Genomic DNA, 72,089 nt, shown 5'->3' with positions numbered 1-72,089 from the left:
CTTTTGATTTAGCAAATTCCTATCTAATCTTCCTGAAACCTAAATTTTAGAGAGATTTGGCAACATCTGGACAAAACAATTTTTACCATTTTATTGGATTACCATTTGGAATTTACAAATAAAAAGATTTAACAAATTATCATTTGGCCTAATGGAAAGGTAACCAATTGTAATGTGGAATTTTTCCATTTTTTAAGGAAACTTTGGAAAACCAAAAATTTTGAAAAAATCGGTAACATCTGCACAATTTAAATTTTGGAATGTTATTGGATTGCCATTGGAAATTTTTTCAAAAAAGATTTTTAAAATTACTATTTGGCCATGCGGAAAGGTAAACAATTCTATTGTGGACTTATTTAATTATTAATAAATCTTTCGGTAACCAAAATGTTACAGAGAATCGGTGAGATCTGTACAATTTAAACTTTAGATTTTTATTGGATTACCATTGGAAATTTAACCAAAAAAGAATTTTAAAATTACTATTTGGCCTAAAGGAAATGGAACCAGATGTATTGTGGAGTTATTTGAGATATATTATTGTGATTATACTTCTGAAACAAAAATATCAGACGGTATTTTAAAGAAATAAGTATTGATATTAGATGATATTTTTTAAGAATATTATGCATTTCTATAAAGTTATGTTTATGCAAAAAGAGATTGTGGGCTTTTTTAAAACAATCTTTGAGATTGTTAATTTTTTTTTTGCCCGCTGTTAAATAATGAATGCAATTGCTTTCACAATTTATAGTGAAATGCAATATATTCTGAAAACAGCAAAAAAAAGGCAAAAATATTTTTTGAAAAATATGTAAATATGTGTACTGTATTATAAAATGTTTTATTAAATATTAATACTTTTTTCTTTTTTTTCAGATTGAGATAGAACATTTTCGAAAACTAGAACCATTTTTAAAGCAATTAAAAAATTTTTTAAATGAATAAATATTTTTTTGAGTGGGTATGGTAAGTCAATAATATCATGGTCCCTTTTTTCCACTTCTCTACAATCACATTTTCAGTTTTTAATTGTAGTCTCTCAAGGACCTTGTAATGTGATAATTGATTTTTAGTGTTTTAAAAAAAAAAAAAAAAAAAAATACGCGTACCGTACGCGTACGGTAAAAAAATAAATAAAATAAGTTTTTAAAAACATATATAAAAAAAAGATGAAAGGTAAGGTTGGCTCTTAAAAGAGCCGTTGTGTTCATGCAGGGACAGAGGAAAGAAAGATTGGGAATATTAGATGGTACGACAAGTGTGCTGATCTATTTTATTGTTCACTAGGGAAATACTGGTCTCCCTATAACTAATTAGATCATGACAATTGGCGCACCGTACTTCAACCCTCGCAAACCGAGGGTTAATTTCCAGAGGACCAGAAAAAGGAGATGCTCCCCCCACAGATGAAGGGCTCACCTGACCTGCAGAAGAAGGACTCAGCACTGCAGATGATGGTCCAGGCTGAGCTGCTGTGGATGTGCTTGGTTGATTTACTGAAGGGTTACCTTCAGTAAGTCGAGCATGTGTCCTTCTGTGTACATCCTTAAGGTGTCTCATCATGGTGTGATTCCCAAAGGAATACTTCCTGTCGGGATTCCCTCTTGAAAGTACACGGCCACACAGCTTACAAGTCACTAAGGGTGCATTTACCTTTTGCTGGCCTTCTGGAAAAGAAAAATACTCCCATATGTAAGAGGTCTTTTGTTTCCTCGCTCTCTGCCTCAAGGTAGTGCTGCTAGCCTCACTCTCAGAAGGGCTCTGCTGTTCTGCCATCGTATCACAAAGACAACCCAGCTCCTTCTCCTAAGGGATCACAAGCAGAAATGAGGGGAATGGGTGTGGTGTAGGAGAGTTCTAGAACTGAAAGTAGTTTCAACCAATCAAAAGTTGTGTTTCATGATCACATGACCTACCGTACGCTTACGGTACGCTTACGGTGCGCTTACGGCAAAAGTACGCATGCGCGTAAAAAAGACACGCGCACGCGCGCATGCGCAAAACAGGCACGCCCCTTCACTTCCGCGTAACGTGCGCGTGCAGCGTACGCGTTACGCGCTGAGCGCGCGTGACGTGCGTCTACGCAAATTGCGTAAATGAACGCAAACAGCGTAGAAATCTAACGTAATTACAGCAAGACGTGCGCTTACCGTACGCGCACGGTAAAAAAAAAAAAAAAAAAAAATATGTATTGCTAATAAATTTTACCTGTTTATTTTAAAAAAAATTGTAAATAAAAACATATTGTAGAATTTTTAAAATTTAACCATAGTCTTTAAAAAAGGATAGACAATTAAAATAAAAATATGTAAAAAAAAAAAGAAGAAAAAAAAAAAAAATTAGCATTTAAAAAACCTTGCAAATTCACTGAAAAAAAACATGGGTTTCACTCACGTTATAGTTAGGAATTAGCATTTAAAAAACCTTGCAAATTCACTGAAAAAACCATGGGTTTCACACACGTTATAGTTAGGAATTAGCATTTAAAAAACCTTAGAAATTCAATGAAAAAACCAAAGGTTTCACACATGTTATAGTTAGCTGGACATTTCACTCGTAAAAAACCATTGAAATTCCCCCGTTATAGTTAGTTCAGCTAACTATAACTCGCGCGCCCGCAATGCACTACTGATGACGTCACATATTACATCACTCATGACATGGTCAGTGACATCACTCATGACATCACTGATGACATCTCAAATGACATCACTGATGACATTATCCTTGTGACAGAGTGGTAGACCTCCTCTCACCCTAATATAACCTTTGATACACACATTTAAAAATAGAGACTGAAATTTTCAAAAAAATGGACATACCAATAACAGTTACAACAACCTAATCAGTAATTCTAAGATCCACATACACATCCACTCATCCACCAACAATCCTATACAGTCACTCATACATGTACTCACACATCATATGTACTCATACACCTAAACATCCTGTAACACAATGCCACTCTTTCATAGAGTTACTCACACATAGTCACTCATGCTAATAAAGAATCAAACATCCATTTACTTGCATATACAGTTATACACACACCACCACACTTACTTTTACAGAAACTTACACATACTTAGTCTTTTAAACAATCACTTATAGAAACACATACTTATTCATACAGGAAGTCTACCAATCTCTCACTCTCACATATACTCACTTATAAACACCAATACTCACATATACTAGTTTAAAACATATGTAGTTACTCATAAAGATACTATTGAGACAGTCATTCACTCACTAACACACCCATACACACACTCATCCACCCATACGGTCCTGCACACATGCTGTCTTCAACACATACAAACAGTGAGTCACTCATTCATGCACCTATGCACTACGTAATAACCCCCACCGAACCATGAAGACACTCAGACACTCATACTGATACTCAAAAAACCAACTAATAACCTATATAGACACTCATGTAGCTACTCACCAACCCATGCAGCAACTTATTTACAAAGTGAGAGACTGATACAGGTATTTACACATTTAAACATTACTCACTTAGCCATGTATTCATAAAGATACACTTAATCAGTCAGTAATACAATCAATTTTTCAAAAACAAATCATCAATTTAGACACTTATATACTCATTTATTCTTCCATCGACCTTGAGATATACATATATTAAACATATTTAATTTTCAGAAAAACACACATTCACTGGATGATGTCATCAGTGATGTCATTTGAGATGTCATCAGTGATGTCATGAGTGATGTCACTGACCATGTCATGAGTGATGTAATATATGACGTCATCAGTAGTGCATTGCGGGCGCGCGAGTTATAGTTAGCTGAACTAACTATAACGGGGGAATTTCAATGGTTTTTTACGAGTGAAATGTCCAGCTAACTATAACATGTGTGAAACCTTTGTTTTTTTCATTGAATATATATATATATATATATTCACTGAAAAAACCATAGGTTTCACACATGTTATAGTTAGCTGGACATTTTACTGATAAAAAACCAATGAAATTCCCCCGTTATAGTTACTGTAGGCAACTATAACTCACGCGACCGCAATCCTCTGCTGATGCTAATACTGTATTTAGACACTTATTTGCCCATGTCTTCTTCCATTAAATTTTAGCTATACATATATTACAAATATTTTTTTTTCATAAAGACACATATGTCATCAGCAGAGGATTACGGTCGCGTGAGTTATAGTTGCCTACAGTAACTATAACGGGGGAATTTCATTGTTTTTTTATCAGTAAAATGTCCAGCTAACTATAACATGTGTGAAACCTATGGTTTTTTCAGTGAATTTGCAAGGTTTTTTAAATGCTAATTCCTAACTATAACGTGTGTGAAACCTATGGTTTTTTCAGTGAATTTGTACGGTTTTTTAAATGCTAAGTTACTTTACGCCATTTGTGGCGTGCGCGCCCACTTAACGCAGTTCGTTCCGTGCGCGCACCGTGCGCGCACAGTGAGCGGTGCGCCGATTACGCTTACCGTACGCGTACGGTAATAAATAATAAAAAAAAAAAACAATATCCACATTTTCCCCACCCCATGTGCAAAATGTGCCCGATGGGCACCTTTTGTACATGGCTTATTAGAGCTAAACCAAACATATATTTTACCTGTCACAATGATGCTCATCATATGTCCTCCATGTGCGCACGGTGCGCGAAGCGCATCGTGCGTTCATGGCCCATCTAGCGTAACGTGGGCACGCGGTGCGCGAAGCGCACCGCTTGCTCACTGTGCGCGCCTGTCACAGAATGAAGGGGACCTTTGCTGTTGGTAAATATTGGCATCAGACAGTGATTCCCGCACTAACTTGCACCCACTTGGGATAGTTATTTTTCAACATTGCACTTTGGCAGTCATTGTGAACACGGAGCCGGCGACACCCACTGGGGTTTACAGGGGACTACAAGTTCTGTGGTAGCAGATTATGGGACTACTAGAACCATCAGGCCCTGCGTGTCAACGCCCACTGGGGCGGGACTTGTGTATCTAATAAACCAGCTGTTCCCAATTGCTGTTTGTTTCCGTGCTTGAAGCCAGAGTGAAGCCCGTGATCAAGAGCATCAAATCGCTCGAAAAGCGTTTGGCATTTACATTTTTAACAAGGGTAGCGAGGATGCTGTTTCTGCTGCCGCCGACGGTGTTAGAGTCTGCACCCTTCATGTGAGGCATCTTCAGTGGGACAACCTTGTGTTTTGAATTTTAGCGGCCAGTCCAGCCACGGAGATGCCCCACCGCCGGAAAGGCGGGTCTTCAGTGCTCGGAACCGCGAGCCTGTCACCGAATGAAGGGGACCTTTGCTGTTGGTAAATATTGGCATCAGACAGTGATTCCCGCACTAACTTGCACCCACTTGGGATAGTTATTTTTCAACATTGCACTTTGGCAGTCATTGTGAACACGGAGCCGGCGACACCCACTGGGGTTTACAGGGGACTACAAGTTCTGTGGTAGCAGATTATGGGACTACTAGAACCATCAGGCCCTGCGTGTCAACGCCCACTGGGGCGGGACTTGTGTATCTAATAAACCAGCTGTTCCCAATTGCTGTTTGTTTCCGTGCTTGAAGCCAGAGTGAAGCCAGTGATCAAGAGCGTCAAATCGCTCGAAACGCGTTTGGCATTTACATTTTTAACAAGGGTAGCGAGGATGCTGTTTCTGCTGCCGCCGACGGTGTTAGAGTCTGCACCCTTCATGTGAGGCATCTTCAGTGGGACAACCTTGTGTTTTGAATTTTAGCGGCCAGTCCAGCCGCGGAGATGCCTCACCGCCGGAAAGGCGGGTCTTCAGTGCTCGGAACCGCGAGCCTGTCACAGAATGAAGGGGACCTTTGCTGTTGGTAAATATTGGCATCAGACAGTGATTCCTGCACTAACTTGCACCCACTTGGGATAGTTATTTTTCAACATTGCACTTTGGCAGTCATTGTGAACACGGAGCCGGCGACACCCACTGGGGTTTACAGGGGACTACAAGTTCTGTGGTAGCAGATTATGGGACTACTAGAACCATCAGGCCCTGCGTGTCAACGCCCACTGGGGCGGGACTTGTGTATCTAATAAACCAGCTGTTCCCAATTGCTGTTTGTTTCCGTGCTTGAAGCCAGAGTGAAGCCAGTGATCAAGAGCGTCAAATCGCTCGAAACGCGTTTGGCATTTACATTTTTAACAAGGGTAGCGAGGATGCTGTTTCTGCTGCCGCCGACGGTGTTAGAGTCTGCACCCTTCATGTGAGGCATCTTCAGTGGGACAACCTTGTGTTTTGGATATATATATATATAATATATATATATATATATATATATATATATATATATATATATATATATATATATGTCACCAGGAATCGCCTCATCAGTTATGCAGCTTCAATGCGCAGAGACGAACACGGACCCAAAGTAAGTGCTGGAGATTTTTAGTCGGACAAAAACTTTACACAGCCGCCATGACGCGTTTCGGCCTACGGGAGGCCTTGATCACATATATATATATATATATATATGTGTGTATATATTATCTACTGGCGGTCGCCAGTAGATAGTTATAGTTAGGACCGTGTTTCCATAGGAAATCCGCAACATTCTATTTGGAATAACTTTGGCGCCGGTTGACGAATCCTCGCGAATTTTTCAAAACTAATGGGGCGCTACGCTCCGCTCCTACCCTGAAAGTCTCGGGGGGATTCGTCAAGCGGGGGCTGAGAAAAAAGGGGGGTCCCAAAACGCGTTTTCCCCATGCATTTTCCCATAGGACCTTTAGTCCGAGCTACAGCCCGAACGGCTGAACAGAATTACTTGAAATTGGGCAGAGAGGCAGTCCTCAGGTCAGGGATGTGCCTTTTGCAGGTCTGGTGTAAATCTGTTCAGTAGGTCCTGAGAAAATAGCATTTAAATCAATATATATATCTGTAAGCGCGCACCGTGCGCTTACGGTAAGCTTACCGTACGCGTACGGTGCCGTGCGCGAGCTCAATTCTGATTGGTGGTTACATGACTGTAAACATTCGAATCGGTCGAAATCAGAAAGTATCGGCCGCCATTTTCTGTCTCTCGCACTGAAAAACAAAGGTTGATAACATGAAAAGGGGGCAACGAAGAGAGTTGCAGACCCCCTAGCGTTCGTCAGAGGGTTCACGAAGGACCAAAAAGTATGAAAAATAAATTTTATAATTTTTAAAAAAAATCGCGGAGTGCGCGTACGGTAAGCTTACCGTACGCGTACGGTAAAAAAAAATAAAAATAAAAAAAAGAATTAACAATCACATTTAATATATAAATCTAAGGACCCCCAAGGGAGAAAAAAACTATTGATATTTTGTAAAAAATGGTGAGGCGTGCACGTTACGAAATGCGCAAAAATTAAAAATAAATACATAACTTAGCATTTAAAAAAACGTACAAATTCACTGAAAAAACCATAGGTTTCACACACGTTATAGTTAGGAATTAGCATTTAAAAACCTTGCAAATTCACTTAAAAAACCATAGGTTTCACACAAGTTATAGTTAGCTGTACATTTCACTCGTAAAAAAACAATGAAATTCCACGTTATAGTTAGATCAGGTAACTATAACTTGCGCGACCGCAATGCACAATGTGTCATTTCAGATGTCATCATTGATGTCATGAGTGATGTCACTGACCATGTCATAAGTGATGTAATATGTGACGTCATCAGCAGTTTATTGTGGGCGCGCAAGTTATAGTTACCTGATCTAACTATAACGTGGAATTTCATTGGTTTTTTACGAGTGAAATGTACAGCTAACTATAACTTGTGTGAAACCTATGGTTTTTTAAGTGAATATATATATATATATATATATATATATATATATATATATTTACTGGCGATCGCCAGTAGATAGTTATAGTTAGGACGTGCTTCCATAGGAAATCAGAAAATTCTATTTTGAATAACTTTGGCGCCGGTTGACGGATCCTTGCGAAATTTTCAAAACTAATGGGGCGCTCCGCTCAGCTCCTACCCTGGAAGTCTCAGGGTGATTCGTCAAGCGGGGGCTGAGGAAAAAGGGGGGTCCCAAAACGGGTTTTCCCCATGCATTTTCCCATAGGACCTTTAGTCGAAGGTACAGCCCGAACGGCTGAACAGAATTACTTGAAATTTGGCAAAGAGGCAGTCCTCAGGTCAGGGATGTGCCTTTTGCATATATGGAGTCAATCTGTTCAGTAGTTCCTGAGAAAATTGCAGTTAAAAGCACATAAATATCTATAAGCGCGCACCGTGCGCGCACCGTGCGCGCACCCTAACGTGCGTGAGCGTAATTGTGATTGGTGGTTACAGGTCAGTCAACATTCGAATCGGTCGAAATCAGGAAGTATTGTCTGCCATTTTGTGTGTGACAGTAAAAAAGAAAGGTGGAGAACGTGAAAAGGGGGCAGGGTACAGAGCTCCTGACCCCCTAGCTTTTGTCAGGGGGTCCCTGAAGGACCCTAAAGGGTGAAAAAAACATTTCATTTTTTGTTAAAAAATCACGGGGTGTGCGCACCGTGCGCGCACCGTCGCGAGGTGCGCGCACGGTGGAAAAAAAATCATAAAAAAAATAGAATTAAAAATCAAATTTAAGTGTTTAGATGTTAGGTTGCTCTAAAAAGAGCTGTTGTGTTAACTGAGGAACAAAAAAATGAAAAAAATTATAGGGTGCCGCATGTGTGCTGCTGCATCTTGCTCTCTATTAGGGGAATGCTGGTGTCCCCATAAGAGAGAAGAGCATTGCACGCATTGCACCGTATATGCACCCTCTTGAAAAGAGGGTGTATATCCAGAGGAACAGAAGCAGGTGAAGCTGCTGCCGCAGATGAAGTGCTCGGCTGAGCTGCCGATGATGTGCTCGGCTAAGCTGCTGCGGATGTGCTTGGCTAAGCTGCTGGAGGGTTGTCTCTAGCAGCTCGAGCAAAAGCCACAGGATGTACTCCTTTAACGTGCCTGATCATAGTGAAGATACTAAAAGAGTATTTCTTTTTAGGATCTCCTCTTGATAACACAACACCACAAATAGTGCAGGTGACTTTTGGAGCATTCACCTTCTTCTGCCCCTCTGGAAATCTAAAAAGTTGCCAGATAAAAGAGTCTTTCTGTTTCCTCTGTCTTACAAGGGTCTCCTGCTCACTTTCAGAAGATGACTGCTGCTCTGCCATTCTCAAGTACTGGAGTACTGGAAAAGCTGCTCAGCTCCTTCTCCCAGGGAATCAGAAGAAAAAATGAGGGGAGTGGGTGTGGTGTTGGAAGTTTCTGGAACTGAAACTACTATAAACCAATGAAAAGTGTTGTTTCTTAATCACATGACTTGCGGAGCACGTGCGCATGTGCGTATGGAGCACGCGCGTACGGAGCACGCGCGCATGCGCGTACGGAGCATGCGTGCATGCGCGTCCGGAGCACGCGCGCATGCGCGTACGGAGCACGCACGACATACGCATGCGCACGTGGAGCACGTACGCATGCGCACACGGAGCACGTACGCATGCGCGCACAGTGCACGCATGGTCAAAAACCCTTCAAAAAAAAAAAGAAAAATGTAAAGTGTTTATAAGTTTATAGAAGATATTAACTATGCTGTTCAACTTTATCCAAATAAAAAATACAAAAAAAGAGCTGAGCCATTTCATATTACAGGATAAAGTCAATCTATAACTATATACATAGGTAGCTTATTGTAAAATAAATATTTAAAAAATATAATAATATATTCATAAATTAGCATTTAAAAAACCTTGCAAATTCACTTAAAAAACCATAGGTTTCACACACGTTATAATTAGGAATTAGCATTTAAAAAACCTTGCAAATTCACTGAAAAAACCATAGGTTTCACACACGTTATAGTTAGGAATTAGCATTTAAAAAACCTTGCAAATTCACTGAAAAAACCATAGGTTTCACACATGTTATAGTTAGCTGGACATTTCACTCGTACAAAACCCTAGAAATTCCCCCGTTATAGTTAGTTCAGCTAACTATAACTCGCGCGCCCGCAATCCACTGCTGATGACGTCACATATTACATCACTCATGACATGGTCAGTGACATCACTCATGACATCAATGATGACATCTCAAATGACATCACTGATGACATCACTGATGACATCATCGATTGAGTATGTGTTTCCGAACAATTTTAATATGTTTAATATATATAGGGAAAGGCCTGTTGAAGAATAAGTGGGTGTACAAGTGTATAAATGGATGATTTTCTGTGGTGCGTAACTGACTCTATAAGTGAGTCATTAAATGTATCTTACTGCAGACTAGTGACTAAACTGTGTAAATGTTTGTATGTGTCTGTATGTTGGTGTATAAGTGGCTGAATGGTTTTGTAAATAGCTATATGAGTGTCTATATGAGTTATTGATTGCTTGTCTCAGTATCTGTATGGGTTCCTGAGTGTTTGTGTGGGTAGGGTGTGAGTTTCTCTGTGACTAGATGTGTGAGTGGGTGATTCTATGGGTGCATGGTTTTAAGAGTGCATCTGTGATGGACTGTATGGTTGAGTGAGTGTATGTATGGGTGTGTTTGTGATTGAATGTATATCTCAGTGGTACATTTGTGACTAACTACATATTTGAAAAGCAGTATATATGCGTGTAAGAGTATATAAGTGGGTAGATGTGAGAGTGTGTGATTGTGAGAGTGACTGTATGGATGAGTGTGTGCTTGTATCAATGATTCTATAAGAGCGTAAGAATGTGGTACTATTTTTATGAGTAAGTGAACTTGAGTGTGCATAACCGCATAGGTGAGTAAATGGGAGTGTGATTATTTGCATGACTGACTAGGTGTGAGAGTACCTCTATGGATGATTGGTGGTGTGTGAGTGTCTATATAGGTGTATAAATGCATATGATAGTCTTGTATGGAGTGACTGTGAGTATGAGTGACTGTACAGGTGAATGAGTGGAGGTGTATGTAGACCTAAGAGTTAATAAGTGGGTATGTAGTTATTGGTATTGCAGTATGTATGGTTTTGAGAATGGAACTCTGAAATTTTGAGTCGGTGTATCAAAGGTTATATTACGGTGTGAGAAGATGTGGTAATTTATCACATGGATGACATCATCAGTGATGTCATCAGTGATGTCATTTGAGATGTCATCAGTGATGTCATGAGTGATGTCACTGACCATGTCATGAGTGATGTAATATGTGACGTCATCAGCAGTGGATTGTGGGCGCCCGAGTTATAGTTAGCTGAACTAACTATAACGGGGGAATTTCTAGGGTTTTGTACGAGTGAAATGTCCAGCTAACTATAACATGTGTGAAACCTATGGTTTTTTCAGTGAATATATATATATATATATATATATTATCTACTGGCGGTCGCCAGTAGATAGTTATAGTTAGGACCGTGTTTCCATAGGAAATCCGCAACATTCTATTTGGAATAACTTTGGCTCCGGTTGACAAATCCTCGCGAAATTTTCAAAATCAGTGGGGAGCTCCGCTCCGCTCCTACCCTGAAAGTCTCGGGGGGATTCGTCAAGCGAAAAAAGGGGTTCCCAAAACGCGTTTTTCCCATGCAATTTTCCATAGGGACCTTTAGTCCAAGGTACAGCCCGAACGGCTGAACAGAATTACTTGAAATTTGGCAGAGAGGTAGTCCTCAGCTCTGGGATGTGCCTTTTGCATATATGGTGTAAATCTGTTCAGTAGGTCCTGAGAAAATCAAAAGTAAAATCACATATATATCTGGGCGGAGCCTAACGACACATCTCATCGTGAGATCTGATTGGCTGTCAGTACTTCATCCAAGAAGTGTTGGCAGCCATCTTGGGACCAATATACATGATAGCACCTCATTAAAAAGCATTGCAGTTAATAGAAGGTTTTAAGACTTTAGTTACATTATAAATCATTTGTTGATGGTACCATACTCATTTTAGGAATTGTGGTGTGTTCTAAGGTGATTTTACCATGTGAAAAAGCCTTCTGCTGTGATATCATGAACCATGTTTGAGAGAAAACTAATTTCTCATGCTTTTCCCACAGAGGTTTGGAAGGTGATCTATAAGCTAAACTGAGAGCATATTTTCTGTAAATTCACATTATCTTTCTCAGTCATGTAAGAATGAAGTCTGACGTTCTCAGTAAAACATGTACATCCAACAAGGGCAGAGACTGTCAGTTGATTCCTTTGTGTTCTACTGCAGCTTCCCAGAGTGCTCTAAAGAACAACTAGAGCGCTAACAGTCTTACTTATGACAAAAGTATGGCACACCTGAAGCCATCTTGATTGGAATAAAGTGGTAACACTTAAAACATTTAATTTACAAAGGAACACAATGAGGGGGTTCATTTTGCCATATAAATTATGATTAGTGCTGCAGAAAGAAAAACTAGGGCATATTTTGACTTCTGAAATCCTCTTTTATTTCATAAAAAAATTCTGACATACAGACTGAAACATGCACTTTGAATACCAGCAGCAGACTTGCCTGGTGAGCAGTAGCTTTACTACAGTGATCTAATGAGCAACTAGAGTGCTAACATTCAGAATTTATGGAAAATGTGTGACACATCTGAATGTCTTCTTGATGGAATCAAAGTAAAAAACTGAAAGTATTTCCTACTGAGGAGACTGTAGTAAATGAGGAAATTAGGAAACTTCATAACAAATAAATCTCCCAAGATGGCCACCAAAGACAAAAGAGCCCAAATGTAGCCCAAATATCACCCAGATGTAGCCCAAGCATAGCCCAATGACAGAATGTCCCAGAGTGTTCTTAAGAACAACTAGAGCGCTTACTGTCTTACTTATGACAAAAGTATGGCACACCTGAAGCCATCTTGATTGGAATAAACTGGTAACACTTAAAACATTTAATTTAAAAAGGAACACAATGAGGGTGTTCATTTTGCCATAGAAATTATGATTAGTGCTGAAGAAAGAAAAATTAGGGCACATTTTGAGTGACTTCTCAAATCCTCTTCTATTTCATTAAAAAATTCTGATATGCAGACTGAAACATGCACTTCTAATACTAGCAGCAGACTTCCGTGGTGAGCAGTAGCTTTACTACAGTGATCTAATGAGCAACTAGAGTGCTAACATTCAGAATTCATGGCAAATGTGTGACATATCTGAATACCTTCTTGATGGAATCAAAGTAAAAAACTAAAAGCATTTCCTACTGAGGAGACTGCAGTAAATGAGGAAATTAGGAAACTTCATAACAAATAAATCTCCTAAAATGGCCACCAGAGACAAAAGAGCCCAAATGATGCTGAAATATCACCCAGATGTAGCCCAAATGTAGCCCAATGACAGAAGTGTGCAAAACACTTATTTTTTGTGTATTTGCAGTTTTATATAGTGCAGACTTGTCAGGTATTGGAGTGCTTTACATGAGCATCGGTTACATCACACAAGATCAAATTCATTTTGGTTGTAGACATGGGGAGATTAAGTGATTTGACCAGAATCACAGAATGTTGAGCTGAAGCAGAAACTCCAACCTGGTTCCCCAGTTGCAAAGTCTGCAGCTCTGGAAGTAACACCACACCCTCTCCCCTTGGATGCAACATTTAATCAAGTGGTCAACTGGATAAAAAAACTAAGATTACAAATAATTTAAAAGTTCTTTGTCGCTATTTGAAAACTCAGAAAATATGTCCTCCTTTTAGTTTTTTAGAGCACTAACCATAATTTTGATGCAAATAAGACCCTCTCATATATGTAATTTCTAAAGGAAATGCTCTAGGCATTACAGTTTTGATTACATCAAGATGACGTCAGGCGTTCCACACTTTTGTAATAAATATAGAATGTTAGCAATCTAGTTGTTCATTGGGATACTGTTGAGAGGCAGAGGCCAGGGGCACGGACTCTGAAAATTGAAGGCAGGTAGGAGAGTGCAGAGGCAACAATTTGACCACACTAGGCAGGCAGGAAGGGCAGTGGCAGCACAACAGACTATGGAGGGCAGTGGAAAGGGGGGCAGGGGCAACAAACCAACAATACAGGACTGGCAAGAGAGGCTGTGGCAATATAATAGAGCATTGTGGGCAGAAGGAAGAGGCAGTGGTCATACAACCATACATGCCAACAGACCCGTTTCAGCCAGGAAACGTCCAATGTTTTTAAGCTCAAATGGGCTTTACTTGATCTGTTTCCTGTCTACAATCTTCTCTTTTTCAATGTAACTCAAAGGGGAAAATCAATACCCCAGTTTTATTTCAAAATCTCCCTCTTACCAAGTTCAAAATGTTCACAAGTATGGTACATTGGATCATGGTAGGCAGGAGGAATTGGGGTAGGGACATGGACTCGGATAACAGAGGACAGGAGGGACATTGAGAGGTGCACCAAACTGACCCTACAGGGCAGGCATCAGGGTTTGCAGCAGCACAATACACCACACAGGGCATGCGGGACGGGAGTGCAGCACAACAATCCATAGAAAGCAATAAGGAGGGGACAGGACCATGCACATGGACAACAGACAACAGAGGGGAAAGAGGCAATGGTAGCTAGCTGACCATAATAGACAGACAGGAGAGAAAGCTGCAGCATAACAGACCATAAAGGGCAGGAGGGGCGGATCAGGGGCATTACAATGGAACCGACAAGCCAGGAGGGAGGGAATAGGGGTCTGCACATGGAAACAGAGGGCTGGGGGCAAGGGGGCAGGGCAGGAGCAGCAAGATGACCATGGAGGTCAGGCAGGATGGGCACTAGAAACAAGACACACCATGGAGAGCAACAGTGAGACTATGATGGCATACACACAGACCATGGAGGGAAGGTGGGAGGGGGTCAGGAGCAGCTAGCTGACCACACAGGGAAGGTGGGAGGGGCCATGGCAGCACAGAAGACCATACATGGCAAGCGGGAGGGTAAGTGGCAGCACAATGGCTATGATGGGCAAGAAGGAGGGTGCAGGGGCATGCACAAAGGACCATGGAGGATAGAAAGGTGGGTCAGGACCTGGGCACAGACAAGAGAGTTCATTGGAAGGGGCCTCACAACAGACCACGCGGGGCAGGCAGGAGGAGCAGTTGCAGCAGAACAGACCAGGGAGGGCAGAAGGGTGTGGCAGTAAAATGGACAATGGAGGACAGGAGGAAGGGGATAGGGGCATGGCATGTGGACAGGCAGGGTGGAGGTGGCAGGGACAGGTTACAGTCATCTGACAATGCTAGGCAGGTGGGAGGGGAGCTCAACAGAACACTCAGAGTAGATAGGAGTGGCAGGTCCATGGAACATGGTGGTCAAAAAGGATGGAGCAGGGGCATGCACAAAGACATCGGAGGGCAGGGGGAAGGAGAATAGGGGCAGCAAGCTAAGCACAGAGGCTAAGCAGGAGGTCAATTATGGGCCATAGAATTGGGCAATGGAGGGCAGGTGGAGTGGACTGGTACATCATGCTAAATGGAGGGCAGAGGCAGCACATCAGACCATGCATGGCAGGAGGGAGGAGGCTAGTCCATGGATTCAGACAACAGAGGATAGGGAGGAGGTGGATGGGGCAGCAAGATAACTGTTCATAGAAGGTGGCTATTAGGAACTTTATTGTTTTTAAAATGTGTGTCTGTGCGAACTACTTAAAATATGAACAAGTATGCAGCATAATCTCACTTTTCTTCAGGAAGAACAGGACGTTTGGGACTGTGACTCCGGGCTCATTTGGCAGAAACATCCCCTGACCCTCCACCCCCCATCGCAAAATGTAATGCCCGTGAAAAGGGTAGGTGGACGCAGTGTTATATAGAACATAGTCCTGAGAGCACGATTGAAAATGAAAACTAGATATAGTATATGGTATAAACTATGCACCAAAAAGTGTGATATAAGATGAACCGGGCCTTGAAATATAATATGCAATACATTGTGCGCAATGACAGATTCATTGGAGAGCGCGAGATAGCACAGGCACTAGCGCTTGCTATGTGATATGCGCCTTGGAGTGTAATATGCACAGGGCAGTGTTGTGTAACCTAAGTAGTCTCTAAAGATGTAATATAAAATATGTGCTGGGTAGTGTAACATTGCATATGCACTGTGACAAAGATATGGATCCCAGATTATAATATGTATGGCATAGCGCTGTGCTTTTAACATAGGCATCGAGGAAGGCATGTTAGATGGAGCAATATAACCCGTGCGAAGGCGAGTGTGGCATGACATATTCACGGGGTGGTGTTACAGTGCACATGGGCTAGAGAGTGTCATAGCATACGCACTAGCTGGTGGAATACAACACAGAGGTGTGTGGCACTCGGCGGGCACTGGTGGGTGTAACACAGTATTGGGCTCAGCCAGGAGCACGCTGTGACTCTCAAGTGAGGTTTGTCTCCTTTCCAGAGAGTAAAATAAAAAGTATAACACATCCGGCGATGGATGTGTGTTTTATTAACCGTGAGGGGGTTTCTTGCATAGTTTGGTCGAATTTTTGTTGAATCCCCTTTGAATGGCTTGGTGTGCATGTGTATTAAATGTGCCCGTCAATAGCTACCCATGTTTGTATAAATAAACGACAAGGGTGTCTACTTGGAGAGTACCCACCAGCGGGGGCGCCGGGATTAGGCACGGTAGGGTGTCAGACATGTCAGAGCTTCACTAGCGGTGTGAATACATTCTACGTGGATTCATTGTATGCATAGTCGCCTTTTAATGAAATTCACGCAAATCGTCATGGTGATAGGTACATACGGTTTGTCCAGCATGTCCTAGGTGTTTCTATAAATATATATATTTTTAAAATAATAAAAATCAAAGGCCGGCCCCGGGGGATGGGGTCCCAGGGGCCATAAGTGGCCTGAGGAGGGGGGCAACACAGCCCCCCCCTCCTAAAGAATAAAAAAAAAAAAAAATAGGCCATGACCCGGGGGTTGGGGTCCCCGGGGCCGATTAAGGCCTTGGGAGGGCCAAATTAATTTTTTTCAACAAAAAAAATTAGGGTGCAGGCCCTGGGGGATGGGGTCCCCAGGGCTAATAAATTAGAAAAGGAAAGGGGGCCACCCAGCCCTCCTTGCAGCACTCTGCAAACGCGCCCCCTGGCCAGTTGTAAGTTGAGGAATTGATTCCCCTTCAATACTGAGGGTCCCTGAGGGCCAACTAGCCCAACAGGTATCTCCAGTATGCGCCAGGGAGCTGCGTTGCAGACAGGTGTTCTGAGGCCACGCCACTTTTTACACCTCCCTGCAACGCAGCTCTGTGGTGCTTACTGGAGGTACCTAGTGGTCTAGTTGGACCCTAGGGACCCTCAGGATTCAAGGGGACTTAATCTCCCAACTTAAAACGGCTACAGGGCGTGTTTACACAGTGGGGAAGGGAGGGGACGGGGCATGAGGTGACGTGTTCAAACACGCCCTGTGGTGCATTTTAAGAGGTAGTTTTAAACCCCAACGCATAGTGTGCCCTAGTGTATGTAGTTGTTTTCACTGTATTCTGAGTGTCTTTTAACATAGCACTGGCTCTAGGACTGGTTAGTTAGACTCAGTTACCACCAGTATCCGTCGGAAAATTTGAGGGTACAGGATGATTTTGCAACAAGGCTTGTTTCTGCTCTTTTGTTTGTTCTTTCTGCACGTTATACATCTTCCTGCACTTTTCTTCGTCTTTGAGGACTTCTGTTGCTTCTTTCTGCATTTCTTTTTTTTCTTTCTGTGCGTTTTTCCTTCTTTCTTCACATGTCCTATCTCTGTAGACATAGCTAGAAATTAGCATTTAAAAAACCTTTGAAATTCATTGAAAAAACTATAGGGTTCAGGCACGTTATAGCTAGGAATTAGCATTTAAAAAACCTTAGAAATTCACTGAAAAAACCATAGGTTTCAGGGGCGTTATAGTTAGCTGGACTTTTCACTCGTACAAAACCATAGAAATTCCCCCGTTATAGTTAGTTCAGCTAACTATAACTCGCGCGCCCGCAATGCATTGCTGATGACGTCACATATTACATCACTCATGATATGGTCAGTGACATCACTCATGACATCACTGATGACATCACTGATGACATCATCCTTGTGATAGAGTGGCAGACCTCCTCTCCCCCTCATATAACCTTTGATACACACATTCAAAAATAGAAATTAAAATTTTCAAAACAATGGACATACCAATACCAGTTACAACAACCTACTCAGTAATTGTAAGATCCACATCCACATCCACTCATTCACCAACAGTCCTATACAGTCACTCATACATGTACTCACTCATCATATGTACTCATACACCTATACATCCTGTTACACAACGCCACTCATCCATAAAGTTACTCACACACATAGTCCCTCATGCTAATAAAGAATCAAACATCCGTTTACTTGCATATACAGTTATACACACACCACCACACTTACTTCTACAGAAACTTACACATACTTAGTCTTTTAAACAATCACTTATAGAAACACATACTTATTCATACAGGAACTCTTTCAATCTCTCACTCTCACATATACTCACTTATATACACCAATAGTCACATATACTAGTTTAAAACATATGTAGTTACTCATAGAGACACTATTGAGACAGTCATTCACTCACTAACACACCCATGCACACACTCATCCACTCATACAGTCCTGCACACATGCTGTCTTCAACACATACAAACGGTGAGTCACTCATTCATGCACCTATGCACTATGTAATACCCCCCACCGAACCATACAGACATCAGACACTTATACTGATACTCAAAAACCAACTAATAACCTATATATACACTCATGTAGCTACTCACCAACCCATGCAGTCACTTATACACAAAGTGAGAGACTGATACAGATATTTACATATTTAAACATTACTCACTAAGCCATGTATTCACTAAGATACACTTAATCAGTCAGTTATACAATCAATTTTTCAAAAACAAAACATCCATTTAGACACTTATATACCCATTTATTCTTCCATCGACCTTGAGATATACATATATAAAACGTATGTAATTTTCAGAAAAACACACGTTCACTGGATGATGACATCAGTGATGTCATCAGTGATGTCATTTGAGATGTCATCAGTGATGTCATGAGTGATGTCACTGACCATGTCATGAGTGATGTAATATGTGACGTCATCAGCAGTGCATTGCGGGCGCGCGAGTTATAGTTAGCTGAACTAACTATAACGGGGGAAATTCTATGGTTTTGTACGAGTGAAAAGTCCAGCTAACTATAACGCCCCTGAAACCTATGGTTTTTTCAGTGAATATATATATATATATATATATATATATAGATATATATATATATATATCACCTACTGGCAGTCGCCAGTAGGTAGTTATAGTTAGGACCTATTTTCCATAGGAAATCCGCAACATTCTATTCACAATAAGTCTGGCGCCGGTTGACGAATCCTCGCGAAAGTTTCCAAACTTTTGGCCAGCTCCAGTCTGCTCCTACCCTGAAAGTTTTGCGGTGATCCGTCAAGTGGGGGCCGAGAAAAAAGGGGGTCCCAAAACGTGTTTTCCCCATGCAATTTCCTGTAGGATCTGTTGTCGGAGCTACAGCCCGAACCGCTGAACAGAATGACACCAAATTTGGCAAAGAGGTAGTCCTCAGTTCGGACTCGTGCCTTTTGCATATATGGTGTGAATCTCTTCAGTAGTTCCTGAGAAAATTATATATAAATATATATATATATATATATATATATTATATATATATATATTACCTACTGGCGGTCGCCAGTAGGTAGTTATAGTTAGGACCCTGTTTCCATAGGAAATCCGCAACATTCTATTTGGAATAACTTAGGCGCCGGTCGACGAATCCTCGCGAACTTTTCAAAATAGGTGGGGCGCTACGCTCCGCTCCTACCCTGAAAGTCTCGGGGGGATTCGTCAAGCAGGGGCCGAGAAAAAAGGGGGGTCCCAAAACGCGTTTTCCCCATGCATTTTTCCATAGGACCTTTAGACACAGCTACAGCCCGAACGGCTGAACAGAATTACTTGAAATTTGGCAGAGAGGTAGCCATAAGGTCAAGGAAGTGCCTTTTGCAGGTCTGGTGTAAATATGTTCAGTATTTCCTGAGAAAATAGCATTTAAAAGCATATATATATGTGGGCGGAGCCTAACCACACATCCCATCCTGAGATCTGATTGGCTGTCAGCACTTCATCCAAGAAGTGTTGGCAGCCATCTTGGGACCAATATACATGATAGCACCTCATTAAAAAGCATTGCAGTTAATAGAAGGTTTTAAGACTTTAGTTACATTATAAATCATTTGTTGATGGTACCATACTCATTTTAGGAATTGTGGTATGTTCTAAGGTGATTTCACCATGTGAAAAAGCCTTCTGCTGGGATATCATGATTGAGAGAAAAATATTTTCTCATGCTTTTACCACAGAGGTTTGGAAGGTGATCTATAGGCTAAACTGAGAGCTTATTTTCTGTAAATTCACATTATCTTTCTCAGTCATGTGAGAATGAAGTCTGACATTCTCAGTAAAACATGTACATCCAACAAGGGCAGAGACTGTCAGTTGATTCCTTTGTGTTCTACTGCAGCTTCCCAGAGTGTTCCAAAGAACTGCTAGAGCGCTAACAGTCCTACTTATGATAAACGTATGGCACACCTGAAGCCATTTTGCTTGGATTAAAGTGGTAACTCTTAAAACATTTAATTTAAAAAGGAACAAAATGAGGGGGTTCATTTTTCCATAAAAAGTATGAATAGTGCTGCAGAAAGAAAAATTAGGGCACATTTTGAGTGACTTCTCAAATCCTCTTCTATTTCATTAAAAAATTCTGACATGCAGACTGAAACATGCACTTTCAATACCAGCAGCAGTTTTCCCTGGTGAGCAGTAGCTTTACTACAGTGATCTAATGAGCAAAAAGAGTGCTAACATTCTGAATTTATGGCAAATGTGTGACACATCTGAATGCCTTCTTGATGGAATCAAAGTAAAAAACTGAAAGTATTTCCTACTGAGGAGACTGCAGTAAATGAGGAAATTAGGAAACTTCATAACAAATAAGTCTCCCAAGATGGCCACCAGAGACAAAAGAGCCCAAATGTAGCCCAAATATCACCCAGATGTAGCCCAAGTATAGCCCAATGACAGAATGTCCCAGAATGTTCTTAAAAACAACTAGAGCGCTTACTGTCTTCATTATGACAAAAGTATGGCACACCTGAAGCCATCTTGATTGGAATAAACTGGTAACACTTAAAACATTTAATTTAAAAAGGAACACAATGAGGAGGTTCATTTTGCCATAGAAATTATGATTAATGCTGAAGAAAGAAAATGAGGGCACATTTTGAGTGACTTCTCAAATCCTCTTCTATTTCATTAAAAAATTCTGACATGCAGACTGAAACATGCACTTTTAATACCAGGAGCAGACTTCCATGGTGCAGTAGTTTTACTACAGTGATCTAATGAGCAACTAGAGTGCTAACATTCAGAATTTATGGCAAATGTGTGACATATCTGAATACCTTCATGATGGAATCAAAGTAAAAAACTGAAAGCATTTCCTACTGAGGAGACTGCAGTACATGAGGAAATTAGGAAACTTCATAACAAATAAATCTCCCAAGATGGCCACCGGAGACAAAAGAGCCCAAATGTAGCCCAAAATCACCCAGATGTAGCCCAAATATAGCCCAATGACAGAAGTGTGCAAAACACTTATTATTTTGTGTTTTTGCAGTGTTATATAGTGCAGACTTGTCAGGTATTGGAGTGCTTTACATGAGCATTGGTTACATCACACAAGAACAAATTCATTTTGGTTGTAGACATGGGGAGACTAAGGGGCATATGCATCAACCAAACTAATACCGATTCCTTAATAGCGAAAAATAAGGAATCGCCATTAAGGAATCGGTAATTGGCATGCATCAACAGATTCGGTAAAATTTAGCGATTCCTTAAAAATCGCTAAATTTACCGATTCCTTAATAGCGGGGCACGCAAACGGCCCCACTAGCAAATAGCGAGTTCGGTAATACCGATTTGGCTAATAGCGAGTTCGGTAATACCGAATTAGCAATTACCGAATCGGTAATAGCGAAATCGCAAATTGCCGCGTCGCACCGGGAACAGGCTGATGACATCACCAACCAGGAAATACTGCTGCCCCACCCACATAGCCTCGACAGAGGAGCAGACAGGAGCTGGAAAGAAGGACAGGCTGTGCAGAGTGAGGCCACACAGATTCTGCCAGTCACAGCACACATCCATCATGTCGCAGGAAGTGCCATCCAGCGCTGAATCTGCACGCAAGCGCAAGAAGAAGTTTTCAGACAGGGAGCTGGAGTACCTCATCGAGGGAGTGGCCAGCAAACACGACCGCCTCTTTGGCAAGCTGTCCCTCAAGGTGCCTGAGACTGAGAAGCGGCGCATCTGGCAGCGCATCCGTGAGAGGATCAATGCGGTTGGCGTCACTAGCCGCAGCATCGACGATCTCAAAAAACGGTGGTATGACCTCCGGAAGCGCGCAAAAGAGAGGATTGCTGAGAGGCTCCGGGAGGCAAGAAGGACTGGAGGCGGAACAAGCACTGCACCATCCAACACAGCCCCGGAGGACCTTGTGGAAGGGACGATAGAGCGGGAAGCCGTCGTGGGGGTGATCCAGATGGACACGTCCGGCGCAGCCACAAGTGCCCAAGGTAAGATGCATGCCTGTGCCACACCCAGCATAGCGTAAATCCATACCCATGCCCCCAGCCCAATCTCACTGTGTCTGCAGCTCTGGCACAGACAGTTCCACACATGACACTACTGCATCTTGGGAGTTGTAGTCTAGTCAGCCCAGAGTGCAGGCACAGGCGTAAATCCTCACACAACACATATGTTGTACATGGCTGTAGACTGTTCATTTGTTGGACCACAGAGGGACATTGATGGGTACAACACTATGTAGGTGTAATCATCCCACTAATCATGCACTGTTTCACACACAGATGCATCACCTGGGGACTCTGACGACAGCGACCAGCTGATCATCTCTGAGACACCCGTGGAGTCAGACCAGGAGACTGTGCAGGATGCGCACGCACCGCCAACACCTGCCACCCCACCAGCACCACCTCCACCAGCGCCACAATCATCGGCACCAGCACCAGTGCCACAAGCCAAGGCACCTGCGCCACAAGCCAAGGCACCACCACCTGCGCCACAAGCAACGGCACCAGCAAGCCAGCCTGCAGCCAGTGCAGCCACAATACCGCAGAGGCACAGGCACCAAGTTGCGCCCTTGCAGGAGATTGCAACCCCCCCCCCTCAATTGGCACCCACGCAGCGCACATCCACACCACCTGCTGCACCACATGGTGGCTCAAGACACGCACGGCGTCACAGGGCCCGTCGCAGTTCCGTCTCCTCAGCTGACCAGGACGTCCCAACAACCTCTGCAATTGAGGAGAGGATGCTGCGCACACAGAACCTGCAGGGAAGACATGTGGCTAGCATCAGCTGCAACATCGTGCGCCTAGCGAGGGAGATGCGCGCCATGACTGCAGCAGTCACCGACATGGGCTCCGCGGTCAGGGACATGGGCACGGCGGTCAGGGACCAGACCACTGCGGTTGCTGATGGCAATGCTCAGCTCAGGGAGGAGGTACGTGAGCTCACCCGTGCCATCAGGGAGGGCCATGAGTCCCAGAGGAGGAGTAACCGGCAGCTAATGTTGCGTTCTGCCGCCGCTACCAAGGCCATACAACGGCACAGCAACTGCACCGCTGTGTTGGCACGCCGCACAGTCTCCCTGCAGGTGGACCTTGGGCACTTCTGCGGTGATGTTGCCAAGTCACTGAGACACATCACCACTGCTGTGGAACAACTTCAGAGCAGCACATGCAGTGCCGCAGCATTGGGAGGGGATGACACCAGTGAGGCTGCCTCCAGTGTCAGCAGCGTGTCACTGGCAGAGGCCAGCACCAGGCGCCGAAGTTCGCGTGCCTCCACGGGGACAGGCCGTGGTGAGGGTATGGATGCACCTGAGCGGAGGCTTGGTGTACGTGGCAAGCGGCACTAGAAATTTGTACATGCTGCAGGTCCATGGTGGAGCAACCATGGCCATCCAATTATTCTGTTTGCACAGGCCTGACTTTAAGGAACCTTTTATTTACATTTATGCAATCGGAGCATGATTCACAATGCTAGTTCTGTTGCACAATCCTCAGTGCTACTGTGCATTAAACAGTTGCACCCAACACCAACTTGTAATGTCTCATTTTACCCAGGGTCAAAAATGATTTTGCGTTATGTCTGTCCGCCTCCTATGGCCCTCTGCTGTGTTTGGGATGTGTGCCGGTCGTCGTTGGGCGGGTGGTTGGTCAGCCTGGGGGTCGTCATCCCTGTCCACCTCCATGGGTATCCCCCTTCTGGTGGCAATATTGTGCAGCATTGCACATACAGCAATTATTCGACAGCATGTGGAGGATACGGAAGCGGCTCTTGAGAATCCCAAAAGTCCGCTCTATCACATTCCTCGTGCTGATGTGTGCAGCGTTGTAGCGATGTTCCTGCGGGGTTGCTGGATTTAGGTATGGGGTTAGTATGTATTCCCGCAGGGCGTAAGCACTGTCACCTAGAAGATAGAAGCATAGACTTAGCATTGGTGATGTACATACATGTGTGGTGTTGGTGTGGGGAAGCGTAGTTCTACTTACCTAACAGGAGTCCCTCTCCAAATTCGCCATTGAGTAGTCGCCTGTGCATTCCACTGTTGCGGAAGATGTATGAGTCGTGTGTGCTCCCTGGGAATTGTGCCACTAGGTCCGTTATGATGTTGTTGGCATCGCACACAACCTGCACGTTGATCGAGTGGTATGACTTGCGGTTCCTGAAAAGGTACTCATTTGCTGACGGAGGGCATATGGGGATATGCGTGCAGTCGATGCATCCAATCACATGTGGAAATTGTGCCACCTGGTAGAATGCCTGTTTAGTGCGGTCCAACTGCTGTGGGGTTGTGGGGAAGCTGATGTGTCTGTGGAGCATTGTCAGCATGGCATCTAGGAATTTTTGGAAGAAGCGTGACAGTGCGCTTTGCGAAACACCTCCAGCAACCGCAATTACCCCCTGGAAACTCCCAGAGGCCAGTAGGTGCAGGCTGCATAGTACCTGAACGTGCGCAGGGATAGCATTTGTCCGGTGGGTCTGGTGCTGCAGTAATGGTTCCAGGTCTGCAATCAGGCGCATGATCATAGCGCGATTGAGGCGATATTTCTGGTACACCTCGTCCTCATTCTGGCCGAGCAGGGTTATGCGCAGTCTGAACACTCTCTCCTGTACCCTTCTCCTGCGCTGTCCTGCTGCATTGATCCGCATCCTCCTTGCAAGCACGTAGAGGGCAGCCATTTTGGGGGAGCCAACAGGGTCTCCTGGGCCGAATTTAAGGGTTTAGTGATTGCCTCAATCATTTGCACATGTAGGAATATTTTTTTTTTTTTTTTGTGACTTTACCTCCAGGTTTTGATTCCCCTTATTTAGCTCTGGCAAAATAGCAATTTTTGGGATTTTCGGTATTAGCGAGTTTTCTTGCATTGGGGTGCGATTCGTTATTTGCTATTGGCAATTTCCGGGAGCTAATAGTGATTTCGGTAATTGCGGATTCGGTATTTAGCGATTCGGTAAATTAGCATTTTTGGTATTAGCGATTCGGTATGTTCGAGGTTATTTATTTAGCGATTCGTTATTTGCTCGGGTTTTGGGTTGATGCATTGGGATTGGGTATTTTTAACACAATACCGGGAGCTATTACCGAATCGGTATTTTACCGACTGGATTTTGGCTTGATGCATAAGGGTGTAAGTGATTTGACCAGAATCACAGAATGTCGAGCTGAAGCAGAAACTTCAACCTGGTTCCCCAGTTGCAAAGTCTGCAGTTCTGGAAGTAACACCACATCCTCTCCCCTAAGTGCAACATTTAATCAAGTGGTCAACTGGATAAAAAAACATAAAGATAACAAATAATTTAAAAGTGCTTTGTCGCTATTTGAAAACTCAGAAAATATGTCCTTATTTTAGTCTTTTAGAGCACTAACCATAATTTTGATGCCAATAAGACCCTCTCATATATGTAATTTCTAAAGGAAATGCTCTAGGTATTACAGTTTTGTTTACATCAAGATGATGTCAGGCGTTCCACACTTTTGTAATAAATATAGAATGTTAGCAATCTAGTTGTTCATTAGGATACTGTTGAGAGGCAGAGGCCAGGGGCACGGACTCTGAAAATTGAAGGCAGGTAGGAGGGTGCAAAGGCAACAATTTAACCACACTGAGCAGGCAGGAAGGGCCGTGGAAGCACAACAGACTATGGAGGGCAGTGGAAAGGGGGGCAGGGGCAACAAACCAACAATACAGGACTTGCAAGAGAGGCTGTTGGAGGGAAGATCTATTACGGGTCAAGGAAGCTAGGGGCGGTCCCCAGATCCCCGGGAGCCACCACAGAACTGAGCAGGAGAGTGAGTCAGGGACAAAAGGGGCACCTTAATTTGAGCCGGGGTGCCTAGGAACGCTTGCTCCAAAAATGAAGAAAACAGACATATGAGACATGGAATTGGAGGCAGAATACAATGGCAGTTTAATGAGAAGATGCAACTTCAAAGAAACCGCAGAATAGAGACATAAAGTACAAAATACAGAATCCAGATAATCATACAGCTGTCATAATATTCTCTGTATCTCAATTAATGTACTGACAGAGAGAGAGAGAAAACACATCTATAAATGCATCATGAGAAACAAGTTACACCAAGGAAAATGTTACCTAGGAACACTCACGTTTACTCTTAGAGCAAGCATTCCTGCAATTACAATACAAAATCTTTTAAATGCAAAAGTAAAGAGAACAATGGTTAAACATAACATGACATTTCATATAGGTAAAATAGAATAAGATACTTCAAGCAAAGCAGAGCAAGACATTTTAAGCAAAGGAAGACAAGAGCTCCCAGCTCTTGGGGAAAACCTGCACTGCCTGTTAACCTACATACAGACGGCGAGGTAGTCCGTCGATATCTGTGGGTGCTCCCTTTTTATATCATTTTGTGGGCTCCTTTGCACGCTACATCTACCTACGTATGCTACCCAAAAGCTTCGTCTGCAGATTTTACCAGACATTTCGTCATTTACCCACTTAATGCTGACAATGGACTGGGTGAAAAGGTCAGTCTCTCAGGCCAATCGCTTATCGTAAGTTCCATAGAGCAAGCAGAAAATAATGGGTATTGTACGGGAATTCAATATATTCATGTATAAAATCTCCTCAGTTCTCCTAACTTGACGCTCTGCGGTTGCCTCTTCCTTAAAAGCGGGAAACCTGCCCAGGAAGCAAGTACCAGTCCAGGATGCAGCCTACTGTATGTCGACAGCTTCAGGGGGATGTTGAACTTTGATACCGAGCACGGAGCACTCGGGTAGGGTGGGGGCTACTAGTTTGGATAAGAAGGCCTCGCAGACCTGCCTTCAGACTGCTATACACTAAAATTGCAGAGCTATGGTCAATTTAACAAAGAGGCCTACATATTGAACAGAAGGGCCTACACAGGGGTTTTATGCTGGCTGAGTGGTAAGGATGTCTCAGGATAATTATATAGCAACACAGGACCCGCTGGTCAATTTAATACGGCCTACAAATGCAGCTGGCAGGGCAAGGACAAGGGTCTCATACTTCAGGTGTGGACAGAACGGGCCAGGGGCCCCCTGTGATACAAAATCTACCCTCCTTCAAGGCTGTGGCAATGTAATAGACCATTGTGGGCAGAAGGAAGAGGCAATGGTAGTACAACCATACATGCCAACAGACCCGATTCAGCTAGGAAACGTCCAATATTTTTAAGCTCAAATGGGCTTTATTTGATCTGTCTCCTGTCTACAATATCCTCTTTTTCAATGTAACTCAAAGGGGAAAATCAATACCCCAGTTTTTTTCAAAATCTCCCTCTTACCAAGTTCAAAATGTTCGCAAGTATGGTACATTGGATCATGGAAGGAAATGGGATAGGGACATGGACTTGGATAACAGAGGACAGGAGGGACATGGAGAGGTGCACCAAACTGACCCTGCAGGGCAGGCATCAGGGTTTGCAGCAGCACAATACACCACACAGGGCATGCAGGACGGGAGTGCAGCACAACAATCCATAGAAAGCAAGAGGGAGGGGACAGGACCATGCACATGGACAACAGAGAACAGAGGGGCAAGAGGCAATGGTAGCTAGCTGACCATAATGGACAGACAGGAGAGAAAGCTGCAGCATAACAGACCATAAAGGGCAGGAGGGACGGATCAGGGGCATTACAATGGAACAGACAAGCCAGGAGGGAGGGAGTAGGGCTGGTGGCAAGGGGGCAGGGCAGGAGCAGCAAGATAGCCATGGAGGTCAGGCAGGATGGGAACTAGAAGCAAGACACACCATGAAGAGCAACAGTGAGACTGTGATGGCATACACACAGACCATGGAGGGAAGGTGGGAGGGGGTCAGGGGCAGCTAACTGACCACACAGGGAAGGTGGGAGGGGCCATGGCAGCACAGAAGACCATGCATGGCAAGTGGGAGGGTTAGTGGCAGCACAATGGCTATGATGGGCAAGAAGGAGGGTGGAGGGGCATGCACAAAGGACGATGGAGGATAGAAGGGAGGGTCAGGACCTGTGCACAGACAAGAAAGTTCAGGGGAAGGGACCTCACAACAGACCACACGGGGCAGGCAGGAGGAGCAGTTGCAGCACAACAGACCAGGGAGGGCAGAAGGGTGTGGCAGTACAATGGACCATGTAGGACAGGAGGAAGAGGATAGGGGCATGGCATGTGGACAGGCAGGGTGGAGGTGGCAGGGACAGGTTACAGTCATCTGACAATGCTAGGCAGGTGGGAGGGGAGTGGCAGCTCAACAGAACACTCAGAGTAGATAGGAGTGGCAGGTCCATGGGACATGGTGGGCAAAAAGGATGGAGCAGGGGCATGCACAAAGACATCGGAGGGCAGGGGGAAGGAGAATAGGGGCAGCAAGCTAAGCACAGAGTTTAAGCAGGAGGTCAATGATGGGGCATAGAATTGGGCAATGGAGGGCAGGAGGAGTGGACTGGTACATCATACTAAATTGAGGGCAGTGGCAGCACATCAGACCATGCATGGCAGGAGGGAGGAGGATAGTCCATGGATTCACACAACAGAGGATAGGGAGGAAGGGGATGGGGCAGCAAGCTAACTGTTCAGAGAAGGCGGGTAATAGGAACTTTATTGTTTTTAAAACATTGTGTCTGTGCGAACTACTTAAAATATGAACAAGTATGCAGCATAATCTCACTTTTATTCAGGAAGAAGAGGACGTTTGTGACTGTGACTCCGGGCTCACTTGGCAGAAACACCCCCTGACCCTCCACCCCCTATCGCAAAATGTAATGCCCGTGAAAAGGGTAGGTGAACACAGTGTTATATAGAACATAGTCCTGAGAGCACGATTGAAAATGAAAACTAGATATAGTGTATGGTATAAACTATGCACCAAAAAGTGTGATATAAGATGAACCGGGCATGAAATATAATATGCAATACATTGTGCGCAATGACAGATTCATTGGAGAGCGCGAGATAGCACAGGCACTAGCGCGTGCTATGCGATATGCGCCTTGGAGTGTAATATGCACAGGGCAGTGTTGTGTAACCTAACTAGTCTCTAAAGTTGTAATATAAAATATGTGCTGGGGAGTGTAACGTTGCATATGCACTGTGACAAAGATATGGATCCCAGATTGTAATATGTATGGCATAGCACTGTGCGTTATAACATAGGCATCGAGAAAGGCACGTTAGATGGGGCAATATAACCCGTGCGAAGACAAGTGTGGCATGACATATTCACGGGGTGGTGTTACAGTGCACATGGGCTAGAGAGTGTCATAGCATATGCACTAGCTAGTGGAATACAACACAGAGGTGTGTGGCACTCGGCAGGCAATGGTGGGTGTAACACAGCATTGGGCTCTGTCAGGAGCACACCGTGAATCTCAAGTGATGTTCGTCCCCTTTCCAGAGAGTAAAATAAAAAGTATTACACATCCGGCAGTGGATGTGTGTTTTATTAACCGTGAGGGGGGTTTCTTGCATAGTTTTGGTCGAATTTTTGTCGAATCCCCTTTGAATGGCTTGGTGTGCATGTGTATTAAATGTGCCCGTCAATAGCTACCCATGTTTGTATAAATAAACGACAAGGGTGTCTACCAGGATTAGGCACGGTAGGGCATCAGACATGTCAGAGCTTCACTAGTGGTGTAAATACATTCCACGTGGATTCATTGCATGCATAGTCGCCTTTTAATGAATATCACGCAAATCGTCATGGTGATAGGTGCGTACGGTTTGTCCAGCATGTCCTAGGTGTGTCTATAAATATATATTTTTTAAAAATAATAAAAAACAGTGGCCGGCCCTGGGGATTGGGGTCAAAAAAATATAATTAGGAGACTGGCCCTGGGGGATGGGGTCATCAGGGCCAATAAATTAGAATAAGAAGGGGAACCAAACAGCCCCCTTCTTAAAAAACTAAAATAAATAAAAGACTGGCATCGTGCCGGAGGCCATGCCCCCTCCGTGCAGCACTCTGCAAACGCGCCCCCAACAGGCATCTCCAGTATGCGCCAGGGAGCTGCGCTGCAGCCAGGTGTTCTGAGGCCAAGCCCCTTTTTACACCTCTCTGCAACGCAGCTCTGTGGCCCTTACTGGAGGTACCTAGTGGTCTAGTTTGACTCTAGGGACCCTTAGGATTCAAGGGGACTTAATCTCTCAACTTAGAACAGCCACAGGGCGCGTTTACACAGTGGTGAAGGGAGGGGACGGGGCCTGAGGTGACGTGTGCAAACACGCACTATGGCACGTTTTAAATTGGGGATATAATTTCCCTTCAATACTGAGGGCCCCTGGGGGCTAACTAGCCCACCAAGTGCTTCCAGTAAGTGCCACTGAGCTGCATTGCAGAGAGGTGGTCCAGGCCGTGCCACTTTTTACACCTCTCTGCAACGCAGCTCTGTGGCACTTACTGGAGGTACCTAGTGGGCTAGTTGGACCCTAGGGACCCTCAGGATTCAAATGAACTTAATCTCCCAACTAAAAATGGACACAGGGCGTGTTTACACAGTGGTGAATGGAGGGGACGGGGCCTGAGTTAACGTGTGCAAAAACGCCCTGTGGCCTGTTTTAAGAGGTAGTTTTAATCCCCATGCCCTATTATATACTAGGGGCTTACAGAGGAGGTCATGCTAATCACAGGGGGACCCCAACGCATAATGTTCCCTAGTGTATGTAGGTGTTTTCACTGTATTCTAAGTGTCTTTTAACATAGCACTGGCTCTAGGACTGGTTAGTCAGACTCAGTTACCACCAGTATCCGTCTGAAAAAGTTGAGGGTACAGGATGATTTTGCAACAAGGCTTCTTTCTGCTCTTCTTTTTGTTCTTTCTGCACGTTATCCTTCTTCCTGCACTTATCTTCGTATTTGAGGACTTCTGTTGCTTCTTTCTGCACTTCTTTTGTTTCTTTCTGTGCATTTTTTCTTCTTTCTTCACATGTCCTATCTCTGTAGGCATAGTTAGAAATTAGCATTTAAAAAACCTTTGAAATTCACAGAAAAAACCATAGGTTTCAGGCACGTTATAGTTAGGAATTAGCATTTAAAAAACCTCAGAAATTCACTGAAAAAACCATAGGTTTCAGGGGTGTTATAGTTAGCTGGACTTTTCACTTGTACAAAACCATTGAAATTCCCCCGTTATAGTTAGTTCAGCTAACTATAACTCGCGCGCCCGCAATGCACTGCTGATGACGTCACATATTACATCACTCATGACATGGTCAGTGACATCACTCATGACATCACTGATGACATCTCAAATGACATCACTGATGACATCACTGATGACATCATCCTTGTGATAGAGTGGCAGACCTCCTCTCACCCTAATATAACCTTTGATACACACATTCAAAAATAGAGACTAAAATTTTCAAAACAATGGACATACCAATACCAGTTACAACAACCTCTTCAGTAATTCTAAGATCCACATACACATCCACTCATTCACCAACAGTCCTATACAGTCACTCATACATGTACTCACTCATCATATGTACTCATACACCTATACATCCTGTTACACAATGCCACTCATCCATAGAGTTACTCACACACATAGTCACTCATGCTAATAAAGAATCAAACATCCATTTACTTGCATATACAGTTATACACACACCACCACACTTACTTCTACAGAAACTTACACATACTTAGTCTTTTAAACAATCACTTATAGAAACACATACTTATTCATACAGGAACTCTTTCAATCTCTCACTCTCACATATACTCACTTATATACAACAATAGTCACATATACTAGTTTAAAACATATGTAGTTACTCATAAAGACACTATTGAGACAGTCATTCACTCACTAACACACCCATACACACACTCATCCACCCATACAGTCCTGCACACATGCTGTGTTCAACACATACAAACAGTGAGTCACTCATTCATGCACCTATGCACTACGTAATACCCCCCACCGAACCATGCAGACACTCAGACTGATACTCAAAAAACCAACTAATAACCTATATAGACACCCATGTAGCTACTCACCAACCCATGCAGCCACTTATACACAAAGTGAGAGACTGATACAGATATTTACATATTTAAACATTACTCACTAAGCCATGTATTCACTATGATACACTTAATCAGTCAGTTACACAATCAATTTTTCAAAAACAAATCATCCATTTAGACACTTATATACCCATTTATTATTCCATCGACCTTGAGATATACATATATAAAACATATTTAATTTTCAGAAAAACACACATTCACTGGATGATGTCATCAGTGATGTCATCAGTGATGTCATTTGAGATGTCATCAGTGATGTCATGAGTGATGTCACTGACCATGTCATGAGTGATGTAATATGTGACGTCATCAGCAGTGCATTGCGGGCGCGCGAGTTATAGTTAGCTGAACTAACTATAACGGGGGAATTTCAATGGTTTTGTACAAGTGAAAAGTCCAGCTAACTATAACACCCCTAGGTTATATAGGTTATTAGTTGTTTTTTTGAGTATCAGTCTGAGTGTCTGCATGGTTCGGTGGGGGGTATTACGTAGTGCATAGGTGCATGAATGAGTGACTCACTGTTTGTATGGGTTGAACACAGCATGTGTGCAGGACTGTATGGGTGGATGAGTGTGTGTATGGGTGTGTTAGTGAGTGAATGACTGTCTCAATAGTGTCTTTATGAGTAACTACATATGTTTTAAACTAGTATATGTGACTATTGGTGTATATATGTGAGTATATGTGAGAGTGAGAGATTGAAAGAGTTCCTGTATGAATAAGTATGTGTTTCTATAAGTGATTGTTTAAAAGACTAAGTATGTGTAAGTTTCCGTAGAAGTAAGTATGGTGGTGTGTGTATAACTGTATATGCAAGTAAATGTATGTTTGATTCTTTATTAGCATGAGTGACTATGTGTGTGAGTAACTCTATGGATGAGTGGCATTGTGTAACAGGATGTATAGGTGTATGAGTACATATGATGAGTGAGTACATGTATGAGTGACTGTATAGGACTGTTGGTGAATGAGTGGATGTGTATGTGGATCTTAGAATTACTGAAGAGGTTGTTGTAACTGGTATTGGTATGTCCATTGTTTTGAAAATTTTAGTCTCTATTTTTGAATGTGTGTATCAAAGGTTATATTAGGGTGAGAGGAGGTCTGCCACTCTATCACAAGGATGATGTCATCAGTGATGTCATCAGTGATGTCATTTGAGATGTCATCAGTGATGTCATGAGTGATGTCACTGACCATGTCATGAGTGATGTAATATGTGACGTCATCAGCAGTGCATTGCGGGCGCGCGAGTTATAGTTAGCTGAACTAACTATAACGGGGGAATTTCAATGGTTTTGTACAAGTAAAAAGTCCAGCTAACTATAACACCCCTGAAACCTATGGTTTTTTCAGTGAATTTCTGAGGTTTTTTAAATGCTAATTCCTAACTATAACGTGCCTGAAACCTATGGTTTTTTCTGTGAATTTCAAAGGTTTTTTAAATGCTAATTTCTAACTATGCCTACAGAGATAGGACATGTGAATAAAGAAGAAAAAATGCACAGAAAGAAACAAAAGAAGTGAAGAAAGAAGCAACAGAAGTCCTCAAATACGAAGATAAGTGCAGGAAGAAGGATAACGTGCAGAAAGAACAAAAAGAAGAGCAGAAAGAAGCCTTGTTGCAAAATCATCCTGTACCCTCAACTTTTTCAGACGGATACTGGTGGTAACTGAGTCTGACTAACCAGTCCTAGAGCCAGTGCTATGTTAAAAGACACTTAGAATACAGTGAAAACACCTACATACACTAGGGAACATTATGCGTTGGGGTCCCCCTGTGATTAGCATGACCTCCTCTGTAAGCCCCTAGTATATAATAGGGCATGGGGATTAAAACTACCTCTTAAAACAGGCCACAGGGCGTTTTTGCACACGTTAACTCAGGCCCCGTCCCCTCCATTCACCACTGTGTAAACACGCCCTGTGTCCATTTTTAGTTGGGAGATTAAGTTCATTTGAATCCTGAGGGTCCCTAGGGTCCAACTAGCCCACTAGGTACCTCCAGTAAGTGCCACAGAGCTGCGTTGCAGAAAGGTGTAAAAAGTGGCACGGCCTAGACCACCTCTCTGCAATGCAGCTCAGTGGCGCTTACTGGAAGCACTTGGTGGGCTAGTTAGCCCCCAGGGGCCCTCAGTATTGAAGGGAAATTATATCCCCAATTTAAAACGTGCCATAGTGCGTGTTTGCACACGTCACCTCAGGCCCCGTCCCCTCCCTTCACCACTGTGTAAACGCGCCCTGTGGCTGTTCTAAGTTGAGAGATTAAGTCCCCTTGAATCCTAAGGGTCCCTAGGGTCAAACTAGACCACTAGGTACCTCCAGTAAGCGCCACAGAGCTGCGTTGCAGAGAGGTGTAAAAAGGGGCTTGGCCTCAGAACACCCGGCTTCAGCGCAGCTCCCTGGCGCATACTGGAGATGCCTGTTGGGGGCGCGTTTGCAGAGTGCTGCACGGAGGGGGCATGGCCTCCGGCACGATGCCAGTCTTTTATTTATTTTAGTTTTTTAAGAAGGGGGGCTGTTTGGTTCCCCTTCTTATTCTAATTTATTGGCCCTGATGACCCCATCCCCCAGGGCCAGTCTCCTAATTATATTTTTTTGACCCCAATCCCCAGGGCCGGCCACTGTTTTTTATTATTTTAAAAAAATATATATTCATAGACACACCTAGGACATGCTGGACAAACCGTACGTACCTATCACCATGACGATTTGCGTGATATTCATTAAAAGGCGACTATGCATGCAATGAATCCACGTGGAATGTATTTACACCACTAGTGAAGCTCTGACATGTCTGATGCCCTACCGTGCCTAATCCTGGTAGACACCCTTGTCGTTTATTTATACAAACATGGGTAGCTATTGACGGGCACATTTAATACACATGCACACCAAGCCATTCAAAGGGGATTCGACAAAAATTCGACCAAAACTATGCAAGAAACCCCCCTCACGGTTAATAAAACACACATCCACTGCCGGATGTGTAATACTTTTTATTTTACTCTCTGGAAAGGGGACGAACATCACTTGAGAGTCACAGCGTGCTCCTGACAGAGCCCAATGCTGTGTTACACCCACCATTGCCTGCCGAGTGCCACACACCTCTGTGTTGTATTCCACTAGCTAGTGCATATGCTATGACACTCTCTAGCCCATGTGCACTGTAACACCACCCCGTGAATATGTCATGCCACACTTGTCTTCGCACGGGTTATATTGCCCCATCTAACGTGCCTTTCTCGATGCCTATGTTATAACGCACAGTGCTATGCCATACATATTACAATCTGGGATCCATATCTTTGTCACAGTGCATATGCAACGTTACACTCCCCAGCACATATTTTATATTACAACTTTAGAGACTAGTTAGGTTACACAACACTGCCCTGTGCATATTACACTCCAAGGCGCATATCGCATAGCATGCGCTAGTGCCTGTGCTATCTCGCGCTCTCCAATGAATCTGTCATTGCGCACAATGTATTGCATATTATATTTCACGCCCGGTTCATCTTATATCACACTTTTTGGTGCATAGTTTATACCATACACTATATCTAGTTTTCATTTTCAATCGTGCTCTCAGGACTATGTTCTATATAACACTGTGTTCACCTACCCTTTTCACGGGCATTACATTTTGCGATAGGGGGTGGAGGGTCAGGGGGTGTTTCTGCCAAGTGAGCCCGGAGTCACAGTCACAAACGTCCTCTTCTTCCTGAATAAAAGTGAGATTATGCTGCATACTTGTTCATATTTTAAGTAGTTCGCACAGACACAATGTTTTAAAAACAATAAAGTTCCTAATACCCGCCTTCTCTGAACAGTTAGCTTGCTGCCCCATCCCCTTCCTCCCTATCCTCTGTTGTGTGAATCCATGGACTAGCCTCCTCCCTCCTGCCATGCATGGTCTGATGTGCTGCCACTGCCCTCAATTTAGTATGATGTACCAGTCCACTCCTCCTGCCCTCCATTGCCCAATTCTATGCCCCATCATTGACCTCCTGCTTAAACTCTGTGCTTAGCTTGCTGCCCCTATTCTCCTTCCCCCTGCCCTCCGATGTCTTTGTGCATGCCCCTGCTCCACCCTTTTTGCCCACCATGTCCCATGGACCTGCCACTCCTATCTACTCTGAGTGTTCTGTTGAGCTGCCACTCCCCTCCCTCCTGCCTAGCATTGTCAGATGACTGTAACCTGTCCCTGCCACCTCCACCCTGCCTGTCCACATGCCATGCCCCTATCCTCTTCCTCCTGTCCTACATGGTCCATTGTACTGCCACACCCTTCTGCCCTCCCTTGTCTGTTGTGCTGCAACTGCTCCTCCTGCCTGCCCCGTGTGGTCTGTTGTGAGGTCCCTTCCCCTGAACTTTCTTGTCTGTGCACAGGTCCTGACCCTCCCTTCTATCCTCCATCGTCCTTTGTGCATGCCCCTCCACCCTCCTTCTTGCCCATCATAGCCATTGTGCTGCCACTAACCCTCCCACTTGCCATGCATGGTCTTCTGTGCTGCCATGGCCCCTCCCACCTTCCCTGTGTGGTCAGTTAGCTGCCCCTGACCCCCTCCCACCTTCCCTCCATGGTCTGTGTGTATGCCATCACAGTCTCACTGTTGCTCTTCATGGTGTGTCTTGCTTCTAGTGCCCATCCTGCCTGACCTCCATGGCTATCTTGCTGCTCCTGCCCTGCCCCCTTGCCCCCAGCCCTACTCCTTCCCTCCTGGCTTGTCTGTTCCATTTTAATGCCCCTGATCCGTCCCTCCTGCCCTTTATGGTCTGTTATGCTGCAGCTTTCTCTCCTGTCTGTCCATTATGGTCAGCTAGCTACCATTGCCTCTTGCCCCTCTGTTCTCTGTTGTCCATGTGCATGGTCCTGTTCCCTCCCTCTTGCTTTCTATGGATTGTTGTGCTGCACTCCTGTCCTGCATGCCCTGTGTGGTGTATTGTGCTGCTGCAAACCCTGATGCCTGCCCTGCAGGGTCAGTTTGGTGCACCTCTCCATGTCCCTCCTGTCCTCTGTTATCCAAGTCCATGTCCCTATCCCATTTCCTTCCATGATCCAATGTACCATACTTGCGAACATTTTGAACTTGGTAAGAGGGAGATTTTGAAAAAAAACTGGGGTATTGATTTTCCCCTTTGAGTTACATTGAAAAAGAGGATATTGTAGACAGGAGACAGATCAAATAAAGCCCATTTGAGCTTAAAAACATTGGACGTTTCCTGGCTGAATCGGGTCTGTTGGCATGTATGGTTGTACTACCATTGCCTCTTCCTTCTGCCCACAATGGTCTATTACATTGCCACAGCCTTGAAGGAGGGTAGATTTTGTATCACAGGGGGCCCCTGGCCCGTTCTGTCCACACCTGAAGTATGAGACCCTTGTCCTTGCCCTGCCAGCTGCATTTGTAGGCCGTATTAAATTGACCAGCGGGTCCTGTGTTGCTATATAATTATCCTGAGACATCCTTACCACTCAGCCAGCATAAAACCCCTGTGTAGGCCCTTCTGTTCAATATGTAGGCCTCTTTGTTAAATTGACCATAGCTCTGCAATTTTAGTGTATAGCAGTCTGAAGGCAGGTCTGCGAGGCCTTCTGATCCAAACTAGTAGCCCCCACCCTACCCGAGTGCTCCGTGCTCGGTATCAAAGTTCAACATCCCCCTGAAGCTGTCGACATACAGTAGGCTGCATCCTGGACTGGTACTTGCTTCCTGGGCAGGTTTCCCGCTTTTAAGGAAGTGGCAACCGCAGAGCGTCAAGTTAGGAGAACTGAGGAGATTTTATACATGAATATATTGAATTCCCGTACAATACCCATTATTTTCTGCTTGCTCTATGGAACTTACGATAAGCGATTGGCCTGAGAGACTGACCTTTTCACCCAGTCCATTGTCAGCATTAAGTGGGTAAATGACGAAATGTCTGGTAAAATCTGCAGACGAAGCTTTTGGGTAGCATACGTAGGTAGATGTAGCGTGCAAAGGAGCCCACAAAATGATATAAAAAGGGAGCACCCACAGATATCGACGGACTACCTCGCCGTCTGTATGTAGGTTAACAGGCTGTGCAGGTTTTCCCCAAGAGCTGGGAGCTCTTGTCTTCCTTTGCTTAAAATGTCTTGCTCTGCTTTGCTTGAAGTATCTTATTTTATTTTACCTATATGAAATGTCATGTTATGTTTAACCATTGTTCTCTTTACTTTTGCATTTAAAAGATTTTGTATTGTAATTGCAGGAATGCTTGCTCTAAGAGTAAACGTGAGTGTTCCTAGGTAACATTTTCCTTGGTGTAAATTGTTTCTCATGATGCATTTATAGATGTGTTTTCTCTCTCTCTCTGTCAGTACATTAATTGAGATACAGAGAATATTATGACAGCTGTATGATTATCTGGATTCTGTATTTTGTACTTTATGTCTCTATTCTGCGGTTTCTTTGAAGTTGCATCTTCTCATTAAACTGCCATTGTATTCTGCCTCCAATTCCATGTCTCATATGTCTGTTTTCTTCATTTTTGGAGCAAGCGTTCCTAGGCACCCCGGCTCAAATTAAGGTGCCCCTTTTGTCCCTGACTCACTCTCCTGCTCAGTTCTGTGGTGGCTCCCGGGGATCTGGGGACCGCCCCTAGCTTCCTTGACCCGTAATAGATCTTCCCTCCAACAGCCTCTCTTGCAAGTCCTGTATTGTTGGTTTGTTGCCCCTGCCCCCCTTTCCACTGCCCTCCATAGTCTGTTGTGCTTCCACGGCCCTTCCTGCCTGCTCAGTGTGGTTAAATTGTTGCCTTTGCACCCTCCTACCTGCCTTCAATTTTCAGAGTCCGTGCCCCTGGCCTCTGCCTCTCAACAGTATCCTAATGAACAACTAGATTGCTAACATTCTATATTTATTACAAAAGTGTGGAACGCCTGACATCATCTTGATGTAATCAAAACTGTAATACCTAGAGCATTTCCTTTAGAAATTACATATATGAGAGGGTCTTATTGGCATCAAAATTATGGTTAGTGCTCTAAAAGACTAAAATAAGGACATATTTTCTGAGTTTTCAAATAGCGACAAAGCACTTTTAAATTATTTGTTATCTTTATGTTTTTTTATCCAGTTGACCACTTGATTAAATGTTGCACTTAGGGGAGAGGATGTGGTGTTACTTCCAGAACTGCAAACTTTGCAACTGGGGAACCAGGTTGCAGTTTCTGCTTCAGCTCGACATTCTGTGATTCTGGTCAAATCACTTAGTCTCCCCATGTCTACAACCAAAATGAATTTGTTCTTGTGTGATGTAACCAATGCTCATGTAAAGCACTCCAATACCTGACAAGTCTGCACTATATAACACTGCAAAAACACAAAATAATAAGTGTTTTGCACACTTCTGTCATTGGGCTATATTTGGGCTACATCTGGGTGATTTTGGGCTACATTTGGGCTCTTTTGTCTCCGGTGGCCATCTTGGGAGATTTATTTGTTATGAAGTTTCCTAATTTCCTCATGTACTGCAGTCTCCTCAGTAGGAAATGCTTTCAGTTTTTTACTTTGATTCCATCATGAAGGTATTCAGATATGTCACACATTTGCCATAAATTCTGAATGTTAGCACTCTAGTTGCTCATTAGATCACTGTAGTAAAACTACTGCACCATGGAAGTCTGCTCCTGGTATTAAAAGTGCATGTTTCAGTCTGCATGTCAGAATTTTTTAATGAAATAGAAGAGGATTTGAGAAGTCACTCAAAATGTGCCCTCATTTTCTTTCTTCAGCATTAATCATAATTTCTATGGCAAAATGAACCTCCTCATTGTGTTCCTTTTTAAATTAAATGTTTTAAGTGTTACCAGTTTATTCCAATCAAGATGGCTTCAGGTGTGCCATACTTTTGTCATAATGAAGACAGTAAGCGCTCTAGTTGTTTTTAAGAACATTCTGGGACATTCTGTCATTGGGCTATACTTGGGCTACATCTGGGTGATATTTGGGCTACATTTGGGCTCTTTTGTCTCTGGTGGCCATCTTGGGAGACTTATTTGTTATGAAGTTTCCTAATTTCCTCATTTACTGCAGTCTCCTCAGTAGGAAATACTTTCAGTTTTTTACTTTGATTCCATCAAGAAGGCATTCAGATGTGTCACACATTTGCCATAAATTCAGAATGTTAGCACTCTTTTTGCTCATTAGATCACTGTAGTAAAGCTACTGCTCACCAGGGAAAACTGCTGCTGGTATTGAAAGTGCATGTTTCAGTCTGCATGTCAGAATTTTTTAATGAAATAGAAGAGGATTTGAGAAGTCACTCAAAATGTGCCCTAATTTTTCTTTCTGCAGCACTAATCATACTTTTTATGGAAAAATGAACCCCCTCATTTTGTTCCTTTTTAAATTAAATGTTTTAAGAGTTACCACTTTAATCCAAGCAAGATGGCTTCAGGTGTGCCATACGTTTATCATAAGTAGGACTGTTAGCGCTCTAGTAGTTCTTTGGAACACTCTGGGAAGCTGCAGTAGAACACAAAGGAATCAACTGACAGTCTCTGCCCTTGTTGGATGTACATGTTTTACTGAGAATGTCAGACTTCATTCTCACATGACTGAGAAAGAGAATGTGAATTTACAGAAAATAAGCTCTCAGTTTAGCCTATAGATCACCTTCCAAACCTCTGTGGTAAAAGCATGAGAAAATATTTTTCTCTCAATCATGATATCCCAGCAGAATGCTTTTTCACATGGTGAAATCACCTTAGAACATACCACAATTCCTAAAATGAGTATGGTACCATCAAAAAATGATCTATAATGTAACTAAAGTCTTAAAACCTTCTATTAACTGCAATGCTTTTTAATGAGGTGCTATCATGTATATTGGTCCCAAGATGGCTGCCAACACTTCTTGGATGAAGTGCTGACAGCCAATCAGATCTCAGGATGAGATGTGTGGTTAGGCTCCGCCCACATATATATATGCTTTTAAATGCTATTTTCTCAGGAAATACTGAACAGATTTACACCAGACCGACAAAAGGCACTTCCTTGACCTTATGGCTACCTCTCTGCCAAATTTCAAGTAATTCTGTTCAGCCGTTCGGGCTGTAGCTTGTTCTAAAGGTCCTATGGAAAAATGCATGGGAAAAACACGTTTTGGGACCCCCCTTTTATCTCAGCCCCCGCTTGACGTATCCCCCCGAGACTTTCAGGGTAGGAGCGGAGCGTAGCGCCCCACCTATTTTGAGAAATTCGCGAGGATTCATCGACCGGCGCCAAAGTTATTCAAAATAGAATGTTGCGGATTTCCTATGGAAAAGGGGTCCTAACTATAACTACCTACTGGCGACCGCCAGTAGGTAATATATATATATATGTATATATATATTCACTGAAAAAACCATAGGTTTCACACATGTTATAGTTAGGAATTGGAATTTAAAAAACCTTGCATATTCACTGAAAAAAACATAGGTTTCACACATGTTATAGTTAGCTGGACATTTCACTCGTACAAAACCATTGAAATTCCCCCGTTATAGTTAGTTCAGCTAACTATAACTCACGCGCCCGCAATCCACTGCTGATGACGTCACATATTACATCACTCATGACATGATCAGTGACATCACTCATGACATCACTCATGACATCTCAAATGACATCACTGACATCTAAACATCTAAACACTTAAATTTTATTTTTAATTCTATTTATTTTATGATTTTTTTCCGCCGTGCGCGCGCCGTGAGCGCACCTCGCGACGGTGCAGGCACGGTGAGCGCACCTCGCGATTTAAAAAAAATGTTTTTTTCACCCTTCGGGGTCCTTCAGGGTCCCCCTGACAAAGGCTAGGGGGTCCGGAACTCTGAACCCTGCCCCCTTTTCACGTTCTCCACCTTTCTTTTTCACTGTCACACACAAAATGGCGGACGACACTTCCTGATTTCGACCGATTCGATTGTTGACTGACATGTAACCACCAATCAGAATTACGCTCGCGCACGTTATGGTGCGTGCACGGTGCGCGCACGGTGCGCGCTTATAGATATTTATGTACTTTTAACTGCAATTTTCTCAGGAACTACTGAACAGATTGACACCATATATGCAAAAGGCACATCCCTGACCTGAGGACTACCTCTTTGCCAAATTTCTAGTAATTCCGTTCAGCCGTTCGGGCTGTACCTTCGACTAAATGTCCTATGGGAAAATGCATGGGGAAAACGCGTTTTGGGACCCCCCTTTTTTCTCAGCCCCCGCTTGACGAATCACCCCAAGACTTTCAGGGTAGGAGCTGAGCGGAGCGCCTCATTAGTTTTGAACATTTCGCGAGGATCCGTCAACCAGCGCCAAAGTTATTCAAAAAAGAATTTTCAGATTTCCTATGGAAACACGGTCCTAACTATAACTATCTACTGGCGACCGCCAGTACATAATATCACCAATAACAAGTTAAATGGCACACTTCAGGAGTTTCTTTTAAAGGATGATTTATGGCATTTCATGATTCCCCGCTGGGATCTAGGTAACTTGATGCCTCAACAATTCCATTATATACAATCAAGCACATTCAAAGAAATTGTAAACACTAAATGAGACACATAGCTATAAAAAGCAATATATGGGCAATTGCTTTTGGATGACAAAATGGGAGACTGAGTAGAGAAAATGGCATCCTAGAGTAGATTGGCCATGTGAACGTTCAGAAGAATTTTAGATGGTCCTGGTCTAGTGGTCATCATTCGCACACTTAGTAATGTAGTACCCATAGATCACCCATTTGGTGATGATGTACTAAATAAATCATCCTTTAAAAGAAACTCCAGGAGTGTGTCTCGTAACTTGTTAGTTAAATATTTGTGTGAGGGCACGTTTCCATCCAGAACGTCAGCACCAACCACAAGAGTGCTGTAAGTGGAATGTTTATTTCTTGCATATGCATCACTTTTCATTAATTTAACATTTTTTACTTTTAATTAATTTCCCACTAACCAGTGCTTTTTCTCTTTCTTTATCTTCTCTTCTCTTTTCTTTTTACTTTCTCTTTCTAAATTCCTTATTGATCATACATGGATTTTTGTATACATTCCTTTCGAATCATTCATAGGTCTACATGTATTATTCCAGATTTGATGTTCTAGTTTATGCTATCTTTAATACTAAAGCATAATTCTGCAGTTTATTACAGAATGTTTAAAATCTTATATTTCTTATGATCAAGAAAGAATTCTAAAACTTGATAAAAGAATAGTGACCACATTTTACATGATAGTAATAGTTGATCCATGCAGGATTACTAGCAGTGAGCAATCAGTGCATTAGGGAGGTCTACCAGATTCTCGAATCTGGGGAACTGGGTTCGAGTCTCAGCAATGACGCTAAACATCCTGTGATTCAAAAAAAAATGAATGTGTCCTCATGTAATGCAACTGGTGCTATGTAAAGTGCTCTGATACCCGATTCGGGTCAAGTTTGCGCTATATAAAACACTGAAAATTAAAAACTAAAAAAAATAAAAAATACCAAATTAACATTTATGGCAAGTGGTATCACTGTGAAAAGCTTGCAGATAAGTTATGACATTATAGCAATAGAAGCAAGTGCCATATTACACCAAGGAAATAGTACTAGTAAGAATTCTACACAACTCATCATGGAGTATAAAATTCAGATATACGCCTCAGATTATTTTTTAAAATTCTGCAACTTTGTACCCTCTACGTCAATGTGCTATTTATTGGTAGTTGACGAACTGCACATTGACAACTACTGTTCTCCAGAATGCCTTCCGATACTATGTTTTGTATCTGACACAATTCAGAAAATTGAACTTCCCACCTTCTTCATGTGGCCTTTTACTAATTTCTGAGAGCTCCTTCCTCTAATTTTAATTTGGGAAACGTACAGTCAAGTGCAGCGTTTCACTCCACTGCTCCTTTGTCACAACCAACCTTTACTGTGGTAATCACCAAACGCACGACTGACACGATTGCCTGCATCCTTCGAGCCGTCCTGATATAATTTGCATCATCACTCTCTCACAAATTTAAACCTCCGCCGCTGTCGTATTCCCAATCCTTGCAAAATGTTTCTAAACTTCGTCCTTTCATGATATGAAATTATTTCCATCCTTAGTCTCACCCCTCTTTTCTCCGAAATTTCATGAAAATATACAAACCATGGGGCATATTAGCAATAGACAGCGATAAATATCGCAAAGCGCGATTAGCGCTTTTTTATTTATCCCCGTCTATCGCTGGAATTTTTCACCCGGTTAGTGCGTTATTAACAACGTGTATCACCGAGGCGATAAAAGTTCCAGCGATAGAGGGGATATCAGTGTTTTCCATAGAACAAACCTGGTTTTCTGGCGATGTTCCATGGAAAACGGCAATAAACTTGCTGATACGACCCTGTACTCGTATCAGCATAATCCATCCCCAATGGGAAGTATAGCTAAATCAGGATTTTAGCAGACGTTAGTTTTTGGTGAAAACCGCAGTTTTAGCCAAAAACTAACATCTGCTAAAATCCTGAGGGCCACCTTGTAAATATTGCGATGTGTATGTAGCGATAATTTACAAGGTAGTCCGTCAGGGGTACGGCCAGTGACGCCCACTTTGCATCTCAGCGAAGCGAGGTGTCGGGAAAACGGGTGCTAACATGCGCTAATGCATGTTAGCAACCCCTTGTATGTTACAAAAGCCAAAAAAGCGGAGATAAGGCCCTTGTTAATATGCCCCCATGATTCTGGTGGCTCAACGTTCTGTAAAATTAACTGGTCATAGCCCTGTGTCTAGGGCATACATTAAGACACCGTTTAAAAACTGATTAACTTTATTTTGAATCATACTTGTGAAGTAACTGAGAGCACATCTTCTCTCTTGAAATTCATACAATGAAACCAGCGGGCCTTTATAAACACTATGTAACATTAACCGACTTTCCAACGTGCTTATATTCATTTTGCAACTTAAATGATTTGCAATTGCTAGGCGAGATAATTAACAGCGACGCTATTCGTAGTTTCAATCAACTTTACATCACTGGAGAAATTGTAATCCCAGAGCAGGAATATAGTAATGCCGCAGACAGGTTGTTAAAGCAGCATGTCTCTGTCTTCTCAATTACAGCTCCCAGAGAGAAAGCGCTGAGTTTGTTATGATGAAAATAAGGTCTTTTTATTGCCGAATTGGGTTCTGCTCTGTACTCATATTTCATCCATTTCTGCTTCATTTAAAGGTTATGGAAAATATTCACGGTGCCCTGGTGAGGCTCCTGCGCGAGCCTGATATTTATCATCATTTCCTCTGACATGTCCAGTGATTTACTTCTATGGAGAAAATAATATTAGCTCGAGGACTCAGCTGCGCGCGCACTGATTGGCTTCACTCAGATGGAGCTCATGCAGGGACATCTTAAGGATTTGGGGGGCCCTGGGCCAAACATATTTTGGGGGCCCCTGTTCAGGACAACTTTGAATTTATGATCTAATTTGAGCCCCTGTTTCCCACGCAGTTTCCGATTCCTCAGCTGCGCTAGCGATCCAGTTTGCATCATAGGCATTAGCCTATATATTCCCGATGTAAATGGACATGTGCAGCTTACAGGTGTAGGATTCAGGGTTTCCTGCCCTTCTACTACATTTTTAATACTTTTTAAATTGTATATGTGTGGCTGAATTACTCTGTGCTTTTTAACAATTTCTCCTACCTATGCGCCCTTGCACTTTACTTGATTCTGCTTGCCAACACCTCCTTAGCTGCTCCGATTCGCATTTCGGTTTTCCTCCAGTCCTGGTCCGCTGCTGCTGATACGCCGATTGTGTGGAGGGCTGGGGCTACTATTGGGCTACTCACTTCTGCCCACGCAGTTTCCACTTCCTCAGCTGTGCTAGCGATCCAGTTTGTATCATAGGCATCAGCCTATATATTCCCAATGCAAACGGATGCGCGCAGCTGATAGATGTAGGATTTAGTGTTTCCTGCCCTGCTACTAGGTTTTTATTACTTTTTAAATTGTATATGTCTGGCTGAATTACTCTGTGCTTTTTAATAATTTCTCCTACCTATGCGCACTTGCACTTTACTTGATTCTGCTTGCCTACACCTCCTTAGCTGCTTCGATTTGCATCTCGCTTTTCCTCCACTCCTGGTCAGCCGTGGCTGATACGCCGATTGTACTGGGGCTGCTATCGGGCTCCTCACTTATGCCTATGCAGTTTCCACTTCCTCAGCTGCGTTGGCAATCCAGTTTGCATCATAGCCATAACCATATATATACCCGATGCAAACGGACGCACTAAGTGGACGTGCACAGCGGGCGCGCTGCTGGCGCCGAAGGTAAGCCTGTCTGCGCCCGGAGGCGTTCGGCGCCGGCCATGCTGCCCAGTTCCCCTCCAGTGAGTTTCTTCCACTATATTGCAATAGAGAAAAACTGCTTAGCCTTAGGCGGCTACCATTATGTCACTGTAAAGCCGCTGATCCGAGGTTGGAGGTAGACTTTCGATGCAATAAGTGCAACTGGACTCTCCTCCAGCCCAGGAAACTTGCACCCAATATCCTCCCACGCAACAATAAGTGTAAAAACAATAAGAAAACAGAGGACTTAAAGGCAACCCTTTTAAATTGTCGCTCTATACAAAAGCATGAACCATACATTTATGGCCTACTTTTAGACTAACAGTCTGATCTTTTATTTCTCACTGAGACCTGGCTGTCTGAAGCCTCCAACCCTACTATCACCTCGGCCATCCCTACGGGTTATAACATTCTTAGGAGGGACCGATCGAATGGGAAGGAGGGAGGTGTTGCCATAATTTACAATAAAAAACTAGACTGCTTAGGCTTCTGCTGTACCTTATCCCCCCATCATAGCATAGCTGGATTTCTGATTTACAGACCTCCCAGTGCTATTGGAAATGTTATTACTACGCTTAATATAGCCTCCACCTCCCTGGCCTTAAAATACAACTGCCTCATTCTGGGATATTTAATATACATATGGACAATGGAAAAGACCCTCAAACAATTTCCTTGTTGGAGGCGCTGCAGGCCTGCAACATGTTTTCATCTGTTTCTTTGGCCACCCATGAGAAGGGCCATACCCTAGACCAAATCGTTCACAACTTTGACATATCAGTAAGCCTACCTCTTCCCATTACCTGGTCTGACCACCTCCTATTAAAATTCGTCATTCCCAACTCTGCCACAGCCCCTTGAGCTAACACAGGGCAGAGGGTCTCAAATTACAGGACGTTCCATAAAATATCCATCCCGATGTTAGCAGACGCCCTCGGTCGTTCCTCACCAGAGCGGTCTGGCTGCCCCGACTCGGGCGCCCTCTCAATAGATTCATGGCTCCGAACCAACATTGATGCAGTGGTACTGGTTGTTTGCTGCTCCTCAAAGAGGTCAGCCCCACCAGCTCCATGGTTTAACGATTCCCTTAGATCTCGCAACAGAAATTGTGGAACAATTGAACGGAAATGGCGTAAATCCTATCTACCTGAGGACAGGAAGGTGTATAAAGACACCTTAAAAGCTCATTACATTCTCGTGAAGGCAGCCAAGAAAAACCTCTTTCAAACCAAGATAGAAAATGCCCAAAATAAGAGTACGGAAATCTTTAGCATAGTTAAATCCTTTACTGCCCTGAGAGCCGGCACAAAGGAAGGGTCATGCACTGAAGAATGGTCTAAGTAAATGGTTGAATTCTTCCACAAAAAGATCTCCATGATCCAACAAGCCTTCACTAACATCTCAGAGGAAGAACTGACCTTCTACCTTAGTTCTAATAGCAAATTTCACCTCTTGGATCCTACAGCTTTACTAGCTTTCCCTGAGTTTCAGCTTGAAGAGTCACTGACCCCTCTCCAAAGCATTAAGTCTGGCTCTCCTACTGACCCATGTCCAGGGAATATCTTGAACCTATTAGCTCCCACCATAAACCCCACAGTAAACCAGCTCTTTAATGCTTCTCTCTCCTCAGGCAACATGCAGAAATTATGGAAGAATGCTAAGATTCTTCAACTGATAAAAAAGGCTAACGCCAAACCGACGGACCCTGCCAACTACAGGCCAATCTCCCTTCTTCCGACCCTCTCCAGAGTACTAGAGAAGCATGTAAACAAGGCCCTCCAAAACACATTGAAGATGGGAAGCTCCTTCATGAGTCCCAATCCTGTTTTAGGGCTAACTACAGTATGGAGTCCGCTCTGCTGGAAGTGACTGAATTTCTCAAGGGTAAGCTGGACCAGGGAGGCAAGACTGTTCTGATACTGCTCGATACGTCGGCGGCCTTTGATATGGTCCCACATGAGAGGCTCCCGGAGAGACTTGCTAACATCGGTCTGGGGGGGGACCGCCTTTACAATGGATGTCATCCTTCTTGGCAAATAGATCTCAGGACATCTGGCTCCCCCCTTTCTCATCCCCAGTTCCGGCCATGAATGTAGGTGTCCCTCAGGGCTCCATTCACAGTCCTACCCTTTTTAATATATATCTATCCCCCTTGCATTTCTGGTAGAGGAAGAGGGCGCCAAAATTGTTTCCTATGCTGATGACACTCAGCTGATTTTTACGTGTGAAAAAGGAACCGACTTTAACGGGGCAATGATTAGGTCTTGCCTCACAAAGTTTTTTAACTGGCTTAAGATCAATCAGCTGAAGTGCAATCCTGACAAAACTGAAGTTGTTTTCTTTGGTAATCCATAAACGCCTGACTTGAGCGCTTGGTGGCCAAAAGATCTGCCGCCCCCGCCCGCTGAAAAGGAGAAAGTCAAAAACGTAAGAATTGTCATAGACAAGACACTCCATGTGCTTTCAAATTCAAAATCTAAATGGCACTTGCTTTGGCATACTCTGGATGCTAAAAAAAACTCCTGCCACTGTTACCGCTTGAGAGCAGAAAGATCGTGGTGCAGACTCTGGTGACATCAAAGCTTGACTATGTCAACAGCTTGTACCTCTGTCTTCCCAAATCCCTTATCCAGCGCCTACAAGTGGTACAATACGCGGCGGCCAGAGCCATCCTGAGACCTAAACCCAGATCTAGTATGACCCCTATTCTTAAGTCTCTCCGCATAAAAGAACGGATCGGCTTCAAAGCGATGACCATCTTCTTTAAAGTTTTCCATGGCTTAGGAGCCGGCTACATAAATAAGCGCGTTAATCGCTACACAACAGCTAGACCCCTAAATTCTTCCAATGCCAACCTGGCCATCATGCCTAAAATATGCAGTGCCCGCATTGGAGGCAGATCCCACAGCTTTCTAGGCCCAAAATTGTGGAATAGCCTCCCTGAGTCTCTGAGACTAACCACAGACCTACTCTCTTTCAGGAAGAACTTAAAAACCTGGCTTTTTGATAACTGATGGGTCTTTTACGCATGTTTTCCTCCCACTGTCATGCGCCAGGACTCTCTAGTCTGAGTAGCTGCGCGCTTTATTAAATACAAAATTTCATTTCATTAGGTCCCTGACAGTGCAAAGGAACACTCGTCCAAATTCTAAGCACCTTATTTATGAGGCTTTGCTTCACTTTTATGCCGCTGGTGCGTCACTTTTTGTGATGCACCGGCAGCATAAAATATGTGCAATGTTACACCCTATTTACAAAGTGATGCATCTAGGCAGATGCTTCACTTTGTAAACCCCTGCACCACATTATACCTGCGCCAGGCATAATGTATGCAGGGTGGGTGTTGCCCTCAAAATGCCTCGTAGAAGTGGCGCATTGAAATCTATGAGAACTCAGTGCGCCACTTCTAGGACGCCATTGCGTCAATATCTTACACCTGCCACACAGCAGGCATAAGACTGATGCGGGCTCTTTCACATGGGGCTTGCCCCATGTGAAAGGACACATTGCTGGAGTTGCGTGTATTTTCAGACACACCCCAGCAATGCATCACTTTTGCGCATACAGATTCGTCAGAAATACTGACATATCTGTAACTCCTTGCGACATGATGCGTCATACAGTAAATATGACACATCCATAATGTCGCAACGAGGGCGCACTAAGAAGCGACGCATCCCTGTTTTCACACAGCGATGCATCACTTCTTTTAAATAAGGCCCTGAATGTGTTTACATCTAATATTCAGGGATAGTTATGTGTGTTTTCAATATTGTAACACAGCAGCAGCTCACCAATATTACTGCAAATAATCTCTGTGACGCCCTCCCATTTCTTATATGTTAGGCCTTGTTTTGATCTAAAATAAACGTTTTTTATGTATATTACACAAAATTTCTCTGCAAAATGGCTGTACTAGTCTCTCACACATCAGGTACATAAGAAATAAATGAAAGGAAAACAGAATTTAAAACAAACTGTTTAGGAAATATTCAAGGTCATTAGGGTAAAACTCTGGAGAATGGAGCTGACTGTCAGGGGGCCCCCTGAAAGGCTGGGGCCCTGGGCCAGAGCCCACTTTGCCCCTGTATTAAAACGTCTCTGAGCTCATGGACACGCAGCAGAACCGGAGCAAAATATCTAGTGTCCGCTGCTCACAATCTATTACCGTCTTCATTTCATCTCCCGAAAGCCGTACCGTCAGGAATCCTTGTTAGGCCCTTTTGTTTTTATTGCTTCTGTTCGTGATATTGTTACGGTCCTTTCGGACAAGGAACCCTGTGGTGAGCTGCGGTGCTGAGGCCAAACAAGTCTCAGGCTTGACTCTTTGGTTATAGATGAAGAAAGGACCTAAGACATGTGGTCAAAACAGAACTATGTGAAATATATACCTATATGCGTCTGATATGTAGTATGCCAACTCGGGCCCTTTTTACTCTGCCTAATGTATATCATATTTGTGGTGAGACTCTACCTGCACTGTGTAGCACGCATGACTCAACTCCATCACTCAATCAGGGTTTGTGAAGCGTGCTACTCACCCGAGAGGGTCTGAAGGTGCTGGGGGGGGGACTGGGGGTTGGGGGTTCGAGCAGCCTCATGGTCATCCGAAGCGCAAGGTCTTGATATCCTTTCTGAATAGGTGCAGTGTCAGGCTTTGTCTGATGCAGGGGGAGTTTGTCCTAGGTCTTGACCGTGATGTAAGAGAAGCATCTGCCACTCGCTCTGGCCCTGTGGATGCAGAGGACTGAGACTAGGGCTAGGTAGGCAAAGTGGAGTTTTTTGCTTGGGGGCGTGGAAGGAAATTATTTTGTTGAGGTATTGGGTCCGATGTTGTGGAGGGCTTTGTAGGCGTGTGTGAGCAGTTTGAATGTTATTCTTTTTTCAACGGGGAGCCAGTGGAGGTCGCGGAGGTGTTGGGTCATGTTGTGGGATGTCAAGGACGAGCTGGTAATGAGTGCATGGGTGACAGTCTTCCTGGAGTCGGAGGGGATCCATTTGACGGTCTTGCAGAGTAAGCAGAGGGTGTTGAAGCATATGGAGGACTCTGCATTGATCTGGCGGTTCTTGGTGAGTGAAGAGTCGAAAATGATGCCGAAGTTGCAAGCATGGTCCGTAGGGGTGGGTGGGTTTCTGAGGGCAGGAGGCCACCAGGTGTTGTCCGATGAGGAGGGGGAGGAGCCGAGAATTAGGACTTATGTTTTCTCCGAGTTGAGCTTCAGGCAACTGCTGCTCATTCAGGTTGCGACGTCCTTCATCCCTTCTTGGAAACTCTGCCTGGTGATGTCGGGTTCTTTGGTGAGGAGAGGATGAGCTGGGTGTCGTCGGCATATGAAACTATGTTGAGTTCGTGTTTTCTGATGATGGTTGGGAGGGGGACCCTGTAGACATTGAAGAGCATGGGGCTGAGGGATGATCCTTGGGGTACTGGCCGGGTCTGGTGGCTCAGTGGACTAATGCATCCACAGCAGGGGCCTGTGTTCGACCTTATGGTCACAAGTTCAGATCCCGTGGGTCCCCTCAGCCTTTCATCCATCTGAGGTCAATAAAATGAGTACCATTGAGTTGGGTAGCAATACAAATCTGTTATTCAGCGCCAAGAGACCTATGGGTGAACGTGTGCTTTACAAATACATATGTTATGTTATGTTATGTTATGCTATGTACTCTGCATCTGATCGCTGTAGGTTCGGAGAGGAAGGGCGGGAGTCCTATTCTTTGTGTTCTGCCTGAGAGGAAAGATCGGATCCAGTCTAAGGCAGTTCCGTGGATGCCGGTGTTGTGTAGTTTGCCAGCTAGCCTAGAGAGGGAGAGGGTGTCAAAGGCTGCTGAGATGTCTAGGAGGATGAGGGCTGCTGTGTGACCTTGGTCAAGGAGGGAGCAGATGTCATCAGTGGTGTCTATGAGGGCAGTCTTGGTGCTGTGGTTGCTGCAGAATGCAGATTGAGAGGTGTTGAGGATGTTGTTGGTTTCTATTAAGTGAGCATGCTGGGTGTTGACGGCTTTCTCAATGACTTTGACGGAAAGAGGAGCAATAGATGAGCCTGAAGTTCTTGAGGTCTGTCGGGTCTGAGGAGGGCTTTTTGAGGAGGGGTTTGACTTCTGCGTGTTTCCAGTCATCGGGGAATGTGGCAGTCTTGAGGGAGCAGTTGATCGTTTGTCATTGTTGGATGCAATGGCAGTGGGGGCCCTGTGGAAGATGTGCGACAGGCAGAGGTCAGTGGGTTCTCCGGAGTGGAGGCTTTTTATAGTCTTTGCGGTGTCATTTGTGGTGATAGGGGTCCAGGTGAGAAACGTCAGCTGGATGGCGTCGCTGGTGGGGGGTGTTGGGTCGGTGCCGTGGAAGTGGCTACTGAAGTTTTCGTAGAGCATCTTTATCTTGTGGTGGAAGAAGGAGCTGAGTTTGTTACTGAGGTCTTGGGAGGTGACGACGTCTGTAGTTTTGCTGTTGGTTCTGGTGAATTCTTGTATGATGGGGAAGAGTTCCTTGGAGTTGTGGGAGTTGGGGAGGATTATGTCTTGGATGAAGTTTCTCTTAGTTGATTTGATGAGTTGTTGGTGTGCTGTCATAGCGGCCTTGTAGGCGGAGCATGCTTCTGGGTTTTGCTGTTTCTCCGTGCTTTCTCCTGTCGTCGGCAAGAGTGCTTGGATTCTAGGAGGTCCGTAGTCAACCAGGCCACTTTCGTGTTGTGTCCTCTGGTGGAGTTCTGGAGGGGGTGAGAGTGTTAGCGCAGTTGGCAATCCATTGGTTGAGGTTATTTGCTGATGTGTTGGCATCTGTCGTCTTAGGAGGAGGAGTGCAGCTGAGGGCGGAGGTATTCACTGAGCATTTGGTTCTCACCAAAGTAGTTGGCAAAAGACCTCAACAATTAAAGCACAATATGTGCACTCTTTCTGGGATAGCATATTAAAGTGATATACTAAAAGCCGGTTGCAAAAAGTGTTCACAAACTGTGCACCCTCTTTTCCAACTGATCAACAATTTTCAGATTTGACCTACAAATAAAAGGGAGCACAGCAAAATTGGAATGACCTTCTTAATACATTTGATTGGCTGCATAGAACAGCAGACCACCATTCCTGCATTTACATTCCCAAAAGAGTATCATTTTTTTAATGTAGCCCGTGTTTCTAAAAAGAAACTGTGCTGCTTTAAAATAAAAATAAAAAATAAGCTCGGGGTCACACAGAGGGTCCGCTGCACTACTATATGCTACCCAAGAGGTAGCCTTTCATGATTCCCCGCTGGGATCTAGGTAACTTGATGCCTCAACAATTCCATTATAAACAATCAAGCACATTCAAAGAAATGTAAACACTAAATGAGACACATAGCTATAAAAAGCAATATATGGGCAATTGCTTTTGGATGACAAAATGGGAGACTGAGTAGAGAAAATGGCATCCTAGAGTAGATTGGCCAAGTGAACGTTCAGAAGAATTTGAGATGGTCCTGGTCTAGTGGTAATCATTCGCACACATAGTAATGTAGTACCCATATAATTAATATGTTCCACTGTGGTTGGATTGATACCACCAATATGACTATTTTTCATGATCCTCAATCAAAGCAAACATGAAAGTGTGTATCCCAAAGCCAAGACGTAGCCTCCACCAAGAGTAGGCTTTACTTTTCAGGACAAGGAGCAAAATAAATAAGTAACTCTAGCTCAATTTTCTGTAACCAGACATACATAATGCTTTCCTTATGAAATGAGGGAGGTGTAGAATGCAATTAACATCACAATTCAAAGCGATAATTTAAAAATATTAAAAGATACATTGGCAATACCAATATATCTTGCTTTAAAGAAATGTTGTATGGCAATGTAAACTATTACAAGTATACAGCATGCAAATGAATCTGTATTTGTGCTTAAGAAAAAAACTGCAGAATAATGCTGGTGTAGGTTAAGTCAGACCTAAAAATCCACGTAGGAACTACCCTCCTCCCATCTGTGCTGCTGTCAGAGTAAGACTCCATAAATGATCTAGTTATCTAAGGGGTAAGGGTAGAAAAAACGTTTATTTAGACAATTGTCCATAAAACATTCTTAAACCAGAGTTAACAATTACAACTAATAGAAGTCCCATCTTACTTCCCAGCAGCCCCCTCACATATTATTCATCATACAATTCTATTTAACTGACCGTACAAACCGACCAATTCCAACTGCCACATCTAAATTGTGCATTTCTGATAATAACTCCACAGTTTTCCCCCCATGGAGAGTACCATATTTAAAAAACAGAGGTCTTAAAAACTTAATTAGATTTGCAGACTAAAAACCTGAGGGCCAGATGTATGTACCTTTTTTAGTTCGCAAACGGGACGATTCGCAGAAGCACCAATTGATTAAGAGTTTTGTATGTAAAGGTTAAAAAATAACCACAGGAGGGCACCTCCACATCAAATATTGTGTGATTGAGATCTTACATCCTTTGCCCACCTTCTTTTGCTAACTTGGATCTTTACCCAATACAATTTGGAAACTTTAGACACTTCATCATCATCGGAGAGTGTGTTAAAATATCTGGGAGCCCGAGTAAAGGCCATTAGGTTCCAGGAAGAAAACTCACACTCTCTCCTTATGGCTTGTACCATATTGCCCTGGGGGAGAGATAAAAGCCTTCTAAGTACTTCCCCTTCTAATCTATCCCATTTATATGTCGGATCAAGGGAAAAGACCTCTTCCCTATACAAACCCAACGTGGCAATCTCCCTTCATAAGCCTTTAATAGTGGAGTATGAGAAAGCTCCCAAAACTACTATTAAATCTTTATAGGCAACTGGCTTGCAATAGGGCCTTCTTGCTTAATATCATTCCAATGTGAGTCCCAGTTCAGGTTCCTCCTAAAAGTCATGCTCAGATATTTATATTAGTCGTCTTGCTCTATCTCCTGTGTATGTAAGTGCCAGCTGAATATCTTTTCTTTTTTCCAAAAAATCAACATTTTGGTCTTTCCCAAGTTGATACAAAGCTGATTCTGCTTACTATAAGTTGCTAAAGCTTCTAATCTTCTCTGCAGACCAATTGGAGTACAGTCCAGTAATACCAAATTGTCTGCATATAGCAAGCAGTCAATATGATGCTTCTCAACTTTGGGTAAAAATGACTTGGATTGGGAGATAAAGGCAGGAAGGGCAGCTAAAAATTAACTAAAAAGCAGGGGAGCTCCAACGCACCCTTGCCGAAGGCCATTCTCAATAGAGATTCTTTGGGATAACCAACCTGACTTGTCTAGCTCCACCTGAGCTCATTTACCAGGCAACAAGTTTCCCCCGAGGATAACCCTATTCACAGAGTCAAAAGCTGTCCTAAAGTCTATAAAACAACAGCACAGCCTTTGATTTACCTCCAATGACATTTCTTGAAAATGGCCCATCATGCAAAACGGTGATCTATAGTGGAGTGATCCTCCCGGAAACCCTCCTGTTCATTTGTATTCTCTTAGATTCATGGGCCCAGTCTTCTAGTTTAGATAAAATAATCTTAGAGAAGATCTTTAGTGAAATATCCAGGGGGCTAATACGCCTATAGTGTTTGGTGTTTGTACCACTCCCATTTTTAAAAAGAGTTTTTACTATAGACCCCTTTCAAGAAGAAGGGAAAAAGCTGTACTTGGCAATTCAACTAAACAGGGAAGAACAATCGTGGCCCACCAAATAATGTCTTGATTATTATTATATTATCTGAGCCAGCAGCACAGGAGATCTTTACTCTCTCAATGACTGCTTTTACCTCCTTAACTGAAAACCAAGTGACTGGGAATTTTAGCCTAGGAAATCTGTGGAATCTATCTGAAACTGAACAACCCCCATAGTATTTAATGTAAACATGAGACCGCTCTCAGATATTATTTTACCATACAAGATCAAAATCGTCACATATGCTGAGCATACACACTCCATCTGACCTGGAAGCCTGCTTAGAGAAAGTGGCATCATGGATGGATCACTCCTGTCTTAGACTTAATGGAGGAAAAACAGAGTTAATGCTCTTGGGCAACTCACTGAATATGGATCTTAATCATGCTTGGCAAATTTGTCTTGGCTCCGCCCCGACTCCCAATACTAAAATCAAAAGCCTAGGTGTTTGCTTGGACAAGTCCTTTAAATGTGACCACCAAGCAGTGATGTTGGCAGAAGCCTCCTATGGTATTTTGATACTGCTTCGGAAAGTCTTACCCCTCCTTCCCATCAGGGCAAGAAGATTCATGGCCCAGGCCTGGGTCTTCTCTCGTCTGAACTACGGGAACTCACTTTATTTGAAAGTCCCTAATTCAACGATAAGGAAACTCCAAGTTCTTCACAATTGTGCTGCTCAGGTGCTGCTTGGAACGCCTAAAACTCAGTTGGCTAAGGCAACCTTGAAGATTTTACATTGGCTTCCAATCTCGGAAAGAATAAAGTTTAAATATCTGTGTATAGCTCATAAGACCTTATGGGGGAAGGACCTGTTAATCAATGGTTCTCTTATCACTTTCTATCACCCCATTAAATGCCTTGGCTCTGCTAATTTAAATTTAGCTGTAATCCCTAAAATTAAAAGGGTGAGATGTGGAGGCAAGTCCTTCGCGTACAATGTAGCTAGACTCTGTAACACTCTTCCTTTACATCTTCTTTCTGAGTCTTGTCATCTCCCTTTTTGAAAGCTCCTCAAAACATGGTTGTTCCAAAATGCCTCTCTATAAACCATCTAGTTCTTCCCTGTCTTGCTGCTAGCGCTGGTATGCCCCAGGGTAGGTACGCGCTCAATAAATGCTGTTTGAAATTAAATTGAATACAGGTCTGGAAAATAAGTAGCCCACTGTTCTTCCGGGATCACATAAACAAGGGTACTCCTATTTGGGGCACTAAAATCTTTGACCTTAGCCCAAAACATGTGCTTAGCTTTGGAGAGGATACTTCCCTGCATTTCCAGCCACTTATTGTGGTAGAAGGCAGTTTTCTTCGCCTGCACAAGAGATTTATATTGGAGTTTAAGCTTAGCAAGCTCCTGGGAGGCTAGAGAGCCTGGGTAGAGCCTGCTTCAGCTCTTAGCAGGCGGAATCAAACCAACCCCCCTAATGGGACGAGGTCTGTGCTCATACCCTTCTCCCTTATGTTTACCGTGATACAACCCAAAATTTGGCAAACAATTTTATTGCACCACACAATTATATCATCAACATAGTTGGGGGATATCAATCTTTTCCTCTAGTTGGAGGGCGGCTAACTGTTGGAGATTAATAGAGCCCAAGCATGTTGAGACCTTACACAGATAGGACATTCCTAGAGGAAATACCCTGTCAGAGGACCCTGGCCCGCATAAGTCAAGAACTGCAGTAGTTGCCCAATGGTCGCTAACCTCAAACTTTGCCACCCCAAAGATCTGAAAAAGATTGAAATGCCAAAAAGACGTACATATATAGTCAATAGGGCCTGAGGACTGGTCCTGCTGTAAAAGTTGCTGATGCTGGCAAAACATGTTAAAATCTTCTGTTTGAATAAATCAGACCATGATTCACCAACCATTCACTCAGAACTTTGGCATCCTCTTTGACAACACCAGGAGGAAACTGAGCTGGGGTAAAGTTATAAGATTCCAAAACTTCCTCCAGGTTCAGGTCCAGCTGTTCGGAGAAAAGATGAGCATTGACATCTCCAGCCAGTATTATGACTTCTTCCGGGTATTTTACCAAGAGGTGCTGGAAAGAAGATTCAAATAGTTCCAGCCAACCCTTTCATTTGTTGATGATCTTCTTTATGGCTATAAACATTTATGAGAAAGAATAATCTAAAAATGGTATTGCTCAATTCAACCAGTGAGAACTGCATGCCACTTGACACATCTATAATCTCCACTGATCTCTTGATCACCTTAGTGGAAACTAGTGTTAGGACACCTGCAGATGCTCTTCCCTTACCCCGGCTCTGGCCTTTGCTACTCAGTACCATAAAAACTTCTAGTGTCTGGTCCTCTCTCAGCCAGGACTCCTAAAGGAATATCAGATGTTAGGGTTTTAGATTTTCTTCCAGTTCCCCACTGTTCTTCAGACGTTCAAACCCGTGGATAGTCTAGCTCAGGATTCTCAGGTTTAATTCGGACCCCTCATTCTAGGGGGAAATAGGCCTAATGTACCAGTTGCAATTCTCCATAAAATGCTGTAGGAGAGAGAACCTATTACCCTGACCCCATACTAATTGCTCAGGATGCTTGGGTGGTCCATTATTTGCTATGATCACTGTTAGATCATTTTTGGGCTGGCTGCTTTGCCATTGGGTGGATGTTAATCCACAATGTATATTTAAAATGGCATGGGAAGTACGGCCCGACTGGGGACAAGTGGGGGAGAGATCTTTTTTAATGGACAAAAAGTTTGTAGACCTGCTTTTGCTAGGTCATCCTCAGCCTTAAGCACCAACTGCGCAATAGAAGTGGAGATAAAGGAAACTATAGAAACTTTTCTACCGTGCACGTCATGTTGAAATTCAACTGAAGTTAAGTCTCATGAAGATATCCCTGAAAGGGAGTGAATTTGATGGAATATATGGAGTATTTTTGAGCGATTCAAAGGTCGAAGTTTCTTTGCTTTTTTTCCCCGGCGAGTAATATCCAACAATAGATCTGAAGTCCCTTGTTGCAAACTGGGAAAAGATACAAATGCAGAAGGGAGTTCTTTGTAATCTTTATTCTGAATATGAAACTTAGGCACCTTACTACGATCTAGAGTGGAGGCTTTAATACTTGGGGTGGGACAAGCAGCCGAAGATGAGAAAATAAGATTCGGACTAACTTTAAGACGAGATTTTACAATTGGCTTTGCCTTATCTTAGGAGGATGCATCTATAACTCTACCACCAAAGGGCCTTGAGTATTGATCTTGAAAGCGGGCACTGTTACTGGCTTTTCCCTTCATACTCAGCACCTTCTTTTTACCTTTACCTGGGGCATAAGACCTAGACAATCGTTCCTGTGTACTTGCCCTCTATGTACAGCTATACCCTGAGGTAAATTTAAAATGACGTAGATGGTGATACTTTTTCCTCACAAGCATAGGCTATTTAGAAATATAAACAGATCTTTGCAAAACTAATTGACCTTCTATTTCCCCATTAATAGTGCCATGGTCTCCCCGAGGCTTGGCGACCATTACTAGAGCCGGTGGTTTAGTAATCATAATTTCGCCTGTATTATTTTTGAAATGCTGAAGTTCATGTCTTATGTCTTTCAGAACTTTTGATTGGTCCACTTGGTTTATCTTTATTGACACCAATGCTTCCAGGATGCCATGTAGAGTAGTTTGCATAAGCAGCATTACATCCAACAAATGTGAAGGCTGGATTGTTATTGACCATCCCTGAGATCCAAAAATGTAATTTGGTTAACCTACAGGAGGAGCCGTGCAGGGTGAAAGAATAGTTTGGTTCAAATAGTGTTCTCTACAGTTCCTCTGTGAAAGATCAAAATCCTTGGAACTTGATGATGATAAGGAGATATCTAAATGAGGTTAGGAAGACAGTCTTGGGTCTCAACTTGTAATCGCACTTGTGGCCTGTATAGGAGACTTTGATAATTGAATGTTTGCACATCATCCATTGCTGAGGAAAGAAAATCTATTGCTAAATCTTAAGAACTTGGTGGCTCATGGTGTATATTAATGCCTCCTCCAATAATGGATGAGCTCTATTATTAAAATGCTTATGAACAAAGGGCCAGATGTATCAAGATTATATTTTATGAGTCTATAAAAGTAAATTTTACTGATTCGCTATTATAGACTCGCAAAATGTAATGTATGTAGGTTACTGCAAATATTTAGCGATTCCTACATATTCTTTAATAGCGAGTCGCAAATTGCGATTCGCCATTAAGGAAAGCCTTCACATTCATTCCTATGGGCCTAGGCCCATAGGAACGAATTGGAATGGCATGCGCAATTTGTGAGTACCCAATAGGTACTCGCAAACTGCGCATGCAATTTCAAGGGTGCAAGGGTGCCAAAAGGACACCCTGTTGCACCCGTGAAATATGCATGTGCAGGTATGGCACTTAGAAAAATGCAAAATTGGTACTTTTTCTGAGGATTTGCAATTTACCACCAACTTGAAGTTGGTGAAAAAATTCCGATTCCTTAAAGCAGGGTCGCAATTTAAAACGGGGTTCCTGCATCCATTTAGAGTATCGCAAATTATGGTTCTCTAAATGCATTCACAAAATAGGCAATCGCAAAAATTGTGATTTCCTGTTTTGCAATTGCCTTTTGTGATGACACATCCCAAACAGCTTTTTCCCGTTCGCAAATGAGCCGATTCTGAAAATCGGCCCGTTTGGGAGAGGAAAAACGCTTGATACATCTGCCTCAAATTTCTTTATTGAGATAACAAGGGGTAAGCGTGGAACTTCGTCACTTATTAGTGCACTTTGATCGAGTTCAGCTGACATCTTTTCCCTCCTATTTTTCTCCTTTTACAAACTCTCCGCTGGGGTCTACCCTTAGGAGCGCTGAGGAGAGCTCTCTAGTTATCTAAGATACCTTATTAGCCTTACAATGTCATGCATGACCCTGAAAGTTTGAGCTCAGCCAGCTGGATAAATTAACAAAGTGATCACAGCTGTGTGGACGGCAAACACTTTTCTGTGGAAGCACTCAACTTTTGCCCAATCAAAACATATACTACTGGCTCCCAATATATGGGCAGAGCCAACGTCCCTCTCTGTGATTCTCACATGTTTGTCCGGTGACAGCTGTGCACTCAAGTCAGATCATAAACTGACAAGGAATGTATTAAAGCTAAAACATTTACATGTAAAGGATTACCTTAATCAAGGAGGTGATACTTAAAATAAATGAGAAGAAGATACCAATGAAAAGTGCTGTGAAGATGTTCACATGATGGTGGTGATTCCACTTATAGACTACAGTAACCAGGACCAATTGTAGAGGACTGAGTTTGCCATTGAAGTACTTTCATCATCTTACTGTTGTAACAACACTCCACTGGACAGAACTAGAGAAAATGAATACTATTGGGAGTGAAGTTAAATCCAAAACCCAGCATTATTGTAAAACTCAATTTCTATAAAAACATCAATGAACTAAAGGTAAAGTAAAACTTAACCAGTAACGGACTGAAACCAATATTAGAGGCTCTGCAAATCTACAATCTAACACCCCAAAAAAGTTTGATTGGCCAAAAATACTGCACAAGGCAGGAAATTACCTTAACAAGAGTCCTACGAATGTTCAAATGGTGTTTTATTATGTGTTATTAATGTTTCAAGAATTTTGTGACTGTTGATGAAAAAAGATAGTGGAAATAACATAAGCAGGTGTGCAGCCACGCTGGTGAGCTCAGCCGTTAATACATACATCTCATTATCCAATTGAGAGTAAATTCATGCACATTTAAGTATCAGTATAGTGTAGTACATGTCTTCTCAAAGAGTGGGTTATAAATGGCAGACAAAACACACACACACAAGAGGACCGCTCATTGAGCGTAATGAAGTGCATAATTACTATTCTACCTCCACGTGCAGTTTGATAATAAGGTAGGTTATAAAGCGCACTGAAGCAAGTCTAACTACACTTTTAGTTTTTTGATACACTCGCATGAAAGTATCTAAACACACTACTGGGAATGGTCCTCATAATACACCGGTTCCCACAAAGATAGTATTTGTCTGGTTCTGTCAAGTCAAAGTTAACCCACAATCTGAGGACAAAGCCGGTCCTCACAGTGTGGGTCAAACATGCCCTGCTTTATGTGCACACATATAGAGACACACATTATCACTGTGAGGCACCAACAGAAATACGATACCCACTTACACATTACACACACTAGCACAGTTCATGTACCTTCATCTTAAATACATTTTCAGGAGAGTGTAATGACTATTTAGACACACACAATGACTGAGCACTGTGTGAAAGGGGTTTATTAGTTGGGGTGTATTGGTGGCTGCTGCAAGCAAAAAAGTCATTATCTTATTAGATTCAATCAAATGTTTCAATAACTCAAACTGGAACTCAACGCCTGGTGGCTATGAATCAATCAATCTGGATTTCTCAAGCGTGGCTAATCACCCGGGTATCTAGGTGTTAAGTTTAATTATTGCTGCTTTAGGTGGGTTCAGTTGAACAGCCAGGTCTTGAGTGCCTCCTGGAATTCCCAGAGAGAGCAGAATTCCAGAGGGGCAGGGGGTGGTCGTTCCCGGATTTTGCCAAGAGTTAGAAGTAACATCCTCTACTGTTGCTACGGGTGATGCAGGGGGTGTGCACAAAGGAGAGGGAGGCAAAGTGCATCTGTCTGGTGGGTTGGTGGAAGTTCAGGTGGTGGTTGATGTAGGCTGGTCCTTGGATGTGCAAGGCGTGTAGCTGTGGATCAGCATCTTAAATCCACATCTCTTCTGAATGGAGAGCCAGTGGAGTTTCTTGAGGTGAAGGGTGATGTGGGTCTGCTTAAGCAGTTCGAGGAGTTTGGTTGCAGAGTTCTTAATGGTTAGCAGTCTCTTCAGTAGGCTATTGGTAAATCCTGAATAGAGTGTGCTGCAGTAGTCCAGGCCGCTGGTGACTAGGACATGAGTGATGGAACATCTGGTGTTGATTGGGAGCCATTTGAATCCCCAAACCCCTCCCATTTAGTAGTGGATATATCCACACATAAAAGATAGGACAGGTGGTAGGATTGTGAAATGCTTTTTGTAATATGTGAGTAGTATAATTTCCAATATGAGAGTGGTATACTATAGTGCTAGTTTATGTACTACAAAACTGAGTTTATGAGTAGTCCCCATTATTGTTGAGGAAGTTTGTATTGCCTGGAGCAGGTTGCCTTTTTTAATGTAATAGATGTTTGCACTCGAGTACATGAGATCTTAGAAACACAGTATGGGGTTTAATATGCTAAAGGGAGTGTCTTTTCCCGGAGGGGAGACTGCATAGCACCCAGGCTCCAGTGAGGTGCAGAGCAACAGGAGCGTCTTGCCGGGGGTGGCTAGCAGACCCTGCTGATACTGACCCCAGGGCCCATGTGTGGTGGTGGGCAGGGGTTGTGGCTGCTTGTCAGAGAGTTGCGGCACTGCCATGTGGCACCATCCTTTTCTTCCCCCATCCTTTACGGAGGCCATCATTAGGCTGGACACAAGGCGGCAGCCCCTGGACTGAGCAGCTGAGGCAGGGGCTGTACTTGAGCTGACTTCGGGGACTCGCTTCCTAGGAAACACTCTGGCGCCTGCCTGCCCGAGGGACTCAGTGTGGAGGACGGCTATGGTGCAGACCCCCTCTGGTGGGCATTCAGTACAGGATACATTGTATTGTGGAGGATGTGGTACTGCCTACATTATTGAGATCTGCAAGAGTGTTGTGCAGGAGATATGCAGGACACGTGAGTCTGTGGTGCCTGGAGCCGCCGGGCCACCTGGGACACCATTGCCATCTACCACCAGTGGAACACAATGTGGAATCCCCTCAATCTCAGCAGCACAAGCCGGAATTCATCATCAGACACTGCCTTCAGGACACATCGGTAAGGACTATGGCCTGGAGGATGGAAAATGTATACTTTTGTGCCCTCCTCAGGATAAGCTTTCAAAGTGGGTCTGCCTGGTAGGTACCTGCCCCGCCTGGGTAGAGCAATATATGATGCTAAATACAAGGTGCCCCTTTGACGGCCTGTACAGCTCTGTGACGCCACAGCTCCAACTGATCTTTCACGTGACAACCCAGCTGCACTGCGGAATGCGTGCCACCCTGCTGGACTATCTTCTCGTGCCCCTCTGATTGTAGTATAGAGGTGTAGTGGGACTACAAGTCAGCAGAGAGACCTAGCTATAGCCCCTGGTGTATTAGAGGACTGAGGAGGAGCTGGGAAACACTGGGGTGCAATACAAAACAGTGGCGCTGATCAGGGGCCCACGGCAGCTACACTAAACATCAGGATATTTGAGGACTAATTCCGCTGCCCCCTATATCAATGGGAAAAACTGACAGGAGCCAAACCAATTGCAGTTGGATACCCATAGATCTGCTCATGCACTGGAGAGTGGATCTGAACAAATGGGATCAGAAGATTCCCCAATGGAAGGAGCCCCTGAGGTGGGAGATACGAAATTCCTACTCTTCACTACTAAGCAAAGCCTTACGTCCATTGTCAGCAAAATGGAAAATGTGCATCAGAATGGACGCCATCACCCACAAATTGGAAAAACAGGATAGTCGCAAAGCAGAAACAGAACACAGAATCTCTGAGGGGAACAGCTGCTTAATATGGAGAAGGTTCTCAAACTAATACCAGCCAAACATGAAGATTTGGAGGCGGGAACCCATAGAAATAATCTACAAACGATGGGGATTCCCAAGTCCACTAACAATGGCCGAATTAAGGACTTTATAGAGCACCTACTCACCACCTTGTTCTGTGCTGAATCGTTCTCCAAGCTGCTGCTTCTGTAGCAAGCCCAGCAAGAACTGATGACCTGGCCCCTATTGGGCACCCCTCCCCATCTGATGATTGCCATGATTCTGAATTACCATGAAAGATGTACTGTCCTTCGCTTAGCCCAGGACAAACAAACTGCAGTTTGAGGAAAGCGCAATGTCCATCTATCCAGACTTCACTGTCGTGATACAGGAAGCCAGACAGAAATGTATACCCATCTTACAAAAACTGTTGCAAGTCAACATACCCTATGCAAGGCTATACCCTGCACATCTTTGCATCTCACATATGGGTAAGGATCACATTTTCACCTCTCCACAACAGGCTGGAGACTTCATGATGCGGAGTGCGAAGTGGGCCTCCCCGCCAGGTCGCGTGACAATCCCGTCTAGGCCCTCCTCCACACGGTCAGAACAAGGCAAGGACAGCTTCCAATAGAAAGACTAATCCTACTTGGCTGAATAAAGTCTTGTAGCATCCGACCTGACTGGGAAGGATTGAGAAGAGTCTAGGCAACATTTTAAGACAATCAACCTATCTCCACGCCTTGTTGGCACTCTTATGCTGAACAATTTTGTTATTCCTGACAATGTACACTGTTTTTGATTTCCCTGATTTGTTGTTTTTTGAGGTATTTGGGCCACTTGAAAACATTCCCCAGACACCCTTGCCTAGGCAAGTTGGTTCCGCACGGCTCTCTGGGTGATCCCCCTGTAGGATTCCCTGATTTTGGTTCTTGGCAGTATATCTCTTTCACTTACACCAACAGTCCTCTGCTCTTCTCAGGTAAATCCCCTCTGTCCCTGCTTGGTGCTATACCCTTCCTAAGCTGCCTGCTATTAGTGAGTTCTCTTCCCCTTCTACAGCTACCTGTTGTTGCTCACTTCACCTTCCTCATTCGCTCATTCCTTTTCTCTCTTTCTTTGGTTTACCACTGATTGTGCATCGCCAAGGGTGGATTTCCTAGTCCACTTTCTGTTAGGTACGAGTCCCTTATTTTCTTGTCTTTTGTTCTTGGGGCTTGTGTGGGAGAGATATTCCTAGCGGGATTGGGCTGTCAGTGTTGGCCGGGCGTGGAAAGGAGACTGTTTTATTTGTTTTCTTGTGCACATCTACCCATACTGTTGTTGCCAGAATTGTTGAGTATACCAAACTGTACTTTCATGTGTGGGATGCCAAGCCAACTCTTCGCTACTTATTCAGGGGTGATAGACACCAAATCCATGCAGGCTAGTGACACTCTTCTCCACATCAGTTGCCTGACATGGAATGTTAGAGGCTTGGGGGATCTGCACAAGTGTAGGCTCATACTTGCTTATCTAGATAGGTATAATATACATATCACTCTATTACAGGGGACACATTTTGTTGATACCACAAACCGTATTCACCACACAGTGGGCTTGTTACAGGAAATGCACTATGTATTCCTCATATGCGCATGGCATGGCAACCCTAGTGTGTAAGGGCATACTGTATATACCACAGGGGTGTCATAATGACCCCCAGGGGTGCTACAGTTTGGCGTGGGGCAGATTGACATCTTTCTCACTCACCGTTGTTAACTGTTATGGTCCAAACACTGATGACCCTGCCTTATTTGATAGACTATGGGGCTAAATAGTAGATATTGGATCCACGTACATTCTCTGGTGTGGAGACTTCAATGTACCTCTTTAGCCAGGTCTGGTGAATGTGCACTTTACAAATACACATGATATGCAGAACTGGATAGGCTACATGGCTCCTCCACCTCCCACAGTGTAGCCGCTCGACATGTCTGTGGCATTATGGTAGAACTTAAGAAGCTGAATGCCTGGGGCACAATGTTCCCCCAGATGAAGAAAGGAACCTTTATAAAGCTTAAGAAAAGCAAAACAAAAAGACATACTGCCACCATCTATAACAGAGGCCATGATAATTACCCTATTCAAACATGACACAACTGCAGACACCTGTGATTCATACCAGTCACTGTTGATTATCAACTGCGATGCTAAGATACTAGCCAAGATCCTGGCAAATCACCTTAGTCTCCTAATGATATTTCTAGCTAGGTCGGACCAATCAGGGTTCATCCATGGGCGGGCCACATTCCACAACTTACGCACCTGAGCCTAATTCACAAATGGCCTCAGCAGTTGGGGAAGAGGCCTTGAGGTCGCTGTGGGTGTCCCGCAATCGTGGCTGGACTTTCGCAATGGAAGACTGCTGTACGGAGGTCCCGCCACTAGTGCGGGACCCCCGCCGCAACTGCAAGGCTTCTGTCTTGACTGCGGAGGCATTTTGTGAATTAGGGCCCCTGTTCGCCTAACTACAGGATGTAGACCCAGATTTGTCCACAGTTGCAGTCTTCCTTGATTCCACCAAGGCTTTCAACTCACTGGAGTGGGATTACTTAATGGCTGTGCTTCGGCATATGGGATTACCCCCGGTGTGTCTGTCATGGATTGCCCTCCTGAACTCCCACCTATCAGCCAGGGTCCTCATCAACAGATCATGTTCAGAATCATTTTTCAACACTCTGGGCACGCAGCAGGGGTATCCACTGTCACCCTTGCTGTTTGGTACTGGCTGCCAAGCTTCAACAACATCACCGCCAATATGAAGAACAAACTGCAATAAAAGCATAAAGCGCCAATTAAGACTATCTGGTCGTATTGGCCTGGGTCAAAGTAAAAAGTTCAGGCCAACCACGATAAAGCACGGGTTGTGTACAGTCCTAGATTAATCCCACTGAAGGTTTACCTTCTCAACTTTTGTGCCAAGAGTTCCGTTTGCATTGGAGAGGGTCGTGGGGTGGAAGGAAAGCATTGCTGGCAATGGTTGGTGTGGCACAAAGAGCAGCCCTGGCATTGAGGACAGGAGAGGCAAAAGGTTTGGGAAAAGACTACCCTGAAGCTGACAGGTCTAACTGAGACCTTCAAAGGAATTAAGGAGACAACTGCCATTACTCTATCTTAAAATTGCCTTCCTAAAACAGTGGAATAGATCCACCTCAACACTCCTAACCTAAATGTGTTTAATGTCTGAAGGGAAATAAGGTGATAGGTGTACTCTGTGCTGCTAAACACGTGCCTAATCTACGTAGGAACTGGGCATTTATTTTTCTGCCATGGACTCTCTGTTGCATACCTAAACTGATATTGCATATCCCAAACCTGGGCAACTTATATTGTTGAAAATGACCATCTATTGTGTAGTGAAACCCCTGGTTTTTGCCTTGAATGCTTTTGTTGGCTTAGTAGTCATTGGACTCAACCCCTGATAATCAGTGGTGAAGTGTTATAATTGGCATACCCCAGATTGGCACCTTTAACTTACATATAAGTCCTGATATGTGGTACAGAGTGTACCCAGAGACTACATTTTAAATGTCACCAGTGGCATACAGTACCATTTTTGACATCCACTTCATTGACAGTCCAAACACGACTGCAGGCCTACCATTTGTATCCCTTTTTTTAGCAACAGCCACAATCCCTGGAAGGGTGAACCACAAAAAGTCACTAAATTAACGTGAACGTCGTTATCAGGGAGCCGCTGGAAAAGTCAAGATGAAGATTTCTATGTTCGGACTCAGTCATTGGACATGCTTTAAGGGGCTACTTAAGTGTGTGGCAGAATAAATGCGTCAGGCCCACTAGTAGCATTTAGTTTACAGGCCCCGGGTATAATGTGTGCCACTCTATAGAGGACTCATAATAAAATTAAAAATGCCAATCAGGTGTAAACCAATTTAACCGTTTTCAGAGTGAGCACTGGTCAGCAGTGGTAAAGTGCACAACGTCCTACGGATAACAAAAACAAATTTCAGCAGAAAAATCGAGGTAGGTAGGCAAAACATTTGTGGGAACACCACTCTTAAGCTGACATGTAAGCATGAGCTCAAGTAGACCCGCATCCTACTAATGCTCCCAGCGTAAGTGGCTGATGGGTCAGATTATAGAGGGTGCCCAGATACTTATATTCAAGATATATATTCATGTGCAATAAAGAGGGTGTTGAAAAATGACTACAGCCACTATCCCAGAGTAGATGCTGGTGAATCCACTGTCGTCATGGAAATTCCTTTCCAGACTGAGGGAGGAGTTAGTAGTGCTTTCAGCTTCACATAAATATATGGTAGTACATATGACAGTAAAGTCCTCACTACTTCAAATTAAAAGTCTTCCTTTCATTATTGCAGTTATCCGAACAAGCTTCTACTTATCAGGATGGTCACACTAAAAAAGTGTGACAACAGCAAAGTTAGGCATCACAACCGAATGTAATCACTTTATTGCATATGCACTACCAGTGACTGTCACATTTCAGGATGATTGCTTGTTTATCAGTCAAGTAAAGGAGGTAAACTTGATTTCCTCCCTTGCACTCGATAATTTATATTGTTAGATTAGTTTTAAGTAAACACAATAGGATGATGGACGAAGGGCTGAAAGTTTTCAGACACTGACCCTAGTCACTATTAGATCTGGGTTAAATCCATCATCATTCTTCCACTCACTTTGCCACCACAGTTCAGACCCAGGAATATGCAAATCAGTCTTGACCCCGTTCCTCATTGGAACAGTAAAGCCCAAACTGCCAGGCCAGGTCCTCCCTGGACTGGAAACAAGCATCCTGGGAACGATTTCGCGGACACACCCCTTATCATCCAGGCTAGCTTGAATCAAGTGGCAAAATGAGCAAGGAACCCACGTCTGGGCATACCCTGCCAAATTAAGGCACTGGGGTGGTGAAGTTACATCTGGAACTCCCTCGCCTTTGAGATAAGACCCACACCAGCAACATGAGATTCAGGCAATTACTGAGAACATGGCATTTTAGACAAGTATATGACAAAACTATGTGAGTAGTGTGAAGTGCTCCTGTTATTTAAGCGCCAAAATAATGTTCTGGAGTACGTGCGCTCAATAAATACTACTAACATAACATACCGTAACATGACATCTATATTCGGTTTTTCTAACCTTAGTGTGTCATTTTCCATAAAACAATAAGTCTCCCCATCCAAAACATCCTGCTCATCCCAAGTTTCATACAATTGTTTTGCAGTTGCCAACTATTACATTGAGGTAGCAAGGACTGTGACTATAATGAGGAGGGCTTGGACTTGAGGATAATACATTTTACCGGTAAGTAATGGGTTGACTGCTCTCATATCTGTTCTTCTCATCACAGTTTATGCTTGAGGATTTTCCCTATGTAAAAATGTACCAAAACAGAATTGTATGCTTACAAGAATCAAACTTAGTACTCAAGAATTACTTTATTGTTGCTTTTATAATACACTGGCTCCTAAAGAAAATGAATTGAGCAATAGTGTGACAAAAAGGTATGCGATGTAGACCACAATTACAGTTCTAGGGTATCTTCCCTGAACGTCTTCAGGAGATTGCTGACCTATCGATAAGTAGGTTTGGGAAACTGCATGTTTCACCCATCTGCTAATGGTACCTGCAGATACAGTTCACTTTTGTTGTAAACTCAGTAAGAAACAACCAGGGATTTTGACAATCGAGAACTTTTGGTTTGTACTAATGTGAATGCTCTCAGAGATGAGGGAAGACCTAAAAGTAGAATCTTGAACCAGTAATGATTGTCCACTATGGCAAAACAAAGGAATCTCTGACTGTCCAAGTGAATCAATACATGAAATTAGACATCCTAAAGGTCTAATGTTATCTGCAACTCCAATTGAAGAGTTAAAGGGACTACTGGTGGTAGGAACACCATTGTGAATGGAATGTACTTCACAGATTTGATGACATTTACAGCCAGACTTTAGAACAAGGAAATTAACCAAAAAGATTACTTTGTGACTTTGGAGCCCGTATTATTTCCCCTTTCTCCAGTAAAGAGATTGGCCTCAGCCACATTGCATGTTTCTCGAACTTTGACTGCAGCATTGAAGTTCCACACATTAAAGATCTGAAGGAGTCTGGTTGAATTAAATTGAATTGTCATTTCTCAGGATTGAAAGAACCCATTTGTCTTTTATAAAAAAGTTTGCATTGCAAAAAAAGTGTTTTATTATTTCCCACATGATATTGCAGTAATTGCGTGCCTTGGTGGACTATTGCTGAGGTTGAGAATTTTGAGGCCAGGTTTTGTCACTGCTGCTCCCTGACTCTAAACCCTGCTTCTTAAGACACATATTCCTTTCTGCACACTCTTCATTGGTAATTATTTATGAAGGATTTGTTTTAGTTGAAAAAGATCTAAATGGCTGCAGCATCTTATTTTCATCTTCTGATTTTTCACCAACTAAATTAACTGTGGATGCAACAATGTTTCACCCAAAAATAGAAGGCGGTGGATTAATGCTCTTTGCACTGGATCCAGTTTTCATAATTTCATCCAGGATAACCTCCTTCCCTTTACAGAGGCTCCTGCTGAAGTTACTGATGAAAAAAAAAGATCAAATGTTGTATCCAACAAGGATTGTCCTGGCAGCTCCATGTTCGCAAAGATAGATGTTGGACCATTCTCCTTCTTTAGGCAATCATAGAGCATTTGAAAAATCTTCAATAGCATTAGGAACCCATAAACCACATACCTTTACTATTCCTAATGAGAAACTAAAAGCTGCACATGCTCTCTGTAAAGGACTTTCAAATGTCTTACCCCTGCATCAGGT

Source organism: Triturus cristatus, chromosome 6 (assembly GCF_964204655.1).
Source record: "Triturus cristatus chromosome 6, aTriCri1.1, whole genome shotgun sequence".
NCBI classification, from domain to species: domain Eukaryota; kingdom Metazoa; phylum Chordata; class Amphibia; order Caudata; family Salamandridae; genus Triturus; species Triturus cristatus.
The sequence above is the reverse complement of the archived record's forward strand: the minus strand, read 5'-3'. Positions refer to the sequence as shown.